Genomic DNA, 72,089 nt, shown 5'->3' on the forward strand with positions numbered 1-72,089 from the left:
TGCTCTACAACTATACTAGGGGTCAATGACCTCGGGTTAATGACCGCGGAGTTGGAATCGGTCTAGGTACACTAACAGGGGTCAGTGACCTCCCGTAGAATTCAAATTTCCCGAGCTGCTGAGTCAGCAGTTACGTGACCCGCTCCGCGGCCTCTGATTGGCTAGGGGTTTGAACTCTCTTAACCCTACTACACCGCTCCCCTAAAATACTTCTTTAGGGATCAGAAATGTGATCCACATTTTGGGACCATTTCATTCGTCGCCTGGGTGAGCTCCGGAACAGTCGCTTGTTCGCTCTGCTCTGTACACTATTGCTGGAAGCGTTGTGCTACGGGGCGCAGTGTCTTGACCGTTAGACTTCATTGTTGTGTTCGCATTATTTACTGTGATTCAACAGGGAGTGAGCATTTTTGTCTGCGGCTGTCTTCACATTTACTTGTGATACAGCCAAACGTTTTACAATTTCCGGCTTAAGTTCACTGTGCTACGTGCCCGCGACCACCACTGCAGTGACTGGGGGTCCTGGTTCGACTCGAGGCACGGGCCCTCTGCTAGGCCCGGGCTGGGGAGCGCGCTCCTGGACTATTTCTTCGCCTCTACTCCTGAACTTCGCCTGCTTCGTTGCTCTGCTGGTCCCGTATCGTAACTGGTAGTGTTAGGAGAGCAAATTAGCGTTACGGTACGGCCTAGGACTAGTTGTAGGCCCCCTAAATTTGACTGTTGCTTCGGCAGCCAACGTAACTCTCAGTGTAACTTATTGACCGGAGTTCGTGTCTTGTCTGTGGCCCCAACCACTATCAAAACTCGCCCTGACACGAACACGACAATAAGCCAACAATTTTTTCAGTCCACTTCGGTGTTTGACGTCCCACCTTCTCACGCTACCCGTTTTACGACCGGACTGTTTTGGTACGCACCGAGTACCATTGTCTTTCCCCCACTCCCCTGTATTTCCGCTGTCTCGGCAGGGGAAATCATTATGAATACTAACACTTGACCGGTAAAATTTGTCAACCTGAACGCACCATCGAACCACGGACCAGCGCGCCTAGTCAGGTTGACAATGAGTAAACCGAACCGTACAAGTTCCCAAGAACTCTCTAATGCCAGTCTCCCTGGAGTGAGCATTAAGTCAGCATACGCGCAGTATGTCCCGCCAGATACCATCTCCCCGAAATTTGATCGGCCTCAGTCAGAGAGGGTCAGCCCCCTCCAGCCACGTCTGAAGTGCAGCCCGTGACTACTTCACAAGCCACTACTTGCAATCTGGATTCTGCTGATTTCATTACCCCTCCGGCTCGCCATCATAGGAAACGGAAGCGCAAGGACTCCCCCACTCCCTCACACCTGTCCAGATAACGAACAGGTACCAGATTTAAAATACGCTTCCTGAAGAGGTGGTTTCAGGGCAAACATCTATCCCTGCTGCACCCCCCCCCCCCACCAACTACCAGATCCAGACTCAACTCCGATGCCTCCTCCGGCTCCGGCTCCAGCTCTCGTCCCCCCTCCCCTACACAGGAGCATCAAGAGAGCCAGCCCTCACGCTGCATTAATATCCCACCTGTCTATGTGCGGGACATCAAAGACATCAACGCCTCACTAAACTTTTCAAGGAGAAAAATATAGATTACTCCATCAAAACCCTCGCATGATGGGATCAGGATCCAAACCAGATCTGTCCATGATTTTGAAACCTTAAAACAAACACTACGGACACACAATGGGCAGTATCACTCCAGACAGCTCCACATAGACAAGATTAAGAAAGTGGTCATTCGCGGGCTGCACGCCACCCAGGACCCAGATGAAATTACTGATGAACTAACTTCGTCTGGCTTCAAAGTCAACTCTGTGGCCCAGATGAAGAGGAAGATGCATCTTTTCCTCGTGGCGTACTCTTGTAATGGATTTAGAATTACTCTTCGCCGTGGTACGATGTATTTTGCATCTCATTCATGCGTTCATATGATTGTCAGCGTCACCGTGAGTTCTAATATCGAGATTGTATGGCCTTTCCTCTAATTTGGTGATGGTGAGCCATCTAGCGGTCGACTTCGTACTAGTATTACGAGGTGGCTAGTTGGTGCTGCTCTCTAGCCGGGAGAAGATAAGCTTGGTATGCGATGAACCATGGCTCGACAATGTAAGTGAGAAGCAGTTGTTTTTGATTCTTGATTCTGAAATTGAAGAAGACGCTTTGGAAGCTAAGCTCCTGGTCGTGCATTAAGGAATAAATTATCACTCCAGAACGTGAAGATGGTAATGGGACTCGATCCTGGAAGATGGTTTATCCATCTGGGGCATAAGGCCCGAAGATTTGGTTTGTTTTTCTAATTTAATCGTTTTTAATCGTCCGACCACGTAAGTAGACTTCAGACCACTTCACTACTGGGTTAACCTAGCCAACGAAAACTACTATTTCATGGTGTTAAGAGACACCCTTAAGGGCTACTATATGTGAAAAATTCTGCACCTCATCTTTCGGACATTTGAGGTTTAAAACAAAATATTTAATGAACAGGTCTTCATCATAACTATGTAATGTTCAAACTGTTTGGGGTTTCAATTTTAAATTGTAATCATGATATTAATGTTACCTTCTTGATACAGTAATTTACAGTTTCATGCACGTAAGAAAAATAATTTATGTTGAGGAGCTCCTACCTAAGCTAATTATGCACGAGGTGTTTGTATAACCCAGATGGCGGTGTAGTTTCATTTTCCTTTATTTATCATTGTAATCGTATTTATTATTTAAATATTTTCAAGCCATCTTTCGGGCAAGTAAAAAAAACATTTAGTAGAAAGCTTTTCTAATGAACTCTTCGGTACCGTTTGAGTTGCCATTTTGATTATGGTGGTAGTCATCTGTTACACAGCCGTGTAATAGAATGCAAACGGTTGGGGGGCGTTGCTCTGTTATATTTTGACATATGAGTATCAGATAATTATTGATGTCTTGACATTCATCTGATATGGAGATGATTTTTCGTGCGTGTTGATGACTTTTCTGCAGTGTTGAGTTACTCACTTACTTAAAGATTCGGTCGCTAGTACGATATTTTCTTATTTATCCTACTTGCGGATTTATTTGCATGTTCAGTGGGTTATTTCTTCCTGATTACTGAAGTTGCGTGTTGTTGTGGGTTATGACAGTTTTCATGCACCATTTGGGTAACCGAGATAGTCCATTAGAGAAATTTTCAGCGTTCATACTGTAATAGTTGTTTTTAAGATTTTAATTTTGAATTAATCTTCCATTTATTAATTGCTCTGAATATGAATTGTAGTTTTGGGAGGTCGGAAGTTATTTTAAATGATTTTGCCTTATTAAAGTTTTCTTTCATAACTTTAATTGAGGGTTTATTATTTCAGCCAATTACTTAATTAAACTTAGTTTTAATTGATTCTCTTGGCCTCTTGTGCCCTAGCTTCTGCAAATCGCGACGGCCTTTTCTTTGGGATATCTGGTATGTATACTGGGTATTATTATTTCTTATTTGCTTGTTATTATCCCAGGTCGTGCTAACACTCTTGCCTATTTATTTTACTGTGGTCGTGAGGTTGTGTTTGGTATCAGAGAGCGTGGTTTTCTGAACAGCTACGATCTGATATCTTGTGGAGGCATATTTTCCTTTCTTGTTTCTTGTGGCTGTACAGGTTATTTCGCCAGGTCACAATTATTACATTGGCTGGAATAATAAGTGGATTTGAGACTAGAAAATTAAAGTTGTGAAGAGAAAGGCAGACTTGTGTTGGGTGGTGACTACTGTGTTTTCTGTTGCATATCAAAATGGGTGCTCGCGCTGTATTGTTGCCGAGAATTTGCAGAAAGGTGAGGTGTTATATGAGTTGGAGATTCGTGGCTTGGTGTCCACCGGATCTATGGAGGGTGACGTTGCCTTGCTTCTGGCTTCCCTTGATTCCCCAGTTAAACCAGGTGACATGAACATCGACTTGGATAAGTCGGTGCATGCAGTTTCTATTTTGGTAGATGAATTGTTAGTGTTCATGAAACAAATTAAAGAATTAGAACCATCTAATTATCAGATGAGGAGATTAAAGGCTAGGACTAATCACTTTATCAACAGGATTCAAGATTTAATTTTTCTTGGTCCTGAAGGAGAGTTGATGTCTCGGTGCACTTCATTGTTGACTTCTGTCGTTAAAGTTTCTATTGAGCTGGATCTTGTGATTAGTGCGAAAAAGGTTGGTCAATTGTCATTGAGTGAAGAAACTGAAACTAACGAAAGTAATTGCCGTGGTAAAGCTAATGAGCCTATTACTCCTGTTACTAACCCGTCATCTCATTGCTGCGGGCTCAGTCCTGTGTTAGAGAATTTGTTAGTCAGGTCATATTCGGCTCCCAATTCAATTAAAGACCTCTTCAAGAATGTAAATTTTTTTTCTGTGGATTCCATTGATGAAACGATCAGATTCATGCACTTTCAGGTAGAATTAACGGAGTCAGCTAATGTATATTGCATGGATGCTATTGGAATTTTTTTGGTATTGTTCCCCAACTGTGAAGGAGTTCTAAAAAGAGAAATTTCAAAGGCTATAAGTAATAATTTAAGTGTAACCGAATTTCATGAATTGATACTGGCAAGGTTTATTCCGTCGCTTGCATTACAGAGTCTGGTTCCAAAACAATGTTTAAGGACACAGTTTTTACATGAAAATCTGTTGGCCTACGTTCTGGATTTCAAGTTTTACTGTGAAGTATTTAAAATCATGGTACCAGAAGGGGAGATGGTAGCTCGAATCCTTAAGGGTATTACCCCTGAATATAATCTTTTTGTCATTGACTAAGAGGCCTAGTAATTTCGCAGAACTTGAGGAAACTTGTACCTTTGCTGAAGACGTAAAACATGGAGATGGGTATCGGCACACTAGGTATCCTCCTCCCTGTGTTTCTTATACCGGTAAGCCTAATAATATTTCCACTCATGTCATCCCTTCTTCATCCAAAAAATGCTACGCTTGTTGATCCTGGGATCACCTAAGGAATAATTGTCCTTCCGAGAGGAAAAGTGGTACATGGAGTCAAAATGAAAATGGTAGTTGTAATGTTTGTGGATATAAGTCACATATGAAAAGACTGAGCCCTAAACTGAGAAATGGTAATTCTCAAAGACGCATTGGTGTACCCAGTGCAGTGAATGAGAACTTGTTGGTTGAAGGTCATGCGAAAAATAAGATTCCCTTTCCTCAAATGCTAGGTATTTCTAGTAATGTTGTTCCCAAAACTTCGACCCCTTTGCCTTGAAGTTAATAACGAACCTGCATTGGGGTTGATTGATTCTGGTAGTGTGGTGTCACTTATGATTGAGGCTTGGTATTTTAAGATGAACTGTTGTTGTAATTTACCTGAAATTAAGGATGCTAATCTTAATTGTGTGACTGCTAATAGAGACAGATTGAGGATTCTCGGTTCCGTTTCTGTTAAAATCAGAATTGCTGAATTCACTTGGAAAACGGATTGTTTCGTTGCCTCTGATTTTTCCTACCAAATAATTTTAGGTGCTGATTTTATGGGCAAGGTTGAAATGATTTTGGACTTACAAGATATAAATTTTAGCTTCAAGTTCTGTCCTGGTAGAATTTTCAATTTTCATGAGGATGTAATGTTTCAAAGGTATCCCGCTTGTGCCTTAGATGAGGATATTGAGGAAAGCGAAGGTAATAAGTTAGATCTTGATCACCTGCCTCACGATCAAGCTTGTAAAATTCGTGACCTTTGTGAGATGTATCCTGAAGTTTTCGCTGATCAGCTGGGCTTGACTAGTGTGCTTAAATACCACCCTGATGTGACAGACAAGATTCCTGTTAGATCTCCGCCCTATAGGTTATCACCACCTCAGGTGGTGGAATTAAAGAAAATAATCGATAAGATGCTTCAGGATGGTGTTATTAGATCTTCTATCTCTCCATATTCGTCCCCGATGTTTTTGGTGCCCAAGGCATCTGGAGGTTACAGGCCGGTCGTTGACTATAGGGAATTACATCGTAAGATCGTCATGCAGTCAGTGCCTTTACCAGATCTGCATACTTCCTTCTCTTGGTTCCATGGTGCTAATTATTTTTCGACCTTTGATTTGAATCAGGCATACAACCAAGTGCCTCCCGATGAAGAATCTATTCCCCTCACTGCTTTTGCCACGGACTGGAACCTGTACGAGAACACTAATATCCTTTGGACTGTCGACTGGAGCGGCCGTTTTAACACGATTACTGGATTCTGTGTTTGGGGACGTGAAATTTACGTTCATAATTCATTATCTTGATGACTTGGTCGTGTATTCTGCAAACTTTGAGGATCATCTCAAGCATGTACAGGAGGTAGTTGAAAGATTGAAGAAAGCAGGTTTAACTGTCAAGCTTTCCAAAACCAGCTTCGCCAAATCTCAGATCTCCCCTGGGACATATAGTATTATCACAGGGTATTTCTATTGATCATGCCCGTACTCAAGCTATTGATGATTTCAAACCCCCTAAGGATGTAAAAGGGATTGCCAGATTCATTGGTATGACTAATTTCTTCAGAGAGTTCGTTCCTGATTATGCAGAAATTGATGATGATGATGATGTTTGTTGTTTAAAGGGGCCTAACATCGAAGGTCATCGGCCCCTAATGGAACGAGATGGACAAAATGACATATGATAGTTAAAATTTAAAACGTAGCCACTGATTAGAGTTTTAAAAAAATGCGATGAAAAATGAGTATGAAATTAAAACAATCAGTGGATCTAATTCGCAATGCCTTATTTTGGAACAAAAGAAGAAAAATTACAGGAGATAATGGAATAAGGCATTGCCTGCTAGTACAGATATATATACATACTTTACATTGGACGTTAAAAGAACACATTAAAATACGCAACACAAACTAAAATGAAGTCAATAGGATAAGAGCGTAATTGACACAAAGATACAAGCACAAAGGACATCATTACACACGATAAAACAGACCGCTATCCCTCATAAAGCGGATGACGAGGTCTGCTGACTGCTCGTCATCGCGCAAGATAAGGGAGATAGTACTCGGAAGGTTAAGACTACGGCGCAGATCGACCAGGTCCACGCACTCCGTAAGGATGTGTACCACGGTAAGATGGTCGCCGCAGGTACACACCGGAGGGGGTTCTCCTTTCAGTAGATGGGAGTGTGTCAAGATACCGTGGCCGATCCGAAGGCGACATAATACCACGGCTTCCCTCCGCGAAGCCCGAAGGGAAGTCCTCCATACCTTCGTTGTTCCTTTTATCGCTCTCAGCTTATTGGGAAGTGGGATGGCCTGCCACTCCATCTCCCAATGAGACATAACCAGATGTCTCAGCTGAGAGCGAATATCACTTGCTGGAACCTTGAAAGGCAACGGGGGCAGTGTAACTGCCTCCTTGGCAGCCTGATCTGCTAACTCGTTTCCCTCTATGCCCATGTGGCTGGGGAGCCACACAAACGTAATTCTGGTGCCGGCATCCGAACACCCGGCCAGCAGGTCCTGGATCCGCTGCACCAGAGGGTGTCGAGGGAAACAGGTATCGATAGCCTGAAGCGAACTCAAGGAGTCAGTACACACGAGAAAGTGTCGGCGCTCATTGTCTAGTGCGTACCGCAGAGCCTCACAGATAGCATAGAGCTCTGCCGTGTACACACTACAGGTGTCCGGGAGAGCAAAAAGAAACCGATCATTGTCGACAACGAACGCACAGCCCACCTTCGTATCTGTCCTTGAACCATCCGTGTAAACGACGACTGAACCTGGATAGCGGCCAAGAACGGACAGATAGATCCTCCGATAAATCGAAGGGTCCGTGTCTCCCTTCGGGCCAGTGTGCAAATCCAGGATGATTTCAGGTCGTCGTACAACCCACGGAGGTACCCCACTTGGTTGTCTGACAAGGCAAGGAATCGAAGGTACGTCAAACAATTCATAACTGCTATCCAAGCGTATCCCAACCGGCCGCGTCGCACGTTGATGAGCAACGTACAACAAACGGTTGCCATTGCTGAATACGCAGGGATAGCTCGGATGAAGTGGCATCTGTCGCAAAGTTGCAGCATACATAAGTAGTAGTTGCTGGCGCCTCAGGTGTAAAGGCGGCACACCAGACTCAGCGAGCAGGCTAGCGATGGGGCTAGTACGAAAAGCTCCCGTCGCCAACCTAACCCCGCTGTGGTGGATACTGTTCAGCTTCGCAAGAACGCTTGGTCTTGCGGAGCCATATGCTGCACTGCCGTAGTCTAACCGAGATAAAATGTGTGCCCGATAGAATCGCAGGAGCACCACGCGGTCAGCTCCCCAATTAGTGCTGCTAAGAAACTTCAAGAGGTTAAGCCTCTTGGTGCATTGCACTTTTAGCTCCCGCACGTGTGGCTCCCACGATAATTTACTGTCAAAAAGGAGCCCAAGAAATCGGTAGGTGTCAACAACTGGAAGAACGACATTACCTAGATAAAGCTCAGGATGAGGGTGAAGTGTACGTTGACGACAAAAGTGGACAACGGAGGTCTTTACGGCAGAAAACCGAAAGCCATGTTCTAAGGTCCACTTCTCCACCCTCCTAATAGCTTGCTGTAACTGTCGCTCTGCGACTGCCATACTGCACGAGCTATAGTGCAGAGCAAAATCATCCACATATAGGGACGGTATTACGGCTGGACCAGCAGCAGCGACAATACCGTTTATGGCAATCGCGAACAGAGTGACACTAAGAACCGATCCCTGTGGGACTCCATTTTCTTGAACGTGGTATTGCGAATATGTCCTCCCTACTCGGACACGGAATAGACGGAGGGACAAAAAATTCGCAATAAATACCGGCAAGTTACCTCGGAATCTCCATTGATGCAGGACTGAAAGGATGCCATATCGCCAGGTGGTGTCGTAGGCCTTCTCCAAGTCAAAGAAGACAGCTACCAAGTGCTGTTTGCGGAGAAACGCATCCTGGATAGAGCTCTCCAGGCGTACCAAGTGGTCTGTGGTGGATCGAGCGGCTCGAAATCCACATTGGTACTCGGACAAGAGTCCTTGTTTCTCCAGACACCACACGAGTCTGCGATTTACCATCCTCTCAAATAGCTTACACAGGCAGTTGGTAAGACAAATCGGCCTGTAACTTCCTGCATACTTAGGATCTTTGTCAGGCTTGAGGACAGGAATGACTATGCCCTCTCGCCACTGAGACGGAAAAGCACCCTCCATCCAGATACGGTTGAACACACGAAGGAGATAGAGTAGACTTTCATCACTAAGGTGCTTCAACATCTGGTTGTGGATGTTGTCCGGTCCAGGAGACGTGTCCTTGCAAAGCGCTAGGGCGCTGCGGAGTTCCCACTCCGTAAAGGGCACGTTGTAGTCCTCTGAAGCTTGAGAGGCAAAACTAAGGTGATGACGTTCTGCCTCTCGCTTCACAGCGAGGAAATCAGGATGGTAATTCCCGGAGCCAGATACATCCGCGAAATGACTGGCTAGATGGTCAGCAATCAGGAGGGATTCAGTGACGATATTACCTGCAATGGAAATTCCCGGTACAGAAGATGATCCATGGATACCCGAAATACGTCGAAGCTTAGTCCACACTTGAGATGATGGAGTATGTGACGTCATAGACGACACATATCTCTCCCATGAAGCCTTCTTACTTTGGCGAATAAGAACTCGCGCCTTAGCGCGGAGTTTCTTGAATGTTATCAAGTTGGCCGCAGTAGGCTGTCGACGGTAACGTTTGTGAGCGCGACGGCGTTCTTTGATAGCTGAGGCTATTTCTTCGTTCCACCAAGGAACGAGCTTTCGGCGAGGAGTCCCCGAGTAGAACGGAATGGACTCCGCAGCAGCAGCAAGAATAACTCGGGTTATATAAGTTATTTCCTCGCCGACGGTCTGCCTGATATCATCGCTAAAGACAGCTAACGATGTGTACTTTGGCCAATCAGCATGTTTCAAAATCCATCGAGGGGGAGCCTCGACGGATTTTTGGTTCATCAAAGTAAGAATGATGGGAAAGTGGTCACTGTCACAGAGATCATCGTGTGTATGCCACCGAAACAGTGGAACCAACGTTCGGCTGCATAGACTTACGTCTATGCGAGAATATGTGCCGTAACGTACACTAAAGTGAGTTGGTTCCCCCGTGTTCAAAATACATAAATCCAGCTCTGTTACTAATGTTTCCAGCTCTCTCCCCCTGGGGCAAGGCGTCTCAGAGCCCCAGATGGGGTGATGGGCATTAAAATCGCCCAATAAGAGGAAGGGAGGTGGAAGCTGATCTATAAGGTCAGTGACATCAGTTATGTTAAGAGCGTGACCTGGTGGAAAATAAACATTACACACTGTTGTTATGACAGGCAGCGGAACGCGAACAGCTACAGCCTCAAGAGGGGTTCTTAATGGAACCTCTTCGCTGTAGCTATCAGAACGTACAAAAATGCCAACGCCTCCGGAAGCCCGGTGAGCATAGTATCGTTCTGTCGAGTATAGTTTGAAATTCCTCAAGACCGTGTGATGACCAGGTCGGAAATTGGTCTCCTGAATACAGACTATACTCGCTGCGTACTCACTAATAAGCTGACGTAACTCAGCAAGATGCCTGTCATAACCGTTACAATTCCACTGTAACAGTGCCATAGTGTGGACTATAGAAGGAGTGTTAGGTTATGAGCGACAAAATGCTCGTAAGCCTAAACACTATCTAGTTCTACATCCGTAGATGTAGAGGACAGCGCGACATCCATCCCGTCATCAAAAGATGGCAGGGGTGCCGCCCAGAACTTTGACGCTTTTCGGGCGCGAGGGGGTCCCCTACGAGGAGAGCGCGCAGGTTTGGGAGCAGGAGTGCCTCCCGGCGCAGATTCATATCCCCCAGGTGGAGGGCATGACTTCTCCTTCGCAGGGGAAGTCCGAGAGCGCTCAGGACGGGCGCTCTTCTTCCCCTTTTTCTTTTCAAGTTTAGACGGGCTGGGAGATGGTTTCCCAGCCCTGGTCAACGAAGCCGCCTCCGCCGGCTGGGGCACGACTTTCGTCGACCTCCTAGGGGGGGGAGACTTAGTCTTCCCCCCTTGCTGTGCCGGCTGGCAGTTCCCAGCCGGCACAGACTTCTGGTTGGTCGAAGGTGGGGTGGTCCCCCCCTTCGAGCTTTGACTATTTGCGACGTTGCTGGGAGCAGCAACAGTCGCCTTGGGCGCAGCGGTCTGGACAGGTGTCTTGGTCGTAAATGACGAACCTGGAAGACTCTGAGCTATCAAGCCATAGTCGAGTGTACGGGCAGGTATATTGGTAGAATTAAACTTACGGCGCGCTTCCTGGTAGGAAAGACCATCCAGGGTCTTGATCTCCTGGATCTTCTTCTCACTCAGGTATGTCGGACAGTTCCGATCCCGAGGAGAATGAAAACCGGAGCAGTTAGTGCACTTGTATGGAGTTGTGCACTCCTCCGCGCCGTGAGCTACTCGTCCACATGTACCACATACAGCCTGATTCGAACAGCGAGAGACCATATGTCCGAATCGCTGGCATTGATAGCATCGCATAGGAGGCGGGATGTACGGCCTCACATCGCAACGATAAGTTGTTACCTTGACTTTCTCTGGTAACACTGACAACTTGAAAGAGACAATGAAGGCACCAGTGGCAACGTCTTCACCGTTGACCTTGCGCGTAATGCGCCGGACGTGTGTCACGCCACGGTTCTTCATGTCTTCCATCAACTCGTCGTCAGTGTTCAAAATAAGGTCGCGGTGAAAGATTACTCCGCGAACCAGGTTCAAGGACTTATGCTCCTCCACTTTGACGGGGATTTCGCCAAAGTGCTCGCACTTAAGCAACTGATCAGCTTGCAGTGCTGTACGAGTTTTTAGAAGCAAACTACCGTTGCGCATTTTCTTTAGTTCCTCCAGTTCGCCATAGACGCCTTCGATGTGTCTACTAAACAGGATCGACTTCACCAGCTTAAAATCGTGCCCATCGGTTCTGGTAGCGACCAGAAACCTAGGGAAGCTGGATCCCATTCCTTCACGCTGCGCATGTTCCCAGGGAGTTGAACCTCTCAGGGAAGCAAAAGTTAAAGACTTAGGTGGGCGACCACCTTGTGAGAGCCGACTTCGTTTGGAAGCCATGCCCGATAGCATCCTCCCCGAATGCCACCCACTCCGATCAGGGGTCTCTGTAGCCGAACCAAGCAGCCAAGGCAATACCCACCTGGTCGTAGCAGGTATTGCCCGGGGTCCGATGTTGAACGATGCCTAATACGGGATGACTGAGGCAATGAGCACTAGGACTCCCTTCCTCCAGTCACCCGCAATAGCATGTACCCCATAGCGTGTACAGAGCACTAACAATAGGAAAAATAAATAAAAATAATTAATAATAATATGTCCTTCTGGCATTCGGCTGTGCGGGGACCTGCGTTGTCAGGCGGATACCACTGCCCGGGTACATGATACTCCCACCCGCCGCGTCCTGGGTGGTTGCTGGCACGGGCTTTCGAGCGTAGTCGCACACATAGGAGCTCCATCGCCGGGCAGCACGCACATCAAATTTTGAATGGTCTACATCTGACCCTCGGAAAAATAATAAAAAAATAAAGAGGGGACCATGGCCACATGACCCTTTAAGTCGCCTTCTACGACAGGCAGGGATTACCTATGGATGTATTCAGCCTCTCCCATCCACAGGAGGTCCATCACATTATACCAAACCGCAATCCATGTCCACGCCAAGGTCGCCCCTTTTTGTCGCCTCTTACGACAGGCAGGGGATACCGCGGGTGTATTCTGCATGTGTGTCCCCCACCCGCAGGGGGTAGTGTGTTTGGTCCGCGAGAGGTATTTTATTTCCCTCAAGTCCGCCGGCAAGCCGGTTAGGACCCCCCTATCCGCCACCTGGGACGCGCCACGTGGGAGTATCACCTCTCCCCCTGCTACGCCACCGTAGCAGGTTCGTGGTATGCAGAAATTGCTGTTCCTTTGAATTCCTTACGTAGAAAAGATGGGAAAACCCACAACAAAAAGCCTTTGAGGCCTTGCAGAAAGCTCTAGGCAATGCTCCAATACTTGCTATTCCTGATTTCAATAAACGGTTCATAATCCAAACTGATGCCTCAGGGAAGGCTATTGCGGGAGTCTAATTGCAAGAGTCCGAAATGGGTAGACGACCTATCGCCTATGCGTCTAGATCTCTCTCTCCTCTGGAAAGGAAGTATTCTATCTATGAATTGGAATGTTTAGCGGTACTATTTTCATTAGAGAAATTCCGTGTTTATGTGGAGTACGTTAATTTTGATTTAGAGACCGATAATGAGGCTCTTTCCTGGGTTCTGAAAAGACCCAAAAGAACGGGAAGACTAACGAGGTGGGCGCTGAGAATTTCTGCCTTCAATTTTAATGTTCGGCACATTCGTGGAACTGAAAATGTAATCGCTGATGGGCTTAGTCGCATGTTTGATGGAGAGAAGGCTGGTGAAAACTTAGAAGTGTCGACAACGAACGCACAGCCCACCTTCGTAACTCTCATTGAACCATCCGTGTAGACGATGACGGAACCTGGATAGCGGCCAACAACGGACAGGAAGAGCCTCCGATAAATCGAAGGGTCCGTGTATTCCTTCGGGCCAGTGTGCAGACCAGGATGATTTCAGGTCGTCGTACAACCCACGGAGGTACCTCACATGGTTGTCTGACAAGGCAAGGAACCGAAGGTACGTCAAACAATCTGCAAGTGCTATCCAACCGTATTCTAACCGGCCGCGTTGTTCGAGGACAAGCGGCGTACAGAAAACGGTTGCCATTGTTGTTGAACACGCAAGGATAGCTTGGATGAAGTGGCATTTGTCGCAAATTTGCAGCATACCTAAGAAGCATTTGCTGGCGCCTCAGGTGTAAAGGCAGTACACCAGACTCAGCGAGCAGGCTAGCTATGGGGCTTGTACGAAAAGCTCCCGTCGCCAACCTAACCCCGTTGTGGTTGATGCTGTATAAGATATACAGCATCTAGATTTAGCTTCAATATCGTATCTTATCAAGTACGCATTTCGGGAACAGATCACGATCTATAGGAGCCGCCATCTTACCAAAGTTACAGCAGGCAGCATCGCAAGTATACAAGAGGTTCGGTTAGATACTACTGCTCCATGCGGAGAATGTCGGAAATCGAGCATGGAAGCTTTTTCTTGGTAGTTTATTTTACGCCGCACCTACACAGATAAGTTGTATGGCGACGATGGGATAGGAACGGCCTAGGAGTCGGAATGAAGCGGCCATGGCCTTATTTAGGGCACAGCCCCAGCATTTGCCTGGTGTAAAAAGGGGAAACCACGGAAAACTATCCTCAGGGATGCCGACACTGGGGTTCGGTATCTCCTGGTTACTGCCCGGACTTACGCGACTGCAGCTACCGATCTCGGTCCCATGGAAGCTGATGTAGCAGTCGAATGTGATGGCAGTTGTAAAAGATGGTACCACAAAGAATGGGCATGTATCAGTGCAGGTGAGTTTGCTGCAATTAAGAAGGCAAAATGTTCCCACATTTGGTTATGCAAAGACTGTAAAGATGACTGCTGAAGGCAATTTGGGAAGAAATCCGTAACAAGAAGGATATTATAAAGCAGACAGTTGGAGAGGAAATTAGAAATGTTTACCGCAATTGAAGCAGAGAGATGTGAGTGAAATTTCGAGCCACTCAATGGTTCAAGCATACAATGATAGAAAATAGGGAAGTCTGACCAAGAAGAAAACTGCACCTAAACCACCTGCTCTAGAACTTAATCACCAAACTTCAAATAACCTTGAGTCAAGGCTTGATGCCTCATCTGTCAAGCCGGATCCCATCCCACGCATCTGATACCAACATCCAGTTCACTGCTCCACTAATCAATTACGGGGAAGATGAAGACGAAAATACAGATAAGGACAATGAAGCTTGGTCGGAGGTAGTTAAACGCAATCGTTCAAGTATACCGGTACCATTTATTAGAGGATCTAAACAAACACAAGATAAACTCCAAGCGGCAGCCAGGGTTGCTTGGTTATATGTTGGCAGTTTACATCAGAGACAGAGTGAGAGGACCTTATGAAATATCTACAAGACAATGGGATTAAATGTAACATATCTTGATCTCAACTGAACACCAAAGGTATAAACAAAGCCTTCCGTGTCGGTATAGATTTCAGCTTCTTAGACACTGCTAACTGTTCAAAGTTCTGACCAAAAGATGTTCTGGTTTGGAGATTTTTTTCGCCCCATTAGAAAAATCAGTATCCATCTCGATACACGCAACTAAGCGACAGGATGACCCCTCCCCGCTAGAAATGAAGCTGCTGTCTTGGAACACTGAAGGACTTCTAGGTATAGCTCATTCAATTCAAGCAATGCTGCAGACGTGTGATGTTGCAATATTTGTGGAAACTTTTTTAACATCGGAATGGAATGTTAATAGCCACTACTCAGCGCATGTTTTAGCTAACAAAGGACCTACTGGAAGACCTAAAGGAGGAATTTCTTGTATTTTTCTGAGATAAATATGATGATGATGATGATGCTTGTTGTTTTAAGGGGTCTAACATCGAAGGTCATCGGCCCCTAATGGAACGAAATGAATGACATGAGACATGGAGTTAAAATTTTAAAAAGTATCCACTGACTAGAGTTAAAAAAGAATGGTGATGAAGAAAAATGAGGGTGAGATTAAAACAGTCAGTCGATCTAATACGCAATGCCTTATGTTCTATTAAAATAAGAGAAAGAACAGGAAATCGAAGGAATAAGGCATTGCCCAGTAATACAGATATTAACACATAATTTACGTTAGACGTTCAAAACACATTAAAATGCGCAACACAAACTAAAATGAAGTCAATGAGATAAAAGCGCAACTGACATAAACAACACTGGGACAAAAGACATCATCACACACGATAAAACAGACCGCTATCCCTCATAAAGCGGATGACGAGGTCTGCTGACTGCTATCATCGCGCAAGATAAGGGAGATAGATCTCGGAAGGTTAATACTACGGCGTAGATCGACCAGGTCCACGCACTCCGTAAGGATGTGTACCACGGTAAGATGGTCGCCGCAGGTACACACCGGAGGGGGTTCTCCTTTCAGTAGATGGGAGTGCGTCAAGATACCGTGGCCGATCCGCAGGCGACATAATACCACGGCTTCCCTCCGCGAAGCCCGAAGGGAAGTCCTCCATACCTTCGTTGTTCCTTTTATCGCTCTCAGCTTATTGGGAAGTGGGATGGCCTGCCACTCCATCTCCCAATGAGACATAACCAGATGTCTCAGCTGAGAGCGAATATCACTTGCTGGAACCTTGAAAGGCAACGGGGGCAGTGTAACTGCCTCCTTGGCAGCCTGATCTGCTAACTCGTTTCCCTCTATGCCCATGTGGCTGGGGAGCCACACAAACGTAATTCTGGTGCCGGCATCCGAACACCCGGCCAGCAGGTCCTGGATCCGCTGCACCAGAGGGTGTCGAGGGAAACAGGTATCAATAGACTGAAGCGAACTCAAGGAGTCAGTACACACAAGAAAGTGTCGGCGCTCATTGTCTAGTGCGTACCGCAGAGCCTCACAGATAGCATAGAGCTCTGCCGTGTACACACTACAGGAGTCCGGGAGAGCAAAAAGAAACCGATCATTGTCGACAACGAACGCACAGCCCACCTTCGTATCTGTCCTTGAACCATCCGTGTAAACGACGACTGAACCTGGATAGCGGCCAACAACGGACAGGTAGATCCTCCGATAAATCGAAGGGTCCGTGTCTCCTTTCGGGCCAGTGTGCAAATCCAGGATGAATTCAGGTCGTCGTACAACCCACGGAGGTACCCCGCTTGGTTGTCTGACAAGGCAAGGAATCGAAGGTACATCAAACAATTCATAACTGCTATCCAAGCGTATCCCAACCGGCCGCGTCGTACGAGGATGAGCAGCGTACAACAAACGGTTGCCATTGTTGAACACGCAAGGATAGCTCGGATGAAGTGGCATCGGTCGCAAATTTGCAGCATACCTAAGTAGTAGTTGCTGGCGCCGCAGGTGTAACGGCGGCACACCAGACTCAGCGAGCAGGCTAGCGATGGGGCTAGTACGAAAAGCTCCCGTCGCCAACCTAACCCCGCTGTGGTGAATACTGTTCAGCTTCGCAAGAACGCTTGGTCTTGCGGAGCCATATGCTGCACTGCCGTAGTCTAACCTGGATAAAATGTGTGCCCGATAGAATCGCAGGAGCACCACGCGGTCAGCTCCCCAATTAGTGCTGCTAAGAAACTTCAAGAGGTTAAGCCTCTTGGTGCATTGCAATTTTAGCTCCCGCACGTGTGGCTCCCACGATAATTTACTGTCAAAAAGGAGCCCAAGAAATCGGTAGGTGTCAACAACTGGAAGAACGACATTTCCTAGATAAAGCTCAGGATGAGGGTGAAGAGTACGTTGACGACAAAAGTGGACAACGGAGGTCTTTGCGGCAGAAAACCGAAAGCCATGTTCTAAGGTCCACTTCTCCACCCTCCTAATAGCTTGCTGTAACTGTCGCTCTGCGACTGCCATACTGCACGAGCTATAGTGCAGAGCAAAATCATCCACATATAGGGACGGTATTACGGCTGGACCAGCAGCAGCGACAATACCGTTTATGGCAATCGCGAACAGAGTGACACTAAGAACCGATCCCTGTGGGACTCCATTTTCTTGAACGTGGTATTGCGAATATGTCCTCCCTACTCGGACACGGAATAGACGGAGGGACAAAAATTCGCAATAAATACCGGCAAGTTACCTCGGAATCTCCATTGATGCAGGACTGAAAGGATGCCATATCGCCAGGTGGTGTCGTAGGCCTTCTCCAAGTCAAAGAAGACAGCTACCAAGTGCTGTTTGCGGAGAAACGCATCCTGGATAGAGCTCTCCAGGCGTACCAAGTGGTCTGTGGTGGATCGAGCGGCTCGAAATCCACATTGGTACTCGGACAAAAGTCCTTGTTTCTCCAGACACCACACGAGTCTGCGATTTACCATCCTCTCAAATAGCTTACACAGGCAATTTGTAAGACAAATCGGTCTGTAACTTCCTGCATACTTAGGATCTTTGTCAGGCTTGAGGACAGGGATGACTATGCCCTCTCGCCACTGAGACGGAAAATCACCCTCTGTCCAGATTCGGTTGAACACACGAAGGAGATATAATAAACTATCATCACTAAGGTGTTTCAACATCTGGTTATGGATGTTGTCCGGTCCAGGAGACGTGTCCTTGCAAAGCGCAAAGGGGCTGCGGAGTTCCCACTCTGTAAAGGGCACGTTGTAGTCCTCTGAAGCTTGGGTGGCAAAACTAAGGTGATGACGTTCTGCCTCCCGCTTCAGAGGGAGGAAATCAGGATTGTAATTCCCGGAGCCAGAGACATCCGCGAAATGACTAGCGAGATGATTAGCAATCGCGAGGGGATCAGTGGCGACACTGCCTGCAATGGAAATTCCCGGTACAGCAGATGATCCTTGAATACCCGAAATTCGTCGAAGTTTCGTCCACACTTGAGATGATGGAGTATGTGACGTCATGGACGACACATATCTCTCCCATGAAGCCTTCTTACTTTGTCGAATAAGAACTCGCGCCTTAGCGCGGAGTTTCTTAAATGTTACCAAGTTGGCCACAGTAGGCTGTCGACGGTAACGTTTACGAGCGCGACGGCGTTCTTTGATGGCTGCTGCTATTTCATCGTTCCACCAAGGAACGAGTTTTCGGCGAGGAGCCCCCGAGAAAAACGGAATGGACTCCTCAGCAGCAGCAAGAATAACTTGGGTGACGTAAGTTATTTCCTCGCCGACGGTCCGCCTGACATCATCGTGAAAGACAGCTAGTGATGTGTACTTTGGCCAATCAGCATGTTTAAGAATCCATCGAGGGGGAGCCTCGACAGGTTTATGTTTCAACAAAGTAAGAATAATGGGAAAATGGTCACTGTCACAGAGATCAACATGTGCATTCCCCCGAAACAGTGGAACCAACGTTCGGCTGCATAGACTTACGTCTATGCGAGAGTATGTGCCGTAACGTACACTAAAGTGAGTTGGTTCCCCTGTGTTCAGAATACATAATTCCAGAGCTGTTAGAAGTGTTTCCAGCTCTCTTCCTCGGGGACAAGGTGTCTCAGAGCCCCATGTGGGGTGATGGGCGTTAAAATCGCCCAATAAGAGGAAGGGTGGTGGAAGCTGATCTATAAGATCAGCGGCATCATTGATGTTCAGATGCTGGCCGGGTGGAAGATAAACATTACACACTGTTGCTATGACAGGCAGCGAGACGCGAACAGCTACAGCCTCAAGAGGGGTTCTTAATGGAACCACTTCGCTGTAGCTATCAGAACGTACAAAAATGCCAACGCCTCCGGAAGCCCGGTGAGCAGAGTATCGTTCTGTCGAGTATAGTTTGAAATTCCTCAAGACCGTATGATGACCAGGTCTGAAATTGGTCTCCTGAATACAGACTATACTCGCTGCGTACTCACTAATAAGCTGACGTAACTCAGCAAGATGCCTGTCATAACCGTTACAAGTCCACTGTAACAGTGCCATAGTGTGGACTATAAAAGGAGTGTTAGGTTATGAGCGACAAAATGCTCGTAAGCCTAAACACTATCTAGTTCTACATCCGTAGATGTAGAGGACAGCGCGATATCCATCCCGTCATCGAAAGATGGCAGGGGTGCCGCCCAGAACTTCGACACTTTTCGGGCGCGAGGGTGTCCCCTACGAGGAGAGCGCGCAGGTTTGGGAGCAGGAGTGCCTCCTGGCGCAGACTCATATCCCCCAGATGGGGGGCATGACTTCTCCTTCGCAGGGGAAGTCCGAGAGCGCTCAGGACGGGCGCTCTTCTTGCCCTTTTTCTTTTCTAGTTGGGACGGGTTGGGAGATGGTTTCCCAACCCTGGTCGACGATGCCGCCTCCGCCGGCTGGGGAACGACTTTCGTCGACCTCCTAGGGGGGGGAGACTTAGTCTTCCCCCCTTGCTGTGCCGGCTGGGAACTGCCAGCCGGCACAGACTTCTGGTTGGTCGAAGGTGGGGTGGTCCCCCCCTTCGAGCTTTGACTATTTGCGACGTTGCTGGGAGCAGCAACAGTCGCCTTGGGCGCAGCGGTCTGGACAGGTGTCGAGGTTGTGAATGACGAACCGGGAAGACTCTGAGCTATCAACCTATAGTCGAGTGTACGGGCAGGTGTATTCGTAGAATTAAACTTACGGCGCGCTTCCTGGTAGGAAAGACCATCCAGGGTCTTGATCTCCTGGATCTTCTTCTCACTCAGGTATGTCGGACAATTCCGATCCCGAGGAGAATGAAAACCGGAGCAGTTAGTGCACTTGTATGGAGTTGTGCACTCCTCCGCGCCGTGAGCTACTCGTCCACATGTACAACATACAGCCTGATTCGTACAGCGAGATACCATATGTCCGAATCGTTGACATTGATAGCATCGCATAGGAGGCGGGATGTACGGCCTCACATCGCAACGATAAGTTGTTACCTTGACTTTCTCTGGTAACACTGACAACTTGAAAGAGACAATGAAGGCACCAGTGGCAACGTCTTCACCGTTGACCTTGCGCGTAATGCGCCGGACGTGTGTCACGCCACGGTTCTTCATGTCTTCCATCAACTCGTCTTCAGTGTTCAAAATAAGGTCGCGGTGAAAAATGACTCCGCGAACCAGGTTCAAGGACTTATGCTCCTCCACTTTGACGGGGATTTCGCCAAAGTGCTCGCACTTAAGCAACTGATCAGCTTGCAGTGCTGTACGAGTCTTTAGAAGCAAACTACCGTTGCGCATTTTCTTAAGTTCCTCCAGTTCGCCATAGACGCCTTCGATGTGTCTACTAAACAGGATCGACTTCACCAGCTTAAAATCGTGCCCATCGGTTCTGGTAGCGACCAGAAACCTATGGAAGCTGGATCCCATTCCTTCACGCTGCGCATGTTCCCAGGGAGATGAACCTCTCAGGGAAGCAAAAGTTAAAGACTTAGCTGGGGGACCACCTTGAGAGGGCCGACTTCGTTTTGAAGCCATGCCCGATAGCTTCCTCCCCGAATGCCACCCACTCCGATCAGGGGTCTCTGTAGCCGAACCAAGCAGCCAAGGCAATACCCACCTGGTCATAGCAGGTACTGCCCGGTTTCCGATGTTGAACGATGCCTAATACGGGATGACTGAGGCAATGAGCACTAAGACTCCCTTCCTCCAGTCACCCGCAATAGCATGTACCGCATAGCGTGTACAGAGCACTAAATATAGAGAAAATGAAATAAAAAAAATAATAATATGTCCTTCTGGCATTCGGCTGTGCGGGGACCTGTGTTGTCAGGCGGATACTACTGCCACGGTACATGGCGCTCCCACCACGCAATGGTCCTGGGTTGACAGTTGCGGGCTTTTGGGCGTAATCGCACACCTAAGAGGCCCATCTCCGGGCAGCACAGACATCAAAATTTGGAATGGTCTACATCTGACCCTCGGAAAAATAATAAAAAATAAAGAGGGGACCATGGCCACATGACCCTTTAGGTCGCCATCTACGACAGGCAGGGATTACCTATGGATGTATTCAGCCTCTCCCATCCACAGGAGGTCCATCACATTATACCAAACCGCAATCCATGTCCGCGCCAAGGTCGCCCCTTTTTGTCGCCTCTTACGACAGGCATTTCCCTCAAGTCCGCCGGCAAGCCGGTTAGGACCCCCCTATCCGCCACCTGGGACGCGCCACGTGGGAGTATCACATCTCCCCCTGCTACGCCATCGTAGTAGGTTCGTGGCTGAGATAAATAACCACTTTTCATGGTACAGCGAAAGTCCAAGAATGCGCTTGTAGTGCGCACTAGACTGTGTGTTCTTATTGGTGCTTATTTTCAACCTTACGCCACTTCAACAGACAGTATTGATGAAATCAGTCGTTGTTTGCAAGTGACAAAAAGAGTGGATACAGTAATCCTTGCGGGAGACCTTAACTGCCATATTGTGGCCGTAATTAGGTCACAGCTGACGGTACAGGTGTTGGTGTGTGACTTGTGTTCGCTTGTCAGCGAGAGGGAGTGTGCGCGACCTTGGCTCGTGGACGAGAACAAGTTTTTTGACGTGAAGAGGGTGGCTGGTAGACTAACAAAATAAAATAAAAAATCAAGGTTGGCGAGAGAAAAAAGTTGCTAGCGCGTGTCACTTGTAATTGCGAGGAACGATATGAATGAAATATTTATAATATCTTTGGTGGCGTGACATGCATAATTACGGAATGCTCATGGATTAAATTAAAATTAACTAGATGAATAATAGCACGTTTAGATGATATAAATTAAAAACTAAAATTTTTGAACTAATTTACACGACCTTTTGGCTAACATGGTGATAAAATTATATATTCATACGGTAGAAGAATTCAGTATCTAAATTGACTTTACTTCCGTGCATGAGCACCAGACACGATATTTAAGTCATGTGATAAGAGTACTCACTCTCACATACTGACGTGTTCCCGAACTATCATCTTCAGTCGCTCAGAGTCCTTGCCAGCAAGATTTTCAACGTAGAACATCGTGAATATTGTCGTCAGGAATGGTGGCTTCACTCCTGTGCTCTACACTTCTGATAATTGTCTACAACGTAGAACAGTGCTGTGATCAGACGTCGAATGTGCAGATATTAATCCCTTAAGTACGTGTCATTTCCAAAATACAGTTACGTGTGTGTTTGGAGTTTATTCTAAAGCACTTTGTGTAAGTTTCAGCTTTCTCACGAGTGAACGTGGAGGACCTCGACTTGATCATTTCCAGAAGAGGACGGAACTTCGTATTATGGATTACCTGTGCTTCACCATGAAGTTCTAAACCATCGACAACCGTCGGCGGCGTCGGAATGCAGATTCTTTCATCCTAGCATGGCTGATTGAGAATCCAGACTTCCAGACGTGAAGATATCTCCTTAAGTTAAGTCGATTACGTCTCCTTTATATCTGTTCTATGTAGTTTTGATCTATTCTTTCTTTCTTCTTAGTAATTTATTTTGACACATTTTTATGGTTGTATCTTTCGCTCAGATATGTCGTAAAATTAGCACATGCAATTGCTTAATGACCATGTGGCCATGAATTTGACAGCGAATGTTCTGATAGAGTTATCCATGTGTTATCGAAACCATCTTTGCTTATTGAGTGAATTTCGTTACGAATATGAGTTAATTTATGTCCTATGGATTTGATGAAAGGATATTTTGTCAATATTTTCAATATTTTCCTTGAAATGGAACTTCTACTTGACCTCGTGTTTGAGATAACGTGTCATCGGGATATTAAGTCTGAATTCTATGTATGAATTTAATGAGAATATGTGCACTGTGGCATATGATAATTAATTGGATTAATTAATCATCGAGACACATTTAAGTGGATATTATGTATTTGTAGGACGATGGTAGGTCGTTATATTTCGTAGCTACACATTTGATATTAGGATGCGACAAGTTAGAGTCGTCATTGCGGTACACTGTACATGTAAAGTATGTGGAATAATTGCGCATGATATGAATCTTCGTGAAACTGAGTTTTTTACATATTAATGTTGTAATATTATTAAGCCTGATGTTGATTAGGTTGTAATGTGAATATGGATTATTCGAGACGAACGCAGTGTAGTCTAATATTAGTGTCTTCAGATGAAAAAAATGAAAGTCCATGTTAATCGATGCACTTCTTAATTCGTGAGGATATCCCAATTTTGCTCAAGTAATTTAATAATTTCAAGTTGAAGATACAGGTGAATGTTCGCGAAGGCCTTAGGTCTGAAGAACAGATCTTCGATGAAATATTTCAATAATATTTGATTCGTGACTAAGCAAGTTCATTCGTTAATGCAATATTTCGCTCTCACGAGGTAACTCGATCTTGTTGGAACGTAATAAATCTGTTAACAGGAGAGTGATATAGTTGATCGACACTCGTCGACATGTAAATATTGTAGATATTTTCTTCTTGATAATCACAGTCTTCTTGATAATTTCAGTAGTTAGCTGTAGATGTAGTAATTTGCTAGTAGTTAGAGAATTATTTTCTGTGTGTTTTGTTCTGATGTGTGACACTTTGACATTATCGATGGATAGTGGATGGGATTACCACATGGATGATATTCTCTCCATTTATGAATGTTCGTAAGCTCAGAAGGCGTTTTATTTTGTTCAATTATTGATCAGATGCTTAAAGCTCAGTATTAATTCTCACGAAGAGAGATGTGAGACGACGTGAACAGATATATCCGACGTCTCGGATTAACTTAGAGGAAACAAGGGCAAATTCAACTTTTCATTTTATAACTACAAATTGTTGATATAACGAATGTAAATTTTATTTTGCCATAACAGTCAAATAATGAATCTTGGATGTTTCTTTATTATACTCGTTCTTACAATTACTGCATTTTCTCCAGATTGTTCGAGGAAGGCTTGGCCCAGACCTCATTTTTTGAATAACAATTTTTGATTCAACTTTAAATTAATAATTTAATGACTTCAAAGACGATAAAGAAAATTAACAATGTAAAATACTCTGTTAGAATATTAGGGAAAACAACTGCCGTGTACCATCCCATTTGTTTGCATTTGAGTTTGTTACATCAAGAGCCATGTTAAATTACATAAAATAGTGATCATAGTCATAATCACAGACTTCAGGATGGCTAATATTTCATTTAATTCAATAAAAGTTTCATACTTGTTATATACATTGAACATGCTTATTCGATCAACCCTATGTTAATCCTGCCACATTCACTTATTTTTATAAGCCTACAGCCATCGAACTGATGATGATGCTTGTTGTTTTAAGGGGCCTAACATCGAAGGGCATCGGCCCCTAATGGAACGAAATGAATGACATGAGATATGAAGTTAAAATTTTAAAAAGTATCCACTGACTAGAGTTAAAAAAGAATGGTGATGAAGAAAAATGAGGGTGAGATTAAAACAGACGGTGGATCTAATACGCAATGCCTTATGTTCTATTAAAATAAGAGAAAGTACAGGAAATCGAAGGAATAAGGCATTGCCCAGTAATACAGATATTAACACATAATTTACGTTAGACGTTCAAATAACACAGTAAAATGCGCAACACAAACTAAAATGAAGTCAATGAGATAAAAGCGCAACTGACATAAACAACACGAGGACAAAGGACATCATCACACACGATAAAACAGACCGCTATCCCTCATAAAGCGGATGACGAGGTCTGCTGACTGCTCGTCATCGCGCAAGATATGGGAGATAGTACTCGGCAGGTTAATACTACGGCGCAGATTGACCAGGTCCACGCACTCCGTAAGGATGTGTACCACGGTAAGATGATCGCCGCAGGTACACACCGGAGGGGGTTCTCCTTTCAGTAGATGGGGGTGCGTCAAGATACCGTGGCCGATCCGCAGGCGACATAATACCACGGCTTCCCTCCGCGAAGCCCGAAGGGAAGTCCTCCATACCTTCGTTGTTCCTTTTATCGCTCTCAGCTTATTGGGAAGTGGGATGGCCTGCCACTCCATCTCCCAATGAGACATAACCAGATGTCTCAGCTGAGAGCGAATATCACTTGCTGGAACCTTGAAAGGCAACGGGGGCAGTGTAACTGCCTCCTTGGCAGCCTCATCCGCTAACTCGTTTCCCTCTATGCCCATGTGGCTGGGGAGCCACACAAACGTAATTCTGGTGCCGGCATCCGAACACCCGGCCAGCAGGTCCTGGATCCGCTGCACCAGAGGGTGTCCAGGGAAACAGGTATCAATAGACTGAAGCGAACTCAAGGAGGCAGTACACACAAGAAAGTGTCGGCGCTTATTGTCTAGTGCGTACCGCAGAGCCTCACAGATAGCATAGAGCTCTGCCGTGTACACACTACAGGTGTCCGGGAGAGCAAAAAGAAACCGATCATTGTCGATAACGAACGCACAGCCTACCTTCGTATCTGTCCTTGAACCATCCGTGTAAACGACGACTGAACCTGGATAGCGGCCAACAACGGACAGGTAGATCCTCCGATAAATCGAAGGGTCCGTGTCTCCTTTCGGGCCAGTGTGCAAATCCAGGATGATTTCAGGTCGTCGTACAACCCACGGAGGTACCCCACTTGGTTGTCTGACAAGGCAAGGAATCGAAGGTACGTCAAACAATTCATAACTGCTATCCAAGCGTATCCCAACCGGCCGCGTCGCACGAGGATGGGCAACGTACAACAAACGGTTGCCATTGTTGATCACGCAGGGATAGCTCGGATGAAGTGGCATCTGTCGCAAAGTTGCAGCATACATAAGTAGTAGTTGCTGGCGCCTCAGGTGTAAAGGCGGCACACCAGACTCAGCGAGCAGGCTAGCGATGGGGCTAGTACGAAAAGCTCCCGTCGCCAACCTAACCCCGCTGTGGTGAATACTGTTCAGCTTCGCAAGAACGCTTGGTCTTGCGGAGCCATATGCTGCACTGCCGTAGTCTAACCGGGATAAAATGTGTGCCCGATAGAATCGCAGGAGCACCACGCGGTCAGATCCCCAATGAGTGCTGCTAAGAAACTTCAAGAGGTTAAGCCTCTTGGTGCATTGCACTTTTAGCTCCCGCACGTGTGGCTCCCACGATAATTTACTGTCAAAAAGGAGCCCAAGAAATCGGTAGGTGTCAACAACTGGAAGAACGACATTTCCTAGATAAAGCTCAGGATGAGGGTGAAGAGTACGTTGACGACAAAAGTGGACAACGGAGGTCTTTGCGGCAGAAAACCGAAAGCCATGTTCTAAGGTCCACTTCTCCACCCTCCTAATAGCTTGCTGTAACTGCCGCTCTGCGACTGCCATACTGCACGAGCTATAGTGCAGGGCAAAATCATCCACATATAGGGACGGTATTACGGCTGGACCAGCAGCAGCGACAATACCGTTTATGGCAATCGCGAACAGAGTGACACTAAGAACCGATCCCTGTGGGACTCCATTTTCTTGAATGTGGTATTGCGAATATGTCCTCCCTACTCGGACACGGAATAGACGGAGGGACAAAAAATTCGCAATAAATACCGGCAAGTCACCACGGAATCTCCATTGATGCAGGACTGAATGGATGCCATAGCGCCCGGTGGTGTCGTAGGCCTTCTCCAAGTCGAAGAAGACAGCTACCAGGTGCTGTTTGCGGAGAAACGCATCCTGGATAGAGCTCTCCAGGCGTACCAAGTGGTCGGTGGTGGATCGAGCGGCTCGAAATCCACATTGGTACTCGGACAAGAGTCCTTGTTTCTCCAGACACCACACGAGTCTGCGATTTACCATTCTTTCAAATATCTTACACAGGCAATTTGTAAGACAAATCGGTCTGTAACTTCCTGCATACTTAGGATCTTTGTCAGGCCTGAGGACAGGGATGACTATGCCCTCTCGCCACTGAGACGGAAAATCACCATCTGTCCAGATTCGGTTGAACACACGAAGGAGATATAGTAAACTATCATCACTAAGGTGTTTCAACATCTGGTTATGGATGTTGTCCGGTCCAGGAGACGTGTCCTTGCAAAGCGCTAAGGCGCTGCGGAGTTCCCACTCCCTAAAGGGCAAGTTGTAGTCCTCTGGAGCTTGGGTGGCAAAACTAAGGTGATGACGTTCTGCCTCCCGCTTCATAGGGAGATAATCAGGATTGTAATTCCCGGAGCCAGAGACATCCGCGAAATGACAAGCGAGATGATTAGCAATCGCGAGGGGATCAGTGGCGACGCTGCCTGCAATGGAAATTCCCGGTACAGCAGATGATCCTTGAATACCCGAAATTCGTCGAAGTTTCGTCCACACTTGAGATGATGGAGTATGTGACGTCATGGACGACACATATCTCTCCCATGAAGCCTTCTTACTTTGTCGAAAAAGAACTCGCGCCTTAGCGCGGAGTTTCTTAAATGTTACCAAGTTGGCCACAGTAGGCTGTCGACGGTAACGTTTATGAGCGCGACGGCGTTCTTTGATGGCTGCTGCTATTTCATGGCTCCACCAAGGAACGAGTTTTCGGCGAGGAGCCCCCGAGAAAAACGGAATGGACTCCTCAGCAGCAGCAAGAATAACTTGGGTGACGTAAGTTATTTCCTCGCCGACGGTCCGCCTGACATCATCGTGAAAGACAGCTAGTGATGTGTACTTTGGCCAATCAGCATGTTTAAGAATCCATCGAGGGGGAGCCTCGACGAGTTTGTGTTTCAACAAAGTAAGAATGATGGGAAAATGGTCACTGTCACAGAGATCATCGTGTGCATTCCACCGAAACAGTGGAACCAACGTCCGGCTGCATAGACGTGTCTATGCGAGAGTATGTGCCGTAACGTACACTAAAGTGAGTTGGTTCCCCTGTGTTCAAAATACATAAATCCAGATCTGTTAGAAGTGTTTCCAGCTCTCTTCCTCGGGGACAAGGTGTCTCAGGGCCCCATATGGGGTGATGGGCGTTAAAAGCTCCCAATAAGAGGAAGGGTGGTGGAAGCTGGTCTATAAGATCAGCGACATCTTTGATGTTCAGATGCTGGCCTGGTGGAAGATAAACATTACACTCTGCTGCTATGACAGGCAGCGAGACGCGAACAGCTACAGCCTCAAGAGGGGTTCTTAATGGAAATTCTTCGCTGTAGCTATCAGAACGTACAAAAATGCCAACGCCTCCAGAAGCCCGGTGAGCATAGTATCGTTCTGTCGAGTATAGTTTGAAATGCCTCAAGACCGTATGATGACCAGGTCTGAAATTGGTCTCCTGAATACAGACTATACTCGCCACGTACTCACTAATAAGCTGACGTAACTCAGCAAGATGCCTGTCATAACCGTTACAATTCCACTGTAACCGTGCCATAGTGTGGACGATATAAGTAGTGTTAGGTTATGAGCAATAAAATGCTCACAAACCTAAAGACTATCAACATCTACATCCGTAGATGTAGTGGACAGCGCGACATCCATCTCGTCGTCAACAGACGGCGGGGATGCCGCCCACAACTTCGACTTTTTTCGGGGGCGAAGGGGTCCCCTACGAGGAGAGCGCGCAGGTTTCGGAGCAGGAGTACCGCCCGGCGCAGACTCATACCCCCCAGACGGGGGGCATGACTTTTCCTTCGCAGGGGAAATGCGAGAGCGCTCAGGACGGGCGCTCTTCTTCCCCTTTTTCTTTTCTAGTTTAGACGGGCTGGGAGATGGTTTCCCAGCCCTGGTCGACGATGCCGCCTCCGCCGGCTGGGGCACGACTTCCGTCGACCTCCTAGGGGAGGGAGACTTAGTCTTTCCCCCATGCTGTGCCGGCTGGGAACTGCCAGCCTGCACAGACTTCTGGTTGGCCGAAGGTGGGGTGGTTCCCCCCCTTCGAGCTTTTACTCTTTGCGACGTCGCTGGAAGCAGCAACAGTCGCCTTGGGCGCAGCGATCAGCAAACATGACGATGTTGATAATGATGAACCTGGAAGACTCGGAGCTATCATGCTGTAGTCGAGTGTACGGGCAGGTGTATTCGTGGAATTAAGCTTACGGCGCGCTTCCTGGTAGGAAAGACCATCCAGGGTCATGATCTCCTGGATATTCTTCTCACTCAGGTATGTCGGACAGTTCCGATCCCGAGGAGAATGAAAACCGGAGCAGTTAGTGCACTTGTACGGAGTTGTGCACTCCTCCGCGCCGTGAGCTACTCCTCCACATGTACCACATACAGCCTGATTCGAACAGCGAGAGACCATATGTCCGAATCGCTGGCATTGATAGCATCGCATAGGAGGCGGGATGTACGGCCTCACATCGCAACGATAAGTTGTTACCTCGACTTTCTCTGGTAACACTGACAACTTGAAAGAGACGATGAAGGCACCAGTGGCAACGTCTTCACCGTTGACCTTGCGCGTAATGCGCCGGACGTGTGTCACGCCACGGTTCTTCATGCCTTCCATCTACTCGTCGTCAGTGTTCAAAATAAGGTCGCGGTGAAAGATGACTCCGCGAACCAGGTTCAAGGACTTATGCTCCTCCACTTTGACGGGGATTTCGTCAAAGTGCTCGCACTTAAGCAGCTGATCAGCTTGCAGTGCTGTACGAGTCTTCATAAGCAAACTACCGTTGCGCATTTTCTTAAGGTCCTCAAGTTCACCGTAAACGCCTTCGATGTGTCGACTAAAAAGGATCGACTTCACCAGCTTAAAATCATGCCCATCGGTTCTGGTAGCGACCAGAAACCTAGGGAAGCTGAATCCCATTCCTTCACGCTGCGCATGTTCCCAGGGAGTTGAACCTCTCAGGGAAGCAAAAGTTAAAGACTTAGGTGGGGGACCACCTTGAGAAGGACGACTTCGTTTGGAAGCCATTCCCGATAGCATCCTCCCCGAATGCCACCCACTCCGATCAGGGGTCTCTGTAGCCGAACCAAGCAGCCAAGGCAATACCCACCTGGTCGTAGCAGGTACTGCCCGGGGTCCGATGTTGGACGGTGCCTAATACGGGATGACTGAGGCAATGAGCACTAGGGCTCCCTTCCTCCAGTCACCCGCAATAGCATGTACCCCATAGCGTGTACAAACCACTAAATATAGAGAAAAAATAATTAATAATAATATGTCCTTCTGGCATTCGGCTGTGCGGGGACCTGTGTTGTCAGGCGGATACCACTGCCAAGGTACCTGGCGCTCCCACCAGGCAATGGTCCTGGGTGGACAGTTGCGGGCTTTTGGGCGTAATCGCACACGTAAGAGGCCCATCTCCGGGCAGCACGCACATCAGAATTTGGAATGGTCTACAACTGACCCTCGGAAAAATAATAAAAAAATAAAGAGGGGACCATGGCCACATGACCCTTTAAGTCGCCTTCTACGACAGGCAGGGATTACCTGTAAATGTACTCGACCCCTCCCATCCACAGGAGGTCCAACGCATTATACCAAACCGCAATCAATGTCCGCGCCTAGGTCGCCCCTTTTAGTCGACTTATACGACAGGCAGGGGGTACCGCGGGTGTATTCTACATGTGCGTCCCCCACCCGCAAGGGGTAGTGTGTTTGGTCCGCGAGAGGTATTTTATTTCCCTCAAGTCCGCCGGCAAGCCGGTTAGGACCCCCCTATCCGCCACCTGGGACGCGCCACGTGGGAGTATCACCTCTCCCCCTGCAACACATTCGTAGCAGGTTCGTGGAAAAGTATGTTCATGTTGGATGCTAAAAAGTTCCATTCAGCCAGGTGCTGAAATGCCCGTGTTATATTGTACACATTCTTCGATCATTAAATTTTCAGACAGATGGCGAGTTAGGACTATACTATTGAAGGAGAATGTTTATTAAAAATTGCGTTTGATGCAAACATATTTGATTTTACAGGATAAAAAGCAGCGCACCAACTCATCATCCAACCTTTGTGCTGAAGAAAATCGTATTGCATGCGATTCTCTTCCTATGTTACCTAAACCTCCAGATTCACCAAAGGAGGTAGCTCTGAAGAAAGAAATTAAGTCTGCAAGAAAAACTTAGACAAAGGAATAACAAGATCAGCAATATGAAGCTGCTCCTCAAAGAACTGAAATCTGCAAATTCATCATAAAATGTCATTCTGTGCTTGAATCAAGGTTTGAAGGTTTTTCCCTTGACGTTCTTATGAATGCTTTCGCAAATGATGATGATGATGCTTGTTTAAAGGGGCGTAAAATCGAGGTCATCGGCCCCTAATGGTACGAAATGAAAAAACAAAAAGTTCAAAAAATCCACTTACCAAAATAAATAAAAAGGTCATGAAAAAAGAATGGATGGACATGAACCCAAAAATAACAAAAACAAACAAGAAACAAACAAAAAAAATGGATCCGACGCAAAAACGGTCATAAGTAATAGTATTACTGACCAAGGGACCACGTATAAAGCAAAGTCCTGAATTGATTATGCTCGATGTCTGAAGGGGTGCAAGAACCAGGTCTACGGCCTCTCAGTATGGTACAAGTCGCGAGAAGTACAACCATGATAGTTCTCGAGCTGCGGTACTAATCAAAGGTAGCGTAAACTCACGGTGTTCCAAGCAGTAAGGTAGTACTCACAAGTATTGTACGTCGTAAAGGTAACGCAGACCTATGGTGTTGCTCACACAATGGCGCCACTCATAGCCAACGCAAGCCGATGAGGTTCCTCACCTAGGTGTACTAAGCACGGGCGACGGCATTCCCGTGGTGTTCCTCACATAGTGGGTGCTAATCACTGGCAACGCACACCTACGGTGTCGCTCGTATAGTGGTACAACTCACAGGCTACGCCCAGACGCGTGGTGTCGCTCACACGGGTACAACGCACAGGCAACGCCCAGACCTGTGGTGTTGCACACACGGGCACGACTCACGGGTACTGGAAACCCACACTGAACCCCCCTCGAGTGCTACGAATCACAAAAATGTGGAGCACCTAACAGAGTGGTACTACTCGCAAGTAAAAGCGACCGATGGTGTTCCGCGCGTGATGGTACTAATCAAAAGTAGTTTCATGGTTCTAATCCAAGCAACCCTTGGTCGCCCCTTTTAGTCGCCTCTCACGACAGGCAGGGGATACCGTGGGTGTATTATTCGTCACCCTCCCCCACCCACAGGGGGTGTGTGTTTGGTCCGCGAGAGGTATTTTATTTCCCTCAAGTCTGCCGGCAATCCGGTTAGGAGCCCCCTATCCGCCACCTGGGACGCGCCACGTGGGAGTATCACCTATCCCCCTGCTACGCCTGCGTAGCAGGTTCGTGGAGAACCATTGTATTGGTATGTTGGGGTACTAATCAAAAGTAGCGAAGACTCACGGTGTTCCACACAAGACGGTACTACTCACAAGTATTGTACTTCGTACAGGTAACGCAGACCTATGGTGTTTCTCACACAATGGCGCCACGCAGAGCCAACGCAAACCAATGAGTTTCCTCACCTAGGTGTACTAGGCACGGATGCCGGTCCCACGGGCCCCGTGGTGTTCCTCACAGAGTGGATACAAATCAAAGGCAACGCAGACCCACGGTGTCGCTCATATAGTGGTACAACTCACAGGCTACGCCCAGACCCGCGGTGGTGATCACATGGGTACGACGCACGGGTACTGGAAACCCCCAGGCCACGCTCATGACTACTACTAAACACAAACCCATTTCGTACCGAACATAGTGGTACAACTCGCAAGTACAGGCAACCCATGGTGTTCCCCGCGTGATGGTACGAATCAAAAGTAGTTTCACGGTTCTAATTCCATCATCCCTTGGTCGCCCCTTTTAGTCACCTCTCACGACAGGCAGGGGATACCGTGAGTTTATTATTTGTTAGCCCCCACCCACAGGGGGGGGGTGTTTAGTCCGCGAGAGGTATTTTATATCCCTCAAGTCCGCCGGCAAGCCGGTTAGGACCCCCCTATCCGCCACCTGGGACGCACCACGTGGGAGTATCACCTCTCCCCCTGATACGCCTGCGTTGCAGGTTCGTAGCTTTCGCAAATGAAGGTATTGCTAAACACAGGTGGCTTTACAGAAGTCTCATGAAGCAGTTTGCCTCAACATTGTATTTCTATTCACCGAAGTCTTTTAGGTTTGTTCGTTCAAAGTCCCATGATTTGTTTCATCTACCCCACCCATCAACAATAAGGGCATGGACATCCAAATTGAACTGTGAGCCAGGCTATTTAGAAGAGGCATTTTTGTATCTGAAAGAAAATATTGATGAAAAACCTTGGTGAAAAGACTGTAACCTTGTGATAGATGCAATGTTACTACCCACACAAACTGTATGGGACCGGTTTGAGGGCAAATATTCCGGTTATGTGGACTGAAGTGAAATTTTAGGTTCTTAGGATGAACTGGCATCGGAAGCTGTTTGTATTAATGCTAGTGTCACATACAACTTCAAGTGTCCTGTGGGTTACTTTCTGATTAACAAAACGTCAGCAGAAATACAACGTCAGATGATCAGTGTGTCTAAGTTACATGAAGTAGATGTTAATTCAAGGGGAACAGTATTGGGTAAAAGGGCTCACAGAAATCTGTGATTACTCGAAGTCCTTAAAGATTGAGGGAGTACCACTTCTGTGCCATACTCGCAAAATGTTCTCAGTGGGGTTTATTATAGCTGTCACTTCCATAAGTTTAGTAGCTAGGTTATTACTCGCAAGTGCACAGAATCCATTTAAATATATGCTGACATATAAGTTTTCACAGGACCATACTGAGTTGTTCTTTTCCTTCAACGGAAGGATTCTGCAGTTCAAATGGGCATTAAGAAGGTTGTTGTTCAGAAACAGTGTAACTGCTGCTGGAAATTGTCTGAATATTGACTCAGTTCAAGGGGGTTCTGTTTTTTAATTCCGTTCACAGAAAACAACAGTTTTAGATGTATGCAATGAGAGTCATGGCACAGGAATAGAAGAAGAATATTCAGATTTGCTTTGCATGCTACTGTCTGAATTTCAGGACAACATTTTGTGTTAACATTGGAGGGTACATTGTGATGATGCTTTGTAAGTCCCTCGCTTGCTGTCGTTGTAGAGCAATGGTAGATAATCTGAGAGTTTCCGTGATCACTGTTATACAGTTCCCCATAAAACTTGTTAGTGTTTTGTGCAGCACTTTTCAAGAGGTAAGATAATTGAACCATCTCCAGATGTTGTAAGAATAATTCAGTGCACAGAGAAGGAATTTAGGTTGAGAGTTGTGTTAGGTGAGCAGATGAATGCCTGCAATCTAGACAAAATTATTGTCCAGACAGTGGTAATGAAGTAAAGTACTGGAAGAAAATTGCCTTTCCATTTCTCACATCCAGTGGATAGTGAATACCGCTGTGAAGAGCTTTATGAATTACAAATCCTCAGGAAAGTTGCAGAAAATTATCTACCTTGTATAAAGCTCATGGCAACTCTTCAAATGTTAGAGCAAAACTTAAAAAAAATTATAAATTTTAGCCATGTATGGACTGAACATGGGATGAATGGCGCCACCTTTTTTGTTCACCATCTGTATTACAGTTAACAGGATTTATGCTATTGTATAGGGGTTGTAAAACCTTTAATGATAATTTTTGTTGCCAGTATCTCCATTTACTGTAGTACTTAGCATTATTTTTTAATGCATACATCAGGGCCTATCTCTACCCTAGTGAGAACCATCCCTACCCTACGCCTGCTCACACATACACCTCCACCCCTTGTAAATAGGTATGCATGTTCATTTCTAACATTCTGAGGTCTTTAGGTGGATTAAAATTTCAAAATGCATTGAAGAATGTTGAACGTGCGGTTGTTTTGAAAAGTGCAATGTTTTGTTTGTTAAGTATAGCCTACGGGATATTTCAATGTGAAGTTATATATTGTGCGTGTATTTACCCATACACATATAGGAGTGTTACTATTCATTAGGCTAGTGAGTTATGGCAAAACGCAATCCTTGCATAAAGCTTATGACAACTCTTATAGTGTTAGAGGAAAACTGAACAAACATAAATTTTAGCCATGTGTAGGCTAAACCTAGGCTGAATGCTGCCACCTTCTTTGTTCACCACCTGCATTATAATTGTACCGGGAGGTACACCTCAACGCCGCGCATTCAAAATAAGCGCCTTAATGAACTCCTCATATCAGTCAAAATGTGAAAATGTATACTACATGAAGTTCGAACTTTGATGATAAAGATGATGCTTGTTGTTTTAAGGGGCCTAACATCGAAGGTCATCGGACCCTAATGGAATATGATGGACGACATGATACATGATATTTAAAATTTTAAAATGTATCCAGTGACAAGAGTTAAAAAAAAATGGTGATGAAAAAATGAGTATGAGATTAAAACAGCAGCGGATCTAATTCGCAATGCCTTATCTTATAAATAAAGTTGTTCGTGTCTGTTTGTCTGTTCCACCATCACGTCGAAACGGCTGGATATATCTCAACCAAACTTCATATTTACAGTATACTGATGATGATGATGATTGTACCGGGCGGTACACCTCCACGCCGCTTATTTAAAATTTGCGCCAATTGAAACTCCTCTGCTGGAGGAAGTCTGAACTTTATCTACGGTATTAATTTTCAAGTTTCTCAGAAGATGTCACTACTGGGAAATGTTGTAGTTTCTGAACTGGGTCGTTTTCGACGCATTTTTGTTTCCCTATTGTAATAAGTGTGAACCTTCTCTTCTAGAGGACACTACTGAAGATCAACAATAGTGCACCCTAGTGCGAAGTGAAAGAACTGTTTTTTGGAGAAATTTTTATTTCAAAAGTTTGTTTCTTGTTAAATTTCTTTCTGCTATTGTTTAAGTTGGCTGTATACCCCTTTCTTTCCCCTTGTTTTGTATTTAGCCAATCCCGAATTTTTAAAATTAATTTCTAACCAATCAGGTGTATCTTCTCCAAAGGGGATATGTTGCTGTACCCTAGCCAATAAAGTGATTGTGGGCGGGTGTTTTCTTCCCTGAAACGCCTCGAACTTTCCGCGAGAGTATATAAACTGCTGATTTTGGGGTCGCCGGGCCACTTCTGTACCATCTTTCAGTGTGTAAAGTACTTAGCAGGGGGCGGGAAGCGCCTCTTTCTTCGGGCAGCAGTTCAACAATAAGGTAATGGCCGTATAATAACTTCTTTTCTTGCTAGCTCAGCAGTTTAGCTCTCGAGGCGGGTCCGAAGCGTTTCCACCATGTAACTTTCCCTAAAATGTAAAGATACCTTGTATTTATTCTATCCTTTAAGCTACATATTGGGATAGAGAGTGTTTAACCCTCTCGAGCTCCCACTCATATTGTGTTGAGGTGAACTTATTTCTCACAACCGATTCTTCCTTAATGTAATGTAAATTGTTATTTTCCAAAATCACCTCTGTAGTATGGGATTAGCCCTTGCAAGAGTGGCCTAGAGCCAGATTAGGTTTTAAAACAAATGCATTAGGAGTGCAGTTCGCCTCCTCTCAAATTGGTATTTTAGAAGCCATGTAATTAATCTTTTCTCATTTAATAGGCCTCAGTAGGTTGGGTATCTTACCCCTGTGTTTATGGCCTTAGAGGACAGCTTGAAAGTCAAGTTTGGTGTGGTCTTTTATAGGCCAGAACATTGAGAGCGTATTGCTCTTTTGAAATTTGATTTCTGTGTGCCTCGAGCAGGGTTTACTGTGTAATTTTGGAGCAAGTGCTCCTGGGCATGATTGGGGTCTTCTGCCCCTTTGTTGAATTCCTGTATATTGTAAAATTGGGATAATTGTTCAAGTATTGTGGGTTTGGCTCTCGGAGCCCATCCGGTAACTCTGTAATCGTACATTCTCGAATAGTGGCCTTGCTACTCTGTACCTGCCATGCCTGCTATTTTTTTGATTTTATAAAGAAAATATAACCTTGTTAAATTTTACATGAACTCTAATTTCGTAGCTTGAGACCCGTTCACACCCGCACCTTCTTTCACCTCTAACTACCACGGAATACTCCGTAACAATGATGATGCTTGTTGTTTTAAGGGACCTAACAGCGAAGACCATCGGCCCCTAGTGGAACGAGATGGACGACAGGATACATTACAGTTAAAATTTTAAAACGTATCCACTGACTAGAGTTTAAAAAATGGGAATGGAAAATGAGCGTGAGATTAAAACTGTTACCGAGGTTTGGTGGATCAGCAGAGGTGAAAGAAGGTACTGGGATGAATAGGCCTCAATCTACGAAATTAAATTTAAAATTTAATAAGGTTATATTTTCTTTTCAAGATCAAGAAATAACAAATGGGTGGTTACAGGATTTGGGCTCCGAGAGCCAGATACACAATTCTTGAGCTATGAGCCCAACTTTACTTGTACACAAGGTTTAAAAAAGGGGCAGAAAACCCCAATCATACCCAGGAGCGCACGCTCCCTATTACTCAATAAAGCCTGCTCGAGGCACACAGACACCAAATTTCCGAAAGAGCAACCCGCTCTCAAAGTTCAAGCCTATCAAAGGCCACACCAAACTCGACCTTCAAGCTGTCCTCCAAGCACATGAAAACAGGGGTAAAAGTACCCAACCTACTGAGGCCTATTAAGTAAAGAAACAGGTCAATTACATGGCCTCCAAAATACCAACTTGAGGAGGCGAAACAGCACTCCTAATACAATTCTTTAAAATCCTACTTGGCACTAGGCCGCTTATGCAAGAGCTAATCCCATACTAAAGAGGTGACTTATATAAGAAAATAATTTATATTACATTAGGAAGGGAAAAACGGTTGTGAAAATAAGTTCACCTGAAAGCAATAGGAGTGGGAGCTCGAGAGGGTTACGCACTCTCTATCCCAACATGTAGTTTAAAGAGATAGAATTTTTACCAAGTGTCTTTTACATGTTAGAGGAAAGTTACATGGTAAAAGGTATCGAACCTGCCCCGAGAGTTAAACTGCTGAGCTAGCAAGAAAAGAAGTTATTAAAAGGCCATTACCTTATTGAAGAACTGCTGCCCGACGAAAGAGGCGCTTCCCGCCCCCTGCTACATAATTTACACAATGATAGATGTTACAGAAAGTGGCGAGGAGACCAGAAAATCAGCAGTTTATATACCCTCGCGGAAGATTCGAGACGTTTCATGAATGATTACACCCGCCCACAAAATTGTATTGGTTACCGAACACAATTACCGAGTAGGTTGGGGAATAAAGCCTCGATTGGTCGAAAATTAATTTAAGAAAATCGGGACTGGCTAATTTCAAAACTGGCGGGACGAACGGATTAACATTGCCAACTCAAAAAATGACAGAGAGAAATTTAACAAAGAGCAAACTTATGACTACAAAATTTCTTCAAGGAAAGGTTCCTTCACTTTGCACTAAGGTGCACCATTGTAGTTCTTAAGTGGTGCCATCTAGATGAGAATGTTCACACTTCTTGCTACAGAGAAAACAAATATAAATCGAAAAAAGACACAGTACAGAACTCTTCAAAATTTACAATAGCGACATCTTCCGAGAAACTTTAGAATTAACATGGTTGTTAAAGTTCAGGCTTCCTCCAGTAGAGGACTTTCAACAGGCGCAAATTTCGAATTAGCGGAAAGGAAGTGTACCGCCTGGTACAAAAACAATCAGTGGATCTGATTCGCAATACCTTATTTTGCAATAAAATAACAGAAAATACAGGAGACAAAGGAATAAGGCATTGCTTGCTAGGACAGATATATATACGTACTTAACATTAGACATTAAAAGAACACATTAAAATGCGCAACACAAACAAAAATGCAGTCAATGAGATAAAAGCGCTATTGACACAAAAAACACTAGGACAAAGGACATCATCACACACGATGAAACAGACCACTATCCCTCATAAAGCGGATGACAAGGTCTGCTGACTGCTCGGCATCTCGCAAGATAAGGGAGATTGTACTCGGAAGGTTAAGAATACGGCGCAGATCGACCAGGTCCACACACTCCGTAAGGATGAGTACCACGGTAAGGTGTTCGCCGCAGGTACACATCGGAGGCGGTTCCCCTTTCAAAAGATGCGAGTGAGCCAGGATACCATGGCCGATCCGAAGACGACATAATACCACGGCTTCCCTCCGTGAAGCCCGAAGGGAAGTCCTCCAAATCTTCGTTGTTCCTTTTATCGCTCGCAGCTTATTGGGAACTGGAATGGCCTGCAACTCTACCTCCCAATAGGACATAACCACAAGTCTCAGCTGAGAGCGAATGTCACTGGCTGGAACCCTGAACGGCAACGGGGGCAGTGTCACTGCCTCCTTGGCAGCCTTATCTGCTAATTAATTTCCATCTATGCCCATGTGGCTTGGAAGCCACAGAAACGTGATTCTGGTGCCGGCATCCGAACACCCGGCCAGCAGGTCCTGGATCAGCTGCACCAGAGGGTGCCGAGGGAAACAAGTATCAATGGACTGGAGAGAACTGCAGGAGTCAGTACACACGAGAAAGTGTCGGCGCTAATTGTACAGTGCGTACCGCAGAGCTTCGCGGATAGCATAGAGCTCTGCTGTGTACACACTACAGGTTTCCGGTAGAGCAAAAAGAAACCTATCATTGTCGACAACGAACGCACAGCCCACCCTCGTGTCTGTCCTCGAACCATCCGTGTAGACGACGACTGAACCTGGATAGCGGCCAACAACGGACAGGAAGAGCCTCCGATAAATCGAAGGGTCCGTGTTTTCTTTCGGGCAAGTGTGCAGATCCAGGATTATTTCAGGCCGGCGTACTAGCCACGGAGGTACCCCACTTGGTTGTCTGACAAGGCAAGCAACCGAAGGTACGTCCAACAATCTGTAACTGCTAACCAAGCGTATTCCAACCGGCCGCGCTGCTCGAGGACAACCAGCGTACAGCAAACGGTTGCCATTGTTGAACACGCAGGGATAGCTTGGATGAAGTGGCATCTGTCGCAAATTTGCAGCACACGAAAGAAGCATATCCTGGCGCCTCAGATGTAAAGGCGGCACACCAGACTCAGCGAGCAGGCTGGCAATGGGGCTTGTAAGGAAAGCTCCCGTTGCCAACCTAACCCCGCTGTGGTGGATGCTGTTCAGCGTCCAAAGCACGCTTGGCCTTCCTGAGCCATATGCTGCACTGCCGTAGTCTAACCTGGATTAAATGTGTGTCCGGTGAAATTGGAGGAGCACCACGCGGTCAGCTCCCCAATTAGTGCTGCTAAGAAACTTCAAGAGGTTAAGCCTCTTGGCGCATTGCACTTTGAGCTCCCGCACGTGTGGCTCCCACGATAATTTACTGTCAAAAAGGAGCCCAAGGAATCGGTAAGTGTCAACAACTGGAAGAACGACATTTCCTAAATAAAGCTCAGGATGTGGGTGAAGAGTACGGTGACGACAAAAGTGGACAACGGAGGTCTTTGCGCCAGAAAATCGAAAGCCATGTTGTAAGGTCCACTTCTCCAAACTCCTACTTGCCTGCTGTAATTGTCGCTCTGCGACTCCCATACTGGACGACCTATAGTGCAGAGCAAAATCGTCCACATATAGCGACGGTATTACTGCTGGACCAGCAGCAGCGACAATACCGTTTATGGCAAACGCGAACAGACTGACACTAAGGACCGATCCCTGTGGGACTCCATTTTCTTGAACGTGATATTGCGAATAGGTCCTCCCTACTCGGACACGGAATAGACGGAGGGACAAAAAATTCGCAATAAATACCGGCAAGTTACCTCGGAATCTCCATTGATGCAGGACTGAAAAGATACCATATCGCCATGTGGTGTCGTAGGCCTCCTCTAAGTCAAAGAAAACAGCTACCAAGTGCTGTTTACGGAGAAACGCATCCTGGATAGAGCTCTCCAGGCGGACCAAGTGGTCAGTGGTGGATCGAGCGGCTCAAAAACCACACTGGTATTCGGACAAGAGGCCTTGTTACTCCAGACACCACACGAGTCGGCGACTTACCATCCTCTCAAATAGTTTACACAGGCAGTTTGTAAGACAAAGCGGCCTGTAACTTCCTGCATACTTAGGACCTTCGTCAGGCTTGAGGACAGGAATAACTATGCCCTCTCGCCACTGAGACGGAAAATCAACCTCCATCCAGGTACGGTTGAACACACGAAGGAGATAGAGTAGACTATCATCACCAAGGTGTTTCAACATCTGGTTATGGATGTTGTCCGGTCCAGGAGACGTGTCCTTGCAAAGCCCTAGGGCGCTGCGGAGTTCCCACTCCGTAAAGGGCACGTTGCAGTCCTCTGAAGTTGTAATCCTCTGAAGCTAGAGAGGCAAAACTAAGGTGATGACGTTCTGCCTCCCGCTTCACAGCGAGGAAATCAGGATGGTAATTCCCAGAGCCAGATACAGCTAGATGGTCAGCAATCAGGAGGGATTCAGTGACAATATTGCCTGCAATGGAAATTTCCGGTACAGAAGATGATCCTCGGATACCCGAAATACGTCGAAGCTTAGTCCACACTTGAGATGATGGAGTATGTGACGTCATAGACGACACATATCTCTCCCATGAAGCCTTCTTACTTTGACAAATAAGAACTCGCGCCTTAGCGCGGAGTTTCTTGAATGTTACCAAGTATTCCGCAATAGACTGTCTACGGCAACGTTTGTGAGCGCGACGCCGTTCTTTGATAGCTGCTGCTATTTCTTCGTTCCACCAAGGAACGAGCTTTCGGCGAGGAGTCCCCGAGTAGAACAGAATGGACTCCTCAGCAGCAGCAAGAGTAACTCGGGTGATGTAAGTTATTTCCTCGCCGACGGTCCACCTGATATCATGGTTAAAGGCAGCTAACGATGAGTACTTTGGCCAACCAGCATGTTTCAAAATCCATCGAGGCGGAGCCTCGACGGATTTTTGGTTCATCAAAGTAAGAATGTTGGGAAAATGGTCACTGTCACAGAGATCATCGTGTGTATGCCACAGAAACAGTGGAACCAATGTTCGGCAGCATAGACTTACGTCTATACGAGAATATGTGCCGTAACTCACACTAAAGTGAGTTGATTCCCCCGTGTTCAAAATACATAAATCCAATTCTGTTACTAATGTTTCCAGCTCTCTCCTCCTGGGGCAAGGCGTCTCAGAGCCCCATATGGGGTGATGGGCGTTAAAATCGGCCAATAAGAGGAAGGGAGGTGGAAGCTGATCTATAAGATCAGTGACATCAGTTATGTTAAGAGCGTGACCTGGTGGAAAATAAACATTACACACTGTTGTTATGACAGGCAGCGGAACGCGAACAGCTACAGCCTCGAGGAGAGTTCTTAACGAAACCTCTTCGCTGTGGGTATCAGAACGTACGGAAATGCCAACACCACCGGACGCCCAATGAGCATAGTACCGTTCTGTCGAGTATAGTCTGAAATTTCTCAAGACGGTATGATGACCAGGTCTGAAGTTGGTCTCCTGAATACAGACTATACTCGCTGCGTACTCACTAATGAGCTGGCGTAAGTCAGCAAGATGCCTGTCATAACCGTTACAATTCCACTGTAACAGTGCCATAGTGTGGACTATAAAAGGAGTGTTAGGTTATGAGCGACAAAATGCTCGTAAGCTTAAACACTATCTACGTCGACATCCCTACATGTTGAGGACAGCGCGACATCCATCCCCTCATCAAAAGATGGCAGGGGTGCCGCCCAAAACTTCGACGCTTTTCGGGCGAGACGGGGTCACCTACGAGGAAAGCGCGCAGGTTTGGGAGCAGGAGTGCCTCCTGGCGCAGACTCATACCCCCCAGATGGGGGGCATGACTTCTCCTTCGCAGAGGAGGTCCAATAGCGCTCAGCACGGGCGCCCTTCTTCCCCTTCTTTTTTTCTAGTTTAGACGGACTGGGAGATGGTTTCCCAACCCTGGTCGACGATGCAGCCTCCGCCAGCTGGGGCACGACTTTCGTCGACCTCGTAGGGGGGGGGGGGAAACTAAAGTCTTCCCCCCTTGCTGTGCCGGCTGGGAACTGCCAGCCTGCACAGACTTCTGGTTGGTCGAAGGTGGGGTGGTCCCCCCTTCGAGCTTTGACTATTTGCGACGTTGCTGGGAGCAGCAACAGTCGCTTTGGGCGCAGCGGTCTGGACAGGTATCGAGGTTGAAAATGACGAACCTGGAAGACTCTGAGCTATCAAGCTATAGTAGAGTGTACGGGCAGGTGTATTCGCAGATTTAAACTTACGGCGCGCTTCCTGGTAGGAAAGACCATCCAGGGTCTTGATCTCCTGGATCTTCTTCTCACTCAGGTATGTCGGACAGTTCCGATCCCGAGGAGAATGAAAACCGGAGCAGTTAGTGCACTTGTATGGAGTTGTGCACTCCTCCGCGCCGTGAGCTACTCGTCCACATGTACCACATACAGCCTGACTCGAACAGCGAGATATCATATGTCCGAATCGCTGGCATTGATAGCATCGCATAGGAGGAGGGATGTACGGCCTGACATCGCAACGATAAGTTGTTACCTTGACCTTCTCTGGTAACACTGACAACTTGAAAGAGACAATGAAGGCACCAGTGGCAACGTCTTCACCGTTGACCTTGCGCGTAATGCGCCGGACGTGTGTCACGCCACGGTTCTTCATGTCTTCCATCAACTCGTCGTCAGTGTTCAAAATAAGGTCGCGGTGAAAGATGACTCCGCGAACCAGGTTCAAGGACTTATGCTCCTCCACATTGACGGGGATTTCGCCAAAGTGCTCGCACTTAAGCAACTGATCAGCTTGCAGTGCTGTACGAGTCTTTAGAAGCAAACTACCGTTGCGCATTTTCTTAAGTTCCTCCAGTTCGCCATAGACGCCTTCTATGTGCCTACTAAACAGAATCGACTTCACCAGCTTAAAATCGTGCCCATCGGTTCTGGTAGCGACCAGAAACCTAGGGAAGCTGGATCCCATTCCTTCACGCTGCGCATGTTCCCAGGGAGTTGAACCTCTCAGGGAAGCAAAAGTTAAAGACTTAGGTGGGGGACCACCTTGAGAGGGCCGACTTCGTTTGGAAGCCATGCCCGATAGCTTCCTCCCCGAATGCCACCCACTCCGATCAGGGGCCTCTGTAGCCGAACCAAGCAGCCAAGGCAATACCCACCCGGTCATAGCAGGTACTGCCCGGTTTCCGATGTTGAACGATGCCTAATACGGGATGACTGAGGCAATGAGCACTAAGACTCCCTTCCTCCAGTCACCCGCAATAGCATGTACCCCATAGCGTGTACAGAGCACTAAATATAGAGAAAATAAAATAAAAAATAATAATAATATGTCCTTCTGGCATTCGGCTGTGCGGGGACCTGTGTTGTCAGGCGGATACTACTGCCACGGTACATGGCGCTCCCACCACGCAATGGTCCTGGGTTGACAGTTGCGGGCTTTTGGGCGTAATCGCACACGTAAGAGGCCCATCTCCGGGCAGCACAGACATCAAAATTTGGAATGGTCTACATCTGACCCTCGGAAAAATAATAAAAAAAAGAGGGGACCATGGCCACATGACCCTTTAAGTCGCCTTCTACGGCAGGCAAGGATTACCTGTGAATGTACTCGACCCCTCCCATCCACAGGAGGTCCAACACATTATACCAAACCGCAATCCATGTCCGCGCCTAGGTCGCCCCTTTTAGTCGACTCATACGACAGGCCGGGGGGCACCGCGGGTGGATTCTGCATGTGTTTCCCCCACCCGCAGGGGGTAGTCTGTTTGGTCCGCGAGAGGTATTTTATTTCCCTTAACTCCGCCGGCAAGCTGTTAGGACCCCCCTATCTGCCACCTGGAACGCGCCACGTGGGAGTATCACCTCTCCCCCTGCTACGCCTTCGTAGCAGGTTCGTGGTACTGTATACTGACCCCGGGGAAGGTTTCGATATGCATATCATTTTAAAATCTTTGAAAAGACGGTTTTTTTTAGGAAAAACGGTTTTCCTCCATTGTCTCATACTATTATTAGGCAAAATATCGAATTTGTCGTATAAGGACAGGACAAAGCTCAATTTAATCCTCTTGACGCAAAGAACAAAACTCGGTAAGCCCTAGGGGCCCGAAAACCATGTTTTAAGGCCCTAAAATCAACCGTTATGGAGATATTGGACCAACACTACCCCTGCTCTAGGAATCGGATAAGGAAATGAACTGCCGTAACCATGGCAACGTCAGCTCGAGGTTTCTAGAGCAGTGAGATTATGCATGTACGTTTGGGCATAGCTGCCAACCAAAACTGGTACAAATAAGACTTAATATCTGGAAAAAATATACTGTTGTGTAAGGCACTCATAGGACTCCTTTGGGCGGGGATGGAAATGGGGTGAAGTACGAGTGTAAAAATCTTACTATATATAGAAATGGAAGTGTGTGTGTAAATGACATCTCCTCCTAAACCACTGGAGCAATTTCAACCAAACTTGGTACACGTATTACTTACTATCGGGAGACGATCACTGTGGGGGGGTAAGGCATCCCTAGCGCCCTTAAGGGAGAGTTTCAGGGGGTGGGTAATTACAATAATAATCGAGAATAGTGTCGAATTCATAGTTTTCGGGGTCGCTGAGTTGAAAAGTAATACTCTTGAATTTTTTAAAGTCCAGCCCCCTTCTCCTCTGTTACCGCTTTCTTATATCCGTAACTCGTACCGTCACAATTTATTGAGGGACATTCCATTTTCCAGTGCATACACTTGGTTTTTTATATATTTATATATTTGTCCTACCCGGCTGTCCTCAGTTATAATCCTATTTTATATTAATTTCCACATTCTTAACCAAACTTGGTACACGTCAGGATTGTTGAGGAGTTGTCTTGCCTTTCCAAACAATCGCCAATACGGCCATTTCCATTTTGTTGCTGATTGCTATTTTCAACCTGGACTTTCCCTTCCTTTTCCGATATCTTCATTTTTCGAAGGTATCGCATCTCTAATTATTTCGTTCTGATTAGTGTTAACAGAAGATTGTTGCGTATTTTTACTTCCTCTCGAAACAATAATCACAACCACCTCTCTTTCGTTGACTATTACCCTACCTTTCCAGTTTCTGCTCGGGGAGGGGTTTCTGCTTTTGTTATTTTCGAGCCCTTCCCTTTATTTTTCCGATAACTTCATTCTTCGAAGTATCGGATCTCTTTCAGTTTTTTTCTGATTAGTGTTAATAGAGGATAGTTCCCCTGTTGTACTTCCTCTTAAAACAATAATCACCAGCACCACCGCCACCACCAAAAAACAATCACCACCACATCCACTTTCCTGCCCATTACAGAGTTACTGATTGGGTTTTGACACTTTTGTGACTGTTCTTTTCACCATGCCTGCTAGGAAGTGAATTAACATTGGACGGTCCTTATCAAAAGCTAAAAAAGTGAAAATACTGAGGGCTTTCCAGACTGCTTCAGACCGCGAGGCCAGACTCAATGCAGACAGACTGAGGAAGACCACTGACCGTGATTCGGAGACTGCTTCTGAGCGCGAGGCCAGGCTTACCTCACAGAGAGCACGCCAGCCCACATCTAGGGCGTCTGAGACTGCTTCTGAGCGCGAGGTCAGACTCAATGCAGACAGACTGAGCAAGACCACTGACCGTGATTCGGAGACTGCTTCTGAGCGCGAGGCCAGACTCAGCTCGCAAAGATTTAGACAGGTGCGTGTAAGACAAACAGAATCAGAGGATCAGCGGAGGGCTCGAATGGAACACGACAGAGAGCACCATTCCCTCATACGCGAAAACCTAACTGCGGAGGAATATTCTCAGGCATTAACACAACGAAGAAGTAGCTACGCGTCGTTAAATGAAATGCAAAATACTCAGCAGAAAGAGAAAAGACAACGTGCAGCAGAAAGACGCACATCAGAGACCACAGATGAATATCGCAGACGGTTAGATGAAGATTGAGTGAGACATGCCGATGTTAGAGAATTATATTCAACGTCAGTTGAATCTAGGTGTCCTAATATGATTCCTTGGCAAGAAAAGCAGCGAAGTGCATATCCTTATAGCCCTCTTATCGACTACCATTCAAGAGCCCATATAGGAACTTTGAGTAAAGTGTGTCCTTTCTGTACCGCTCTCAAACGGAAGCAAGAGTCAGAAGGAATGTGCTGCTCTTCCGGAAAAAATAAATTAAATCCTTTAACTCCTCAACTTCTTATTTCCCTGCTAAATGGGACACATATTGACTCTCGCCACTTCCTTCAGTTTGTGCGAGCCTACAACAGCGCATTCCAAATGACAAGCTTCGGAGCTGCAAAAGTAGTGGAAGGGAATTATATGCCAACATTCAGAATTCAAGGACAAGTATACCACTTAATACGATCACTACTCCCTGCAAACAATGAAAATTCTAAATATCTTCAAATTTATTTCATTGCAGACCGCAAGGCACAGGTAGATCAAAGAACAGCAATAATACCAAATTTAAAAAGCCATTTAGTTAATGATTTGCAGAGCATGTTACATGATGTGAACCCGTATGTCAAGGAACTGAAGACATGATGATGATGATGATGGCTGAGACAATATTAAGTAGTGTGAGCCTCCCTTTATAACCTTTTTGGACTGGTCTTGTACCATGGAAAATTTGTGTCAATCGGCTTTTCGCCAATATACCTTTTTAAGTTACTGTATGCAGCGCGCCATCGTTCTGGCTTCGTGTATGGCTGCGCATAACTGCGCATGCGTCCGCCTGCTACCAAGGAGACTTGCCTCCACCTCGCTTCCTGACGCGAGAGTTAGTTCGCTTCTGGCAGCCATCATGGACGGGAGTGAGAGTGTGTGTTACGCCATGCAGTGGTGGATTATCTTAAAACCACCGTAAAATATCTGATTAACAGGGATATACCCCTGTTGGACTAGTTGGAGACCTCCTACCATTTGCTTGGATTATATTTTTGCAACTATATTTCTCCTGGATTCTTGCTAACAAGGTCTTGTTTGCTGGCTTCGTGGCGGCTTTCTTCTTCAACAATGGCCAGGTTTGGATTTCTCAAACTTTCTTCACCACCAAAGGTATGTACCAGTGTTTGAAACATCTTAAGCGTCGTCCAGAAGAGGATTTTGGTATTTTCGACGATTTCAGGAAATATGATGATAATAATAATAATAATAATAATAATAATAATGATTTGAACTTCGTCGTTAAATTGGTACTTATTGGCGTGTGCGGTTATGAAAGTCTGAAAATCAGTTTCGGCAACTAATCACATTAACGTGGAAGGTCCACAGTGAACTGAATTGGGATACTTAATTTAAAATTAAAATAAAAGGTTTTTTTTGCACCTTAAATTGTAACTTTCCTTGTGAACCAAGGTACAGTCTCCAAGATAGCGGGCTTAGCTTTCTTTGGGGTTTCTGTTTGCATTCCTGTGATTTGTTTTCCCCTTTGTTGATGATGATGATGATGTTTGTTGTTTAAAGGGGCCTAACATCGAAGGTCATCGGCCCCTAATGGAATGTGATAAACGACATGAGAGATGATGTTAAAATTTAAAAAAAAACATATCCACTGACTAGAGTTTAAAAAATGATGGAGAAAAATGAGGGTGAGATTAAAACAATCAGTGGATCTAATACGCAATGCCTTATTTTCTAATAATATAAGAGAAATTACAGGAAAACAAAAGAATAAGGCATTGCCTGGTAGTACATAATTTACGAGAGACGTTAAAATAACACATTAAAATACGCAAAACAAACTAAAATTAAGTCAATAGGATAAAAGCGAAAGTGACACAAAACACACTAGGACAAAGGACAGCATTACACACGAGAAAACAGTCCACTATCCCTCAGAAAGCGGATGACGAGGTCTGCTGACTGCTCGTCATCACGCAAGATAAGGGAGATAGTACTCGGAAGGTTAAGACTACGGCGCAGATCGACCAGGTCCACACACTCCGTAAGGATGTGCACCACGGTAAGGTGGTCGCCTTTCAAAAGATGCGAGTGAGTCAAGATACCGTGGCCGATCCGAAGACGACATAATACCACGGCTTCCCTCCGCGAAGCCCGAAGGGAAGTCCTCCATACCTTCGTTGTTCCTTTTATCGCTCTCAGCTTATTGGGAAGTGGAATGGCCTGCCACTCCATCTCCCAATGGGACATAACAAGATGTCTCAGCTGGGAGCGAATATCACTTACTGGAACCTGGAAAGGCAACGTGGGCAGTGTAACTGCCTCCTTGGCAGCCTGATCTACTAACTCGTTTCCCTGTATGCCCATGTGGCTTGGGAGCCACAGAAATGCGATTCTGGTGCCAGCATCCCAACACCCGGCCAGCAGGTCCTGGATTAGCTGCACCAGAGGGTGACGAGGGAAACAGGTATCTATAGACTGGAGCGAACTCAAGGAGTCGGTACACAGAAGAAAGTGTCGGCGCTCATTGTACAGTGCGTACCGCAGAGCCTCATAGATAGCATAGAGCTCTGCTGTGCACACACTACAGGTTGCCGGAAGAGCAAAAAGGAACCTATCATTGTTAACAACGAACGCACAGCCCACCTTCGTATCTGACCTTGAACCATCCGTGTAGACGACGACTGAACCTGGATAGCGGCCAACAACGGACAGGAAGAGCCTCCGATAAATCGAAGGGTCCGTGTTTTCCTTTGGAACAGTGTGCAGATCCAGGATTACTTCAGGTCGTCGTACGACCCACGGAGGTACCCCACTTGGTTGTCTGACAAGGCAAGGAACCGAAGGTACGTCAAACAATTCGGAAATGTTATCCAAGCGTATCCCAACCGGCCGCGTCGCTCGAGGACGAGCAGCGTACAGCAAACGGTTGCCATTGTTGAACACGCAAGGATAGCTGGGATGAAGTGGCATCTGTCGCAAATTTGCAGCATATGTAAGTAGAAGTTGCTGGCGCCTCAGGTGTAAAGGCGGCACACCAGACTCAGCGAGCAGGCTAGCGATGGGGCTTGTACGAAAAGCTCCCGTCGCCAACCTAACCCCGCTGTGGTGGATACTGTTCAGCTTCGCAAGAACGCTTGGTCTTGCGGAGCCATATGCTGCACTGCCATAGTCTAACCGGGATAAAATGTGTGCCCGATAGAATCGCAGGAGCACCGCGCGGTCAGCCCCCCAAGAAGTGCTGCTAAGAAACTTAAGGATATTAAGCTTCCTAGTGCATTGCACTTTTAACTGCCGCACGTGTGGCTCCCACGATAATTTACTGTCAAAAAGGAGCCCAAGAAATCGGTAGGTGTCAACAACTGGAAGAACGACATTACCTAGATAAAGCTCAGGATGAGGGTGAAGTGTACGTTGACGACAAAAGTGGACAACGGAGGTCTTTGCGGCAGAAAACCGAAAGCCATGTTCTAAGGTCCACTTCTCCACCCTCCTAATAGCTTGCTGTAACTGTCGCTCTGCGACTGCCATACTGCACGAGCTATAGTGCAGAGCAAAATCATCCACATATAGGGACGGTATGACGGCTGGACCAGCAGCCGCGACAATACCGTTTATGGCAATCGCGAACAGAGTGACACTAAGAACCGATCCCTGTGGTACTCCATTTTCTTGAATGTGGTATTGCGAATATGTCCTCCCTACTCGGACACGGAATAGACGGAGGGACAAAAAATTCGCAATAAATACCGGCAAGTTACCTCGGAATCTCCATTGATGCAGGACTGAAAGGATGCCATATCGCCAGGTGGTGTCGTAGGCCTTCTCCAAGTCAAAGAAGACAGCTACCAAGTGCTGTTTGCGGAGAAACGCATCCTGGATAGAGCTCTCCAGGCGTACCAAGTGGTCTGTAGTGGATCGAGCGGCTCGAAATCCACATTGGTACTCGGACAAGAGTCCTTGTTTCTCCAGACACCACACGAGTCTGCGATTTACCATCCTCTCAAAGAGCTTACACAGGCAATTTGTAAGACAAATCGGTCTGTAACTTCCTGCATACTTAGGATCTTTGTCAGGCTTGAGGACAGGGATGACTATGCCCTCTCGCCACTGAGACGGAAAATCACCCTCTGTCCAGATTCGGTTGAACACACGAAGGAGATATAGTAAACTATCATCACTAAGGTGTTTCAACATCTGGTTATGGATGTTGTCCGGTCCAGGAGACGTGTCCTTGCAAAGCGCTAATGCGCTGCGGAGTTCCCACTCCGTAAAGGGCACGTTGTAGTCCTCTGAAGCTTGGGTGGCAAAACTAAGGTGATGACGTTCTGCCTCCCGCTTCAGAGGGAGGAAATCAGGATTGTAATTCCCGGAGCCAGAGACATCCGCGAAATGACTAGCGAGATGATTAGCAATCGCGAGGGGATCAGTGGCGACACTGCCTGCAATGGAAATTCCCGGTACAGCAGATGATCCTTGAATACCCGAAAGTCGTCGAAGTTTCGTCCACACTTGAGATGATGGAGTATGCGACGTCATGGACGACACATATCTCTCCCATGAAGCCTTCTTACTTTGTCGAATAAGAACTCGCGCCTTAGCGCGGAGTTTCTTAAATGTTACCAAGTTGGCCACAGTAGGCTGTCGACGGTAACGTTTATGAGCGCGACGGCGTTCTTTGATGGCTGCTGCTATTTCATCGTTCCACCAAGGAACGAGTTTTCGGCGAGGAGCCCCCGAGAAAAACGGAATGGACTCCTCAGCAGCAGCAAGAATAACTTGGGTGACGTAAGTTATTTCCTCGCCGACGGTCCGCCTGACATCATCGTGAAAGACAGCTAGGGATGTGTACTTTGGCCAATCAGCATGTTTAAGAATCCATCGAGGGGGAGCCTCGACGGGTTTATGTTTCAACAAAGTAAGAATAATGGGAAAATGGTCACTGTCACAGAGATCATCGTGTGCATTCCACCGAAACAGTGGAACCAACGTTCGGCTGCATAGACTTACGTCTATGCGAGAGTATGTGCCGTAACGTACACTAAAGTGAGTTGGTTCCCCTGTGTTCAAAATACATAAATCCAGATCTGTTAGAAGTGTTTCCAACTCTCTTCCTCGGGGACAAGGCGTCTCAGAGCCCCATATGGGGTGATGGGCGTTAAAATCGTCCAATAAGAGGAAGGGTGGGGGAAGCTGATCTATAAGATCAGCGACATCATTGATGTTCAGATGCTGGCCTGGTGGAAGATAAACATTACACACTGTTGCTATGACAGGCAGCGAGACGCGAACAGCTACAGCCTCTAGAGGGGTTCGTAATGGAACCTCTTCGCTGTAGCTATCAGAACGTACAAAAATGCCAACGCCTCCGGAAGCCCGGTGAGCATAGTATCGTTCTGTCGAGTATAGTTTGAAATTCCTCAAGACCGTAGGATGACCAGGTCTGAAATTGGTCTCCTGAATACAGACTATACTCGCTGCGTACTCACTAATAAGCTGACGTAACTCAGCAAGATGCCTGTCATAACCATTACAATTCCACTGTAACAGTGTCATAGTGTGGACTGTAAAAGGAGTGTTAGGTTATGAGCGAAAAATGCTCGTTAGCCTAAACACTATCTAATTCTACATCCGTAGATGTAGAGGACAGCGCGACATCCATCCCGTCATCAAAAGATGGCAGGGGTGCCGCCCAGAACTTCGACAAATTTCGGGCGCGAGGGGGTCCCCTACGAGGAGAGCGCGCAGGTTTGGGAGCAGGAGTGCCTCCTGGCGCAGACTCATACCCTCCAGATGGGGGGCATGACTTCTCCTTCGCAGGGGAAGGCCGAGAGCGCTCAGAACGGGCGCTCTTCTTCCCCTTCTTTTTTTCAGGTTTAGACGGGCTGGGAGATGGTTTCCCAGCCCTGGTCAACGAAGCCGCCTCCGCCGGCTGGGGCACGACTTTCGTCGACCTCCTAGGGGGGGGAGACTTAGTCTTCCCCCCTTGCTGTGCCGGCTGGGAGTTCCCAGCCGGCACAGACTTCTGGTTGGTCGAAGGTGGGGTGGTCCCCCCCTTCGAGCTTTGACTATTTGCGACGTTGCTGGGAGCAGCAACAGTCGCCTTGGGCGCAGCGGTCTGGACAGGTGTCTTGGTCGTAAATGACGAACCTGGAAGACTCTGAGCTATCAAGCTATAGTCGAGTGTACGGGCAGGTGTATTCATAGAATGAAACTTACGGCGCGCTTCCTGGTAGGAAAGACCATCCAGGGTCTTGATCTCCTGGATCTTCTTCTCACTCAGGTATGTCGGACAATTCCGATCCCGAGGAGAATGAAAACCGGAGCAGTTAGTGCACTTGTATGGAGTTGTGCACTCCTCCGCGCCGTGAGCTACTCGTCCACATGTACCACATACAGCCTGATTCGAACAGCGAGATACCATATGTCCGAATCGCTGGCATTGATAGCATCGCATAGGAGGCGGGATGTACGGCCTCACATCGCAACGATAAGTGGTTACCTTGACTTTCTCTGGTAACACTGACAACTTGAAAGAGACAATGAAGGCACCAGTGGCAACGTCTTCACCATTGACCTTGCGCGTAATGCGCCGGACGTGTGTCACGCCACGGTTCTTCATGTCTTCCATCAACTCGTCGTCAGTGTTCAAAATAAGGTCGCGGTGAAAGATGACTCCGCGAACCAGGTTCAAGGACTTATGCTCCTCCACTTTGACGGGGATTTCGCAAAAGTGCTCGCACTTAAGCAACTGATCAGCTTGCAGTGCTGTACGAGTCTTGAGAAGCAAACTACCGTTGCGCATTTTCTTAAGTTCCTCCAGTTCGCCATAGACGCCTTCGATGTGCCGACTAAAAAGGACCGACTTCACCAGCTTAAAATCGTTCCCATCGGTTCTGGTAGCGACCAGAAACCTAGGGAAGCTGGATCCCATTCCTTCACGCTGCGCATGTTCCCAGGGAGTTGAACCTCTCAGGGAAGCAAAAGTTAAAGACTTAGGTGGGCGACCACCTTGAGAGAGCAGGCTTCGTTTGGAAGCCATGCCCGATAACATCCTCCCCGAATGCCACCCACTCCGATCAGGGGGTCTCTGTAGCCGAACCAAGCAGCCAAGGCAATACCCACCTGGTCATAGCAGGTACTGCCCGGGGTCCGATGTTGGACGATGCCTAATACGGCATGACGGAGGCAATGAGCACTAAGACTCCCTTCCTCCAGTCACCCGCAATAGCATGTACCCCATAGCGTTTACAGAGCACTAAATATAGAGAAAAAATAAAAATAATTAATAATAATATGTCCTTCTGGCATTCGGCTGTGCGGGGACCTGCGTTGTCAGGCGGATACCACTGCCCGGGTACATGATACTCCCACCCGCCGCGTCCTGGGTGGTTGCTGGCACGGGCTTTCGAGCGTAGTCGCACACATAGGAGCTCCATCGCCGGGCAGCACGCACATCAAATTTTGAATGGTCTACATCTGACCCTCGGAAAAATAATAAAAAAATAAAGAGGGGACCATGGCCACATGACCCTTTAAGTCGCCTTCTACGACAGGCAGGGATTACCTATGGATGTATTCAGCCTCTCCCATCCACAGGAGGTCCATCACATTATACCAAACCGCAATCCATGTCCGCGCCAAGGTCGCCCCTTTTTGTCGCCTCTTACGACAGGCAGGGGATACCGCGGGTGTATTCTGCATGTGTGTCCCCCACCCGCAGGGGGTAGTGTGTTTGGTCCGCGAGAGGGATTTTATTTCCCTCAAGTCCGCCGGCAAGCCGGTTAGGACCCCCCTATCCGCCACCTGGGACGCGCCACGTGGGAGTATCACCTCTCCCCCTGCTACGCCATCGTAGTAGGTTCGTGGCCCCTTTGTTGGGTATGTTTTCTTTCCCCCCTGGGGTTTTCTGTGAATTAATTTCTCTAGCCTGTTTTCCTCCTTGTTTTTTTGGAGGCGTTGCTTTTGTTTGGTTACCTTGGCAACGGTTTTGTGTGGGTAATTGTTGTCGGGATTTTGATGTAGTCAGGCGCATGGTTCCTGTGTGGATCTTGAATTATATATTTCTGTGTTGTGTGTATCGTTTGCTGTTTTTAAAAGTTCATTAATTAATTTTGGCCACCCTTTAATGTTGTTTTACCTTTTCTTGGTCCGGGTGGTTGTGTAATTTCTATGTAAAATTTCTATATATCTTGGAAACTGTCCTCGGTGGAAATTGAACGAATTAATTATGGCAATCATGAGAAGCGGCCGCGTTGACCATCAATTTAACTGAAAACCTTGTTAACTGAGTATGGTATATTTAATTAATTAATTATCCGTGATCGATCACATATTATTTTAACCTTATTCAAGCTGGTATCAATGTAAGGAGGTCGACTTGTTTGCTGTTGTTTTCAAATCACATTAAGGTATGGAGGTCAACCCTTTCTTTTCTTATTTCGTTGTTTTCATAATAATTATAATTTATTATTTGTTAAAGAATATCTACTTTTCTTAATTGTTGATTACTAATGTGTTAATTATTTCCAAACTATACCAGGTATTTTCTGATTAATTTTATTATCTTTAACTGTTATTTACATTTCACCCTTTTCAACTTCACGTTGGATTTATTTACTGATTATGGTTTTTCCTCTTAAAATAAACCTAGGTTTTCTCAGCTTAAAGATTTAATTTGTTACCTCCAATTTACCTTTCAATTAAAGTTCTTTGATTCCATTTAAGTGTTGGTTTTCATTTGCCACGTTCGGTGGAGCACTGTCACCAATTTTCTTGAGTATTAGCTTCCACGGCCTTAAGTCGTCTTCCTCCGCTGCTTTCGGTGAGTGTGGTAACTTCATCCTTTGGGTAATTTCTAAGGTTTCATGTTATTTTATTGTGCTCGGACCTTTGTTTGGCTCTTTTTCTTGTGCCCATTGTTCTCCCTCGTGTTCGCTTAAACTTCTATTTTGGGGCGGACAGGCTAGCAACCTTCTCACCAGGGTCTCTATCTCTCTATATATATATATCTATCTCTATCTATCTCTCTTTTTTCTCTCTCTCTCGCTCTTTTTCCCTCTCTTTTCTCCTCTCACTCTGGTGGGTAAGGTTATTAACCCATCATCTCTAGGTTGTACCGGGGACGCAGAGGGTGGTGCCGGTTAGATGCTTGTTGTTCAAAGGGGCCTAACATCGAGGTCATCGGCCCCTAATGGTACGAAAGGAAATTAAAACAAAAAGTTCAAATCATCCACTGACCAAAATAAAGAAAATGTCATGAAGACTGAATGGATGGACATGAAACCAAAAAACAACTAACAAAGAAAAAACTAACAAAGAAAAAACAGTGGATCCAAATAAAAAATCATATATAGTACTATTACTGACCAAGGGAACACTTATAAAGCGAAATCTTGAATCGCGTATGCTGGATGTCTAAAGGGGTTCAAAATCCAGGTCTAAGGCCCCTCAAAACGGTACTTATCGCTAGTAAAGTAGAACCATGGTATTTGTCATGTTGGGGCACTAATCAAAAGTGGCGAAGGCTCACGGTGCTCCACACAAGATGGTACTACTCACAAGTATTGTACTACGTACAGGTAACGCAGACCTATGGTGTTTCTCACGCAATGGCGCCGTTCATAGCCAACGCAAAACTTTTCAGTTTCCTCACCCAGGTGTACTATTCACGGGTGCCGGTCCCACGGGCCCCGTGGTGTTCCTCACATAATGGGTACTAATCACAGGGAACGCAGACCCACGGTGTCGCTCATATAGTGGTACAACGCACAGGCAACGCCCAGACCCGTGGTGTTTCTCACCATGGGTATTGGAAACCCACAGGGGAACCACTCTCTGCTGCTACTAATCATAAACCTATTGTGTACCAAATATAGTGGTACTAGTCGTAAGTGAAGGCGACCCATGGTGTTCCCCGCGTGATGGTACCAATGAATAGTAGTTTCATGGTTCTAATACCAGCATCCCTTGGTCGCCCCTTTTACTCGCCTCTTACGACAGGCAGGGGATACCGCGGGTGTATTCTACATGTGCGTCCCCCACCCGCAAGAGGTAGTGTGTTTGGTCCGCGAGAGGTATTTTATTTCCCTCAAGTCCGCCGGCTAGCCGGTTAGGACCCCACTATCCGCCACCTGGGTGTATCACCTCTCCCCCTCCTACGCCAGCGTAGTAGGTTCGTGGATCATCTGTTTGCACATGACATTCAATTATATATTCACACAAAGCGTAATGACTGAAATAATACAATCACTAAGTTAAACGAAGACATAGCAAATGTTAATGACTGGACTAGCACACACGGCCTGAAAGCGAACCCATCAAAATCACAGGCCATCAAAATAGGCACGTATAAATCTCATGCTAAGATGCAAAACACATCTAGGCTATACCCAGTGTTACGCTCAGTGGAATACCAGTAACATTTAGCGATCACGTAAAGAACCTTGCAGTAGTATTCGAGCAAGTGAGCAATTTAGCGTACCTAAAGCACGGTAGGTGACAGATTGAAATTTTCTGCAGGAAAGGAGGTAGAAATGAAACCTGTTAGGGTACATATAAAAATACGTTTTCTGAAGCGGAAGATCAAGCTTTATACAACCATGTGAAAATGTTAGACAGCTTTCTAATGCCACTAAGTAGGAATTACTTTTTGAAAATGGTTTTTCAGTGCGCAGAGAAACTGAAACTAAAACATCAGTTTAATAAAGAAAAGGGCATGGTGAGCAAACGATTTTATTATTCATTCATGGAAGGGCATCCCGATCTGGGCTTGAGATCGGCTGATTCCACCAGCCTACAGCGGGCGGAAGGCTTCAACAGGGAGCAAGTGGATAATTTTTGACAAGCTCACTGATTTAATGCTTCGATACTTATTTCATCCTTCGAGGATTTTCAGCGCTGACGAGACTGGCGTTTGAGTTGTGCACGAGAATAAGTTGATGATGATGATGATGCTTGTTGTTTAAAGGGGCCTAACATCGAAGGTCATCGGCCCCTAATGGAATGAGATAAACGACATGAGAGATGATGTTAAAATTTTAAAAAAAACATATCCACTGACTAGAGTTTTAAAAAAATAATGGAGAAAAATGAGGGTGAGATTAAAACAATCAGTGGATCTAATACGCAATGCCTTATTTTCGAATAAAATAAGAGAATCTACAGGAAAACAAAAGAATAAGGCATTACTGGTAGTACATAATTTACGAGAGACGTTAAAATAACACATTAAAATACGCAACACAAACTAAAATTAAGTCAATAGGATAAAAGCGAAAGTGACACAAAACACACTAGGACAAAGGACAGCATCACACACGAGAAAACAGTCGACTATCCCTCATAAAGCGGACGACGAGGTCTGCTGACTGCTCGTCATCACGCAAGATAAGGGAGATAGTACTCGGAAGGTTAAGACTACGGCGCAGATCGACCAGGTCCACACACTCCGTAAGGATGTGTACCACGGTAAGCTGGTCGCCGCAGGTACACACCGGAGGGGGTTCTCCTTTCAAAAGATGCGAGTCAAGATACCATGGCCGATCCGAAGACGACATAATACCACAGCTTCCCTCCGCGAAGCCCGAAGGGAAGTCCTCCATACCTTCGTTGTTCCTTTTATCGCTCTCAGCTTATTGGGAAGTGGAATGGCCTGCCACTCCATCTCCCAATAGGACATAACAAGATGTCGCAGCTGGGAGCGAATATCACTTACTGGAACCTGGAAAGGCAACGGGGGCAGTGTAACTGCCTCCTTGGCAGCCTGATCTACTAACTCGTTTCCCTCTATGCCCATGTGGCTTGGGAGCCACAGAAACGTGATTCTGGTGCCAGCATCCCAACACCCGGCCAGCAAGTCCTGGATTAGCTGCACCAGAGGGTGCCGAGGGAAACAGGTATCTATAGACTGGAGCGAACTCAAGGAGTCGGTACACAGAAGAAAGTGTCGGCGCTCATTGTACAGTGCGTACCGCAGAGCTTCATAGATAGCATAGAGCTCTGCTGTGTACACACTACAGGTTGCCGGAAGAGCAAAAAGGAACCTATCATTACCAACAACGAACGCACAGCCCACCTTCGTATCTGTCCTTGAACCATCCGTGTAGACGACGACTGAACCTGGATAGCGGCCAACAACGGACAGGAAGAGCCTCCGATAAATCGAAGGGTCCGTGTTTTCCTTTGGGCCAGTGTGCAGATCCAGGATTACTTCAGGTCGTCGTACGACCCACGGAGGTACCCCACTTGGTTGTCTGACAAGGCAAGGAACCGAAGGTACGTCAAACAATTCGGAAATGCTATCCAAGCGTATCCCAACCGGCCGCGTCGCTCGAGGACGAGCAGCGTACAGCAAACGGTTGCCATTGTTGAACACGCAAGGATAGCTTGGATGAAGTGACATCTGTCGCAAATTTGCAGCATATGTAAGTAGAAGTTGCTGGCGCCTCAGGTGTAAAGGCGGCACACCAGACTCAGCGAGCAGGCTAGCGATGGGGCTTGTACGAAAAGCTCCCGTCGCCAACCTAACCCCGCTGTGGTGGATACTGTTCAGCTTCGCAAGAACGTTTGGTCTTGCGGAGCCATATGCTGCACTGCCGTAGTCTAACCGGGATAAAATGTGTGCCCGATAGAATCGCAGGAGCACCGTGCTGTCAGCCCCCCAAAAAGTGCTGCTAAGAAACTTAAGGATATTAAGCTTCCTAGTGCATCGCACTTTTAACTGCCGCACGTGTGGCTCCCACGATAATTTACTGTCAAAAAGGAGCCCAAGAAATCGGTAAGTGTCAACAACTGGAAGAACGACGTTGTCTAAATAAAGCTCAGGATGGGGGTGAAGAGTACGTTGACGACAAAAGTGGACAACGGAGGTCTTTGCGGCAGAAAACCGAAAGCCATGTTCTAAGGTCCACTGCTCCACCCTCCTAATAGCGTGTTGTAATTGTCGCTCTGCGACTGCCATATTACGCGAGCTATAGTGCAGAGCAAAATCGTCCACATATAGCGACGGTATAACTGCTGGACCAGCAGCAGCAACAATACCGTTGATGGCAATTGCGAACAGAGTGACACTAAGGACCGATCCCTGTGGGACTCCATTTTCTTGTACGTGGTATTGCGAATATGTCCTCCCTACTCGGACACGGAATAGACGGAGGGACAAGAAATTCGCAATAAACGCCGGCAAGTTACCTCGGAATCTCCATTGATGCAGGGCTGAAAGGATACCATATCGCCATGTGGTGTCATAAGCCTTCTCTAAGTCAAAGAAAACAGCCACCAAGTGCTGTTTGCGGAGAAACGCATCCTGGATAGAGCTTTCCAGCCGTACCAAGTGGTCAGTGGTGGATCGAGCGGCTCGAAATCCACATTGGTACTCGGACAAGAGTCCTTGTTTCTCCAGACACCACACAAGCCGGCGATTAACCATCCTCTCAAATAGCTTACACAGGCAGTTTGTAAGGCAAATCGGTCGGTAACTTCCTGCATACTTAGGATCTTTGTCAGGCTTGAGGACAGGAATAACTATGCCCTCTCGCCACTGAGACGGAAAATCACCCTCCATCCAGATTCGGTTGAACACACGAAGGAGATAGAGTAGACTATCATCACTAAGGTGTTTCAACATCTGGTTATGGATGTTGTCCGGTCCAGGAGACGTGTCCTTGCAAAGCGCTAGGGCGCTGCGGAGTTCCCACTCCGTAAAGGGCACGTTGTAGTCCTCTGAAGCTTGAGAGGCAAAACTAAGGTGAGAACGTTCCGCCTCCCGCTTCAGAGCGAGGAAATCAGGATGGTAATTCCCGGAGCCAGATACATCCGCGAAATGACTAGCGAGGTGGTCAGCAATCAGGAGGGGTTCAGTGACGATATTGCCTTCAATGGAAATTCCCGGTACAGAAGATGATCCTTGGATACCCGAAGTACGTCGAAGCTTAGTCCACACCTGAGATGATGGAGTATGTGACGTCATAGACGACACATATCTCTCCCATGAAGCCTTCTTACTTTGGCGAATAAGAACTCGCGCCTTAGCGCGGAGTTTCTTAAATGTTACCAAGTTGGCCGCAGTGGGCTGTCTACGGTAATGTTTGTGAGCGCGACGGCGTTCTTTGATAGCTGCTGCTATGTCTTCGTTCCACCAAGGAACGAGCTTTCGGCGAGGAGTCCCCGAATAGAACGGAATGGACTCCTCAGCAGCAGAAAGAATAACCTGGGTGATGTAAGTTATTTCCTCGCCTACGGTCCGCCTGATTTTGTCGTTAAAGACAGCTAGTGATGTGTACTTTGGCCAATCAGCATGTTTAAAAATCCATCGAGGAGGAGCGTCGACGGATTTGTGGTTCAGCAAAGGAAGAATTATGGGAAAATGGTCACTGTCACAAAGATCGTCATGTGTGTTCCACCGAAACAGCGGAACCAACGTTCGGCTGCACAGACTTACGTCTATGCGAGAATAAGTGCCGTAACGTACACTGAAGTGTGTTGGTTCCCCTGTGTTCAAAATACATAAATCCAGCTCTGTTACTAATGTTTCCAGCTCTCTTCCCCGGGGGCAAGGCGACTCAGAGCCCCAGATGGGGTGATGGGCGTTGAAATCGCCCAACAAGAGGAAGGGAGGTGGAAGCTGATCTAGAAGATCAGTGACATCATTGATGTTAAGAGCCTCACCTGGTGGAAAATAAACATTACACACTGTAGTTATGACAGGCAGCGGTACGCGAACAGCTACTGCCTCCAGCGGGGTTCGTATTGGAACCTCCTCGCTGTAGGTATCAGAACGGACAAAAATGCCGACGCCACCGGAAGCCCGGTGAGCATAATGTCGTTCTGTCGAGTATAGTCGAAAATTTCTCAGTACCGTATGATGACCAGGTCGGAAATTTGTTTCCTGAATACAGACTATACTCGCCGAATACTCGCTAATGAGCTGGCGCAACTCGGCAATATGCCTATCATAACCGTTACAATTCCATTGTAACAGTGCCATAATGTAAGTGTGGACTATTGTGGTTTAGGTTAGGAGCAGCGTAATGCCACCTAACCTAACCTACACTCACCTCCCCATCCGAGGATGGAGATTCATGCTCCACGTGCATCTCCCCGCCACTAGACGAGGTGAAGCATGCCTTCAATTTCTTCGACGTTGTTTTGGGGTGGGGTTTCCTCTTACGAGGGGAGCGCGCAGGTCTTCTAGGAGGAAGACCCGCTGGCGTGGAATCAGGCCCTCCGGGTGGAGGACGTGAAGCCCCATTCGTAGGAGAAGTGGAAGAACGCCTGCTAAGGTCGCTCTTCTTCCCCACAGTCGATTCTTGTTGAGACGGGCTGGGAGGTGGTTTCCCAGCCCTGGTCGACGATGCCGCCTCCGCCGGCTTGGGCTCGGCTGTCGCCGACCTCGGGAGGGAAGGAGACTTCCTAGCCGGCACAGGTATGTTGGTGGTCGAAGGCCGGGACGGACCCACCTTCGAGCTGGTTCTCTTTGGCTTGGGCGCAGCGATCTTCTGGGCAGGTGTTCCAGTTGAAAATGAGGAACCTGGCAGGGATTGTGCTATCAAGCTGAAGTCAAGTGTCTTGGCCGGTGCATTCAGAGAATTAAACTTACGGCGCGCTTCCTGGTAGGAAAGACCATCCAGGGTCTTGATCTCCTGGATCTTCTTCTCGCTCAGATAGGTCGGACAATTCCGATCCCGAGGAGAATGAAGACCAGAGCAGTTAGTGCACTTGAACGGAGGTGTACACTCCTCCGCGCCGTGAGCTACTTTCCCACATGTACCACACACTGACGGATTCGAACAACGAGATACCATGTGTCCGAATCTCTGGCATTGATAGCATCGCATAGGAGGCGGGATGTACGGCCTCACATCGCAACGATAGGTTGTTACCTTGACTTTCTCGGGCAACACTGACAATTTGAAGGAGACTATGAACGCACCCGTGGCAACGTCTTCACCGTTGACTTTGCGTGTGATACGCCGGACGTGGGTCACGCCACGGTGCTTCATGTCTTCCATCAATTCATCGTCAGTGTTCAGGACGAGATCACGGTGGAAAATAACTCCGCGAACCAGATTCAATGTTTTGTGCTCTTCCACTTTGACGGGGATGTCGCCAAAATGGTCGCACTTAAGCAATTGATCGGCCTGGAGCGCAGTGCTCGTCTTCAGTAGCAAACCACCATTGCGCATTTTCTTCAGGTCCGCAAGTTCGCCATATACACCTTCGATGTACCTACTGAATAGAATGGATTTAACCAGCTTGAAGTCCTGCCCATCGGTTCTGGTAGCAACCAGGAACCTAGGGAAGCTGGATCCCAAATTCAATCGCTGCGCCTGTTCCCAAGGGGTTGCCCCCCTTAGAGAATCCAAAGTTAAAGACTTGGGTAGCGAACTACCCGAGGTTGCTGGCGGAAGTTGTTTCGACGCCATCCCGAAAGTATCCTCCCCGAATGCCACCCACTCCGATCAGGGGTCTCTGTAGCCGAACCAAGCAGCCAAGGCAATACCCACCTGGTCATAGCAGGTATTGCCCGGGGTCCGATGTTGAACGATGCCTAATACGGGATGACTGAGGCAATGAGCACTAGGACTCCCTTCCTCCAGTCACCCGCAATAGCATGTACCCCATAGCGTATACAGAGCACTAAATATAGAAAAAATAAATAAAAATAATTAATAATAATATGTCCTTCTGGCATTCGGCTGTGCGGGGACCTGCGTTGTCAGGCGGATACCACTGCCCGGGTACATGACACTCCCACCCGCCGCGTCCTGGGTGGTTGCTGGCACGGGCTTTTGAGCGTAGTCGCACACATAGGAGCTCCATCGCCGAGCAGCACGCACATCAAAATTTTGAGTGGTCTACATCTGACCCTCAGAAAAAGAATAAAAAATAAAGAGGGGACCATGGCCACATAACCCTTTAAGTCGCCTTCTACGACAGGCAGGGATTACCTATGGATGTATTCAACCTCTCCCATCCACAGGAGGTCCAACACATTATACCAAACCACAATCCATGTCCGCGCCAAGGTCGCCCCTTTTTGTCGCCTCTTACGACAGGCAGGGGATACCGCGGGTGTATTCTACATGTGCGTCCCCCACCCGCAGGGGGTAGCGTGTTTGGTCCGCGAGAGGTATTTCATTTCCCTCAAGTCCGCCGGCAAGCCGGTTAGGACCCCCCTATCCGCCACCTGGGACGCGCCACGTGGGAGTATCACCTCTCCCCCTGCTACGCCTGCGTAGCAGGTTCGTGGAGAATAAGTTGAAGGTGTTTTCGGTGAAAGGGAAGAATCAAGTTGGTAAGCTAACTTCCGGGGAAAGGGAAAAAAAACGTTACTGTTCTGCTGTACATAAATGCCTCAGGTGACCAGTTTGTCCCTCCATTGTTTTGTTTTTTCAGAGTGAGAATGGACAATGATCTGACGAAAGATGCAGCCATGGGCAGTGTATTTGATGCCCATTCGAGCGGGTGGATAACTAAAGAGGGATTCCTAAAGTGGATGAAATCTTTTGCTTTGACAGTGAACCCAAGTGAAGAGAATCCAGTGCTACTTATTCTTGATGGCCATTCTAGCCACAAACATTTGGATGTTAATCTGTTTGCTCGAGACCATAACATCCACATGCTGAGTTTGCCCCTCCCACAACTCACAGGTTTCAACCTCTTGACCGAGTGATCATGAAACTATTCAAGAATGCCTTCAACGAGGCTTGTTCCATTTGGATGAGGAAGTATCCCAATCTTAAAATTACGCCGAAAGATATTTCAGGTCTACAGTAGTTGGCTCTGCATTTACCAAGGTGTGCAGAATGGAGCTTGCTCAGTCGACATTTTCCTGTTGTGGCATCTATCCCCTGAATCGCAACATCTCCAGTGACTTAGATTTCATCGCGTCCTCGAAAGAATTGTCACCAACAGCTGCTAAAATTCCTTCCAATAACCAACTTCTTTCGATCCAGGCGTCATCTGAAGCACAACCAGCTAGAACAACATTCAGTCCTTCAGCTTCAACATGCATAACACCCACTTACACGGCCTCTAGGAGTGAAGATCAAATGGGCTTAATCAAAATAAATCTCCGAGTACAAGTCTACTTCAGGAAATTAGTCCTCTTCCAAGTGAAACTATTGAAAATTAAAACCTGACGAAAAGGTGTGGAGACCAGAGTGAAGTTCTAACCTCCACCCCTTTCAAACAAAGGCTTGAAGAAGGACAACAAAACTCAGTCCTGCGAGAAACGAAAAAATCTGCGGAAAACGGTGCGACCAAAGGAGGAAGCTCGCGAACTAAGAAGCAGAGCCAGGAAAAAGTAAGAAAGTTTCCCACATTTGATTGTGAAAAACTGACTGCATGATCTGATGATGATGCTTGTTGTATAAAGGGGCCTAACATCGAGGTCATCGGCCCCTAATGGTACGGAAAGAAAGTACAAAAATATCAAATTCCTCCACTGACCAAAATTTAAAAAATAAATCAAAAAAATAACATTAAGAATGAATGGATGGACATGAACCCAACAAAAAACAAAAAAGAAAAGAAAACAAACAAACAAAATACAGTGGATCAGACTCAAACAAAGCTCGTAAATAATTGATTACTGACCAAGGAACCACTCATAAAGCACAATGATGCTTGATGTCTAAAGGGGTGCAAAATCCATGTCTAAGGCCCCACAGAATGGTACATGTCGCGAGTAAAGTAGAACCATGATATTAGTTATGTTGGGGTACTAATCAAAAGTAGCGAACTCACGGTGTTCCACACAACATGGTACTACTCACAAGTATTGTACTTCGTACAGGTAACGCAGACCTATGGCGTTTCTCACACAATGGCGCCACTCATAGCCAACGCAAACCGATGAGTTTCCCCACCTAGGTGTACTAGTCACGGGTGCCGGTCCCACGGGCCCCGTGGTGTTCCTCACATAGTGGATAATAATCACAGGCAACTCAGACCCACGGTGTCGCGCATATAGTGGTACAAGTCACAGGCTACGCCCAGACCCGGCGTGTTGTTCACATGGGTACGACGCACGGGTACTGGAAACCCACAGGGGAACAAACTCTCTGCTGCTACTAATCACAAACCCATCTCGTACCAAATATAGTGGTACAACTCGCAAGTACAGGCAACCCATGGTGTTCCCCGCGTGATGGTACGAATCAACAGTAGTTTCATGGTTCTAATTCATTCATCCCTTGGTCGCCCCTTTCAGTCACGTCTTACGACAGGCAGGGGATACCGTGGGTGAATTCTTCGTCTGCCTCTCCCACCCACAGCGGGTGTGTGTTTGGTCCGCGAGAGGTATTTTATTTCCCTCAAGTCCACCGGCAAGCCGGTTAGGACCCCCCTATCCGCCACCTGGGACGCGCCACGTGGGAGTATCACCTCTCCCCCTGCTACGCCTGAGTAGCAGGTTCGTGGACTGCATCATCTGTGGGGAGAATCTTAGTGAAGACTGGATTCAGTGCACCATATGCAAGGATTGGGCGTATGGAAACTGTGCTAATCTTGCTCCTTTTTACAAATGTGACATTTGAGTTCGAAAGTAATATAATGGTACAGTGTAATGGGGAAATAATACAATACTGAAAGTGTCCGATACCGAGTGCCATGTTTTTAAAATTATGAAAACTCAAGTGTTTACAAATGCTAAAATTTCATTCCCGCCATTACTTGCTGTGGAGAAAAGCAATGCTCTAATTAAACATGAACAATATGTGGATCTACAAATAATTTTAAATTTTAATTAGACCCATTCCAAAATGTATAATTCAAAGACAAGCTTAACTCCCCGACAACGGGGCACCTTCCCCTAATTACACCAACCGGGTCCATCAAAATCAACAATACTAATCAACACCACCGTCGCCATGGTAACGTACACACGCTAAAGGAAAAAGGTAACGACCAATCCCGAAACCAAAACAGAACAGGAGCGTACAAGGAAGAACAAAAGAGAACAAAAGAGATCTTAAAACTCAAGAGTTACAGTTAAATTAAAACTGAAAGTGGAACAGGGAGTTGATATTAAGAATGAGATACGACCAAAATTTTAAAACACTTGCGGAAACTCACCTCGTTGTCAAAACGCCTTTAACATGTACTAAGTTAAACATAATAGGGCAATAGTGCCTGCAGAAAAATAATAATAATGCTATCAATACATTTATATGGAAGTTAACTGTTTAACGTAACGATAAACTGATGTTTGGTGTATACGAATTAAAAACGATCAGTGGATCCGACCCACAGTGCCTCACACACAAAGACGATGGCACACAACAATAGTATTATTGACCAAGGGACTGCATCTATAGCATGATGCGGAATCGGTTATTTGTATAGTCGAAACGGGTCCAAAATCAAGGTCATCATCCCCTCATAATGGTATTTATCGCTAAGAAAGTAGAACCATGCCATGTGCAATGCTGCGGTACTAATCAAAAGTAGCGGAGATCGCGGTACTCCACACATTATTGTACTATTCACAGGTAGTGTAATGCGCACATGTAACACAGACCTATCGTGTCTCGCACAATGCGGCGCCACAAACAGGCAAGGCAAACCTATAACGGCAACGCAAACCTAAGGCGTTCCTCACATATGTGGACACACCAAAGAGGCTCGAACTATCCCGTGGAAATACATAGTGGGAACGGAGCATAGGTAAGGCAGAACCATGGTGTCGCTCATCCCATGGTGTTGCTATGTAGGGGTACGAATCGCAGGTACTGTACAACCCTCATCCTGATTCACACACTGTCGCTACTTATCACAAACCTATTGCGTACCTAACATAGTGGTACTACGTGCACGTTAATACGACCCATAGTGTTCCCTTCATGATGGTACTAATTGCAAGTAGTCTCATGGATCTAAATGGATGATCAATTGGCCGCCCCTTTTAGTCGCCTCTAACGACAGGCAGGGGATACCGTTGGTGTATGGTTCGTCTGCGTCCCCCACCCACAGGGGGTTGTGTGTTTGGTCCGCGAGAGGTATTTTATTTCCCTCAAGTCCGCCGGCAAGCCGGTTATGACCCCCCCAGCCCCCCCCCTATCCGCCACCTGGGACGCGCCACGAGGGAGTATCACCACACTCCCCCTGCTACGCCAGCGTAGTAGGTTCGTAGAAACTAAAAAGAAGTCAAAAGGATAAAGGCGCAATTGACACAAATACACGACGACAAAGGACATCATTAGACACGATAAAACAGACCACTATCCCTCATAAAGGGGATGACGAGGTCTGCTGACCAATCGTCATCTCGCAAAATAAGAGAACTCGTACTCGGGAGGTTAGGACTACGGCGAAGATCGACCAGGTCTATACACTCCGTAAGGATGTGTACCACGGTAAGATGGTCGCCGCAGGTACACACCGGAGGGGGTTCACCTTTCAAAAGATGCGAGTGAGAGGATACCATGGCCGGTCCGAAGAAGACATGATACCACGGCTTCCCTCCGCGAAACCCGAAGGGAAGTCCTCCATACCTTCGTTATACCTTTTATCGCTCTCAGCTCATTTGCAAGAGGAGTCCCTGCCACTCCATCTCCCAATGGGACATAACCAGATGTCTCAGCTGAGAGCGAATATCACTAGCTGGAACCTTGAAAGGCAACGGGGGCAGCGTAACAGCCTCCTTGGCAGCCTTATCTGCTAATTCATTTCCCTCTACACCCATGTGGCTTGGGAGCCACATAAGTTATTCTGGTGCCGGCATCCGAAAACCCGGCCAGCAGGTCCTGGACCCGCTGCACCAGAAGGTGCCGAGGTAAACAAGCATCAATAGACTGGAGCGAACTCAAGGAGTAGGTACACAGCAGAAAGTGTCGGCGCGCATTGTACAATGCGTACCGCACAGATTCACAGACAGAATAGAGCTGTGGTGTGTACACACTACAGGTTTCCGTAAGAGCAAAAAGAAACCTATCATTGTCGACAACGAACGCATAGTCCACTGTTGTGTCTGTCCTTCAACCATCCGTGTAAACGACGACTGAACCTGGATATCGGCCAACAACGGACAGGAAGATCATCCGATAAATCGAAGGGCGCGTGTTTTCCTTCGGGCCGTTGTGTAGGTCCAGAATTATTTCAGGTCGCCGTACTATCCACAGAGGTACCCCACTTGGTAGCCTGACAAGTCACGGAACCGAAAGTACGTCATACAATCTGTAACTGCTACCCAAGCGTGTAACAACCGGTCGCGTTACTCGAGGACAAGCAGCGCACAGCAAAACGTTGCTATTGTTGAACACGCAAGGATAGCTTGGATGAAGTGGCATCTGTCGCAAATTTGCAGCATACGAAAGTAGGAGCAGCTGGCGGCTCAGGAGTAAAGGCGGCACACCAGACTCAGCGAACAGGCTGGCAATGGGGCTTGTACGAAAAGCTCCCGTCGGCAACCTAACCCAGCTGTGGTGGATGCTGCCCAGCTTCGCAAGACCGCTTGGTCTTGCTGAGCCATATGCTGCACTGCCGTAGTCTAACCTGGATATAATTTGTGCCCTGTAAAATCGTAGGAGAACCGCGCGGTCAGCTCCGAAATTAGTGCTGCTAAAAAGCGTCAAGAGATTAGGCCCCTTGGCGCATTGCACTTTTAGCTCCAGCACGTGTGGCTCCCACGATAATTAGCTACCAAAAAGGAGCCCAAGAAATCGGTAAGTGTCAACTACGGGAAGAGCGACATTTCCTAGAGAAAGTTCAGGATGGGAGTAAAGAGTTCGTTGACGACAAAAGAGGACAACACAGGTCTTTGCGGTAGAAAACCGAAAGCCATGTTCTAAGGTCAAATGCTCCACCCTCCTAATAGCTTGCTGTAATTGTCGCTCTGCGAGTGTCATACTGCGCGAGATATAATGCAGAGCAAACTCGTCCACATCCAGCGACGGTATTACTGCTGAACCAGCAGCAGCAACAATACCGTTTACGGCAATCGCGAACAGAGTGACATTAAGAAGCGATCCCTGTGGACTCCATTTTCTTGAACAAGCTATTGCGAATATGTCCTCCCTACTCGGACACGGAATAGACGGAAGGACAAAAAATTTGCAATAAATGCCGGCAAGTGCCCTCGGAATCTCCATTGATGCAGGACTGAAAGGATACCATACCATCAGTGGTGTCATAGGCCTTCTCTTAGTCAAAGAAAACAGGTACCAATTGCTGCTTCAGGAGAAACGCATCCTGGATAGAGCTCTACAGCCGTAGCAAGTGGCCAGTGGTGGATCGAGCGGCTCGAAAACCACATTGGTACTCGGACAAGCGTCCTTGTTTCTCCAGACATCACACAAATCGGCGATTTACCATCCTCTCAAATAGCTTACACAGGCAGCTTGTAAGACACATAGGTCTGTAACTTCCTGCTTACTTAGGATCTTTGTCAGGCTTCAGGACAGGAATGACGATGCCCTCTCGCCACTGAGACGGAAAATCACCCTCTATATTGAGCCCAATTGGCTCATCTCATTGTCTTTAAAAATATTAGGAAATTAAAAAAATGGCATATGAGGGAATAGCCGCAGTTACATTATCGGCCGGATGTGTGGCGCCATTACGCTTGCCCAGGTTTAAAGATAGTTCCACGTGTCAAGGTCATCTTATGATGAAATGGAAAGCATTGGAATATTCCATGAGGTGTGATGACCAAAGTCACCAGATTTAAGTTGGCAACATTTTCAGGCAGCGAATCGCAGCAGAGCAGGTTTTGGAATGATGGGGGTAAATTAAAGATGGGTGCCGCATAAATGACTTTAAAAATAATTAAATCCACCAGGGGATAAGGTGAAAACAATATTGAACCATTTTGAGGATAATAATTAAAGACGGCATATTTGCAACAGCCTATTGGAATAAATAATTGCAGGCATATGTGACGGGACGTTACATCATTGTTAATGGGGTTCCCCGAGCTCCCTATCCAGGATCCGGCGTGCATGGAGAGGACGCGAGCCGCTAAGAACAGGCACTCTGCTACGGAAATTTGAACGTGTCGGACGTACGTGTATGTGGTTCACGAGAACCCTAATCTAGAGCATTTCCTATCAAATAACTAGCTGTCGAAGATACTACGGGTCCGATAGACTTTGCATTTAACTCAATAATGACCGAAATTTTTGTAAATTCAAGAAGGTGAATTTTTACAACCTTAACTGAAAATTAGGATCGGAGCGAGATCAAACAAGGACGCATCGCAGTGTCACGTGTAAACTCGCGGAAAGCAGAGGCAAAGTGTATATTACAATTGTGAATAAGTGTATGTGCTAGAATAATTTAACTATATCTGTGTTTTTTTTAATATGTATTTTAGTGTAGTAGGAAGTGATGAGCGTGTGATTTCATGAAAGCAACAAGAGTGAAGACCATGGTTGTGGAGAATGGTATGGGTTCAGGTTTTGAGGCCGTTAGCATGATGGCTTAAGTACATCATGGGGCCGACCTGAAACCATGAGGCCGTGGAGCTGAGCATGGAGCGTCGCCGAGTCGATAAGTACCCTGATTCATTATCTAGCATGTGCATGATTAGCTGTTAACTGTAAATAAATTAATGCATGATTATTCGTTTATTTTCCTTTTTAAGTACTGTAGCAAGGATAGTTAGGTTTTTTTTAGGTTTTATTTTATGCTGATGCCTAGGGGGGTGTACATATTGTGATATTAGCGTGTGTTAAAATATGGTCTTCGCGAGTGTGAAAATAATGTGTGTAAATAATGATCTTCCATTACGGGTGTGAAACATGTTTTTTGTTTTCTTCTCAGTGCGTGATCTTCTAGCAAAT

The sequence above is a fragment of the Anabrus simplex genome, chromosome 4 (genome assembly GCF_040414725.1).
Source record: "Anabrus simplex isolate iqAnaSimp1 chromosome 4, ASM4041472v1, whole genome shotgun sequence".
Taxonomy (NCBI): domain Eukaryota; kingdom Metazoa; phylum Arthropoda; class Insecta; order Orthoptera; family Tettigoniidae; genus Anabrus; species Anabrus simplex.